The sequence below is a fragment of the Arachis ipaensis genome, chromosome B7, assembly GCF_059453495.1.
Source record: "Arachis ipaensis isolate K30076 ecotype BB chromosome B7, ASM5945349v1, whole genome shotgun sequence".
Classification (NCBI taxonomy): domain Eukaryota; kingdom Viridiplantae; phylum Streptophyta; class Magnoliopsida; order Fabales; family Fabaceae; genus Arachis; species Arachis ipaensis.
Window position 1 is genome coordinate 21,912,684 of NC_142442.1, and position 72,089 is coordinate 21,984,772.

At 32.8% G+C, this 72,089-nt stretch overlaps 2 protein-coding genes across 3 annotated transcripts; both read left to right on the top strand.

The window, feature by feature from the left end:
• Positions 1-4,318: 4,318 nt before the first annotated feature.
• On the top strand, positions 4,319-11,545 carry LOC148550562 (uncharacterized). The gene is made up of 4 exons (XM_088494537.1): positions 4,319-4,703; positions 4,841-5,026; positions 11,235-11,336; positions 11,427-11,545. The coding sequence occupies exons 1-4, from the start codon at positions 4,319-4,321 to the stop codon at positions 11,543-11,545; spliced, it is 792 nt and encodes a 263-aa protein (XP_088350663.1).
• A 10,361-nt stretch (positions 11,546-21,906) lies between these two features.
• LOC107608316 (UPF0481 protein At3g47200-like) lies at positions 21,907-24,102 on the top strand. 2 transcript variants are annotated; one of them, XM_016310146.3, is made up of 2 exons: positions 21,907-22,001; positions 22,691-24,102. In XM_016310146.3, the coding sequence occupies exon 2, from the start codon at positions 22,693-22,695 to the stop codon at positions 23,968-23,970; it is 1,278 nt and encodes a 425-aa protein (XP_016165632.2). In that variant the 5' UTR covers positions 21,907-22,001; positions 22,691-22,692; the 3' UTR covers positions 23,971-24,102. The 2 variants fall into 2 exon arrangements, with proteins under 2 accessions (XP_016165632.2, XP_088350096.1); XM_088493970.1 differs by having other exon boundaries at positions 21,935-22,005.
• The last annotated feature ends 47,987 nt before the right edge of the window (positions 24,103-72,089 follow it).

The window sequence follows — 72,089 nt, forward strand, 5'->3', positions numbered from 1 at the left end:
TTATGGCTTCTATAACTGATACCTACAAAAATAAGGTAATTTAATGCAAAAGATTTCATCAAATCTTGGAGAAAATTGATGAATACTTCACTACAACATCTTCAACAAGAATTCAAAGTCTTAAATCACATTCCAAATCTGTAAGAAAGACTGATACAGATATTGAATACTTAGCAAAAATCAGAAAGTTGATTAATGCATCATCTACCATTAGATACAAAGTTAGAGAAGATGATCACATCTAGGCCATAATTGATGGTTTTAGTGAAGATTACACTGTCTATAACTTTATACCTCTTGTGTAATCACAATATTAGGTAATTTCAAAATCATTGAAGCAGAATCATTTCTTTTAACTTATTAAGATGTGATAGATCAATTCAAGAACTCTGGCATTGCATTGCTAGTGACACATTTTACTCAAGCCTTTAACCACAATCGAGGATCTTCTGCAAGAAGAGGAAGATGAGTGAGAAATACTCGAGGTGGTGGTAGTTTTGGTTACACAAATCAAAGGACAATATGCTAGCTGTGTGGTCGTCCTAGTCATACAGTGTGGATATACTATCACATATTTGATGCTTCTTTTATTTCAAACTCTAGCAACCAATCCTCATAATTTAAAAAGTATATGGTAGCTCATAATCACCATTATCATGATCTCAATTTCATCAACCAAGAGCTTACATTTCAAAACCATCATCAGTAATTGAGGCTTTCTAGTTTTCAGATTCATGAGCTAGCCATCACATTACTCCAAAGTCCAACAATTTGCTTACTACCTCTCCTACCAATCTTGAATTTGATCAACTCTTTGTAGGTAATAGGTTAGATATTTATATCTCTTCTACTAATTTCTCTATTCTTTTTTATCCATATACAAACATTGCATATCAATTGAATGATTTATTATATGTGCCAAAAATCACTCAAAACCTTCTAAGTGTATCCAGATTTGCTGTTGACAATCATATATACTTTGAATTTTGGCATCATTATTGCCTAAGTCCTAATCATGATACTAGGAACCTTCTCCTTCAAGGCGAAGCTAGGAATGGAATCTACACTCTAGAGAATCTTAGGATTCTAAGACAATTAAACTACTACTAGACCTATTTGTAATAATACTAGCTTACATACATATAATCAAGAATCTCATGTATCTAGTAGTTTGTGACAACTTTTGATTTCTCGCATAATAATGTATCAAATCTTGCATGTATTCAAATATTAATTCACATAATAATAAGCATAAAGATGTTCAACTATGGCATAAATGATTGAGACATAGTATTATACAAACTGTTTTTACTGTATTAAATCAATCCTGTAATTTTTTTTCTGTTTCTAAGTTTAATCATGTGTGTGAAATTTGTTTAATGGATAAAATGCACAGATTATATTTTTCCTCATCTGATACTTATTATAGTTATCCTTTACAAGTGGTTTTTGCTGACATTTGGGCCTAGTACTAGTGAATTCTTGAAATGGTTGTAGATTTTACATTTACTTTGTTGATACATACATCAAATTTACTTGTTTGTATTTACTCACCAATAAGTCACAAGCACTAGTTGCATTTCAAACCTACAAAGCTTTCATGAAAAAGCAAAGTAGACACAAAATCAAAGCATTATAGATAGACAAAGGTATAGAATTATTATCTAAAGATTTTACTTAGTTTCTTGCATCAGAAAGAATAATGCATAGGCAATCATGTGACTCATCACCAACAAGAAAGTGTGAAAACGAAACATAAACATATTATAGAAATAGGTCTATCTCTCCTTGCCACATTCTCCTTGCTTATGAATTTTTTGGAAGATGCCTTTGTAAGTTCAGTTGACATAATTAATTGACTTTTTACTAAAATTCTACAAGACAAAAGCCCATATGAGATGCTATTCAACCACAAACCAGATTATAATTTTTTCAAAATCTTTGGATGTGTTTGTTATCCTTATTTAAGATCATACAATAGAGTAAAATTTGCTTACAAATATGAACAATTATTTCTTAGTTGTGATGTTATGCACAAGGGCTATAAGTGTATTGCTCGAAGTGGTAAGGTTTATATAGCTAGACATGTGAATTTTGATGAAGCAATCTTTTCTTATCATACTATGTTTGTTAAAACTAATAGTCCAATACAGAACCTACACCCTCCATTGACAATATTGTGTTTCAAATTACTTACACTACACAATCATATTTTACACCAAATACACCTACAAGGCTACAACCTCATAATCACAGTCGTTCTGGTAGTACTATAGACATTACACTAAACCCTCACACACCTATTTCAAGTACTTCCACTCCTATATCAACACCAAACATTACTAGCAGTACCGATTCTGATAACAATCGGTGTGCTTCCACCACTCTAAAACTCCCAATTCCACAATACCAATTGGTGTGCTTCCACCACTCTCATCACCAGTCATTCCACTTCCAACAAATTCTCATGATATGATAACCAGATTTAAAGCTAGTATTACCAAACAAAGAGCCTTAACTGCCAAAGAACCTATAGCTAAACTTGATTCGATACACAATATTTCTGAGACAGTTGCTCAGGCCTTAGCTTGCTCTCACTGGAAATAAGCTATGGACATTGAATTTAATGCTTTAATGAATGTCAAACTTGGAAACTAACAGAACGACCGCCAAATGCCACTGATATATGTAACAAATGGATTTTCACCATTAAAAATGATCAATTTGGCAATATTCTTATTTCTAAAGCTAGATTGGTTGAAAAGGGCTTCCATCAAAGTGAGGTAATTGATTATGAACAAATTTATATCCCTATGGTTAGGCCATTATTCGAGTCATTTTGTCTATTGTAGTTTCTCTAGGTTTATATGGCTCAGCCACATAGCTATACAAACTTAAATCCATCTCGTATGTGCTGTTTGAATAAAGTATTTTATGGTTTAAAATAAGCTCCAAGAGCTTGGTTCAACATATTGGCTATCACTCTTCATAAATCTAGTTTTCACAATGCTAAATCAGATATAACTCTTCGCTAAACATAGTATAACCTTTGTTATTTATGTTATTGTTTATGTTGATGACATAATTGTTACAGACAACGACAAATAAGAAATAAATGCTTTAATTATTGACTCGAATAAAATTTTTTCTCTTAAAGATTTGGGTTATTTTAGTTATTTTTAGGCCTTGAAGCTAATTGTATGCCTCTTGAAAACTTGCTAATTACACGAAGTAAATATGCTTATGAACTTTCGGCAAAATCCGGAAGGGAAGCTTCAACTCAAGTTCAGTGCCTACTCCTATCATCTTAAGCCTTAAAATATCTACCACAGATTCAGAGTTCTTTCACAATCCCAAGTTATATCAATTTATAATTGAAGAATTACAATATTTGAATACGTAAATTTTTCCAGAATTACATATATTAGTAAATAAAATATTTATTTTATTTATGTAAAAAAATCTCGATCAATGTTACAATTCTTATTGATGTTGGAATGTGGTTTGATTTATCAATTTTTACGAGATTAATAACCTACTATACCAAAGATAACTAAGAATTTATTTTGGTTGGCTAAACCAAAAATCTAAACCTAGAGAAAAACAAACACAAAACTCATCATAAATAAATAATAATTCGATTTAACTTCACTTATAAATAATATTTTTAAACAAAAAAAGCTACATAAGTTACTTATTCTAATAAAAGGGACACTACAAGAAAAAAGGCCTGTCGGCACCCTTTTTTCTTGCCACGCTTTTAAAGCGTGCCCAAAAGTGGTCAATGGCCACGCTTTTACGAGGGTGGCAACTGATTTGTGATTTGGCCACGCTTTTTTTGCCACGCTTAAAAAGCGTGGCCATAGAAGGAAATCGGCAAGTTTTTTTAAAGGTGGCCACTGATTTGAAATTTGGCTACGCTTTTTTTTGCCACGCTTGAAAAGCATGGCCATAGAGAGAAACAGGCACGCTTAAAAAGCGTGGCTAGTTTGTCTTTCAATAGTCACCTTTTTAAAGCGTGCCCATATGCTGTATTTATTTTGGCACCCTACAAAAGCGTGCCGATAAAGTTTTATCCCCCAAAATTTAATTTTTATATTTATTTAGGCACCCTGCAAAAACGTACCAATAGAAGTCCCCCAAAATTTTAATTTCCCACCTTTTTTTTTCCACACTTAACATTTTTTAAGTTCTTCACTTTTAACCTAGCAGAAGTGATAACAGCCCTCATACATACACTTCACTTTTATTTCCAAATCTCCTTTAACCCTAGCTAGAAGCCATCGCACCCAGCGGCTGTTCATCACTACCGATTGCGATGACCGTCGCACCACCCAGCTCGCCTTCATCTAACCCTCACACCCAGCCCTCTCTCTGTCGCACCCTAGTTGTTTCTCAACGGTCTCTCGCACCATCAACGCTGCTCCGTCTACGCACCCAGGAATCGGCGCTGCTCCATCCACGCACCCTCGTCGGATTCGGAACCTCCATCGGCGAGGAGAAGAGGAAGAGGAAAACCTTAGAGGAGAAGCCCTCCGCCGATTCCGCAATCGAAGCTTTGGAGAAGAAGAGGAAGTACCACGAGTCAATTGAAGAGGAGGAACAAGACTCACACCCTCTGTGTGAGGTGCGGCCACTGCAGCTTTCACCTCCAGAAGAGTCGCTGCTCCGCCTGCGGTTCCCCCACTGCACGCAAGATGAATGTAAACCCTAATTTCTTCCATTTTCATTCATGATTCCTGATTCTACACATTTTAGTTTTAATCCTCACTTCATTCACCGATTCTCTCTTTTTCCTCATATTCCGATTCATCTCTTTTTGCTTGCTTCATTCATTGCAGTACGAGAAGGTTGAGAAGATTGGGGAAGGAACCTACAGCGTCATTTACAAGGCTCGCGACCACGTTACCAATGAGACCATCGCTCTCAAGAAGATTCACCTTGAGCAGGAGGATGAAGGCGTTCCTAGCACTGCAATTCGCGAGATTTCTCTCCTTAAGGAAATGCAGCATAGGAATATTGTTAGGTATTCTTTTCTTCATCCTAATCTCACTTCTTCTTGCTATTATTATTTGAATGCGTGTATCTCTGATGAATGCTGCTTTTTAGTAATTTGTGTTTATGGTTTCAATTGGTGAAATTCATGTGACGTGGAAAATTGGAGGGTTTCTGGTGTTCATTGTGTGTGGTGTTTTTGGTGAAATTGAGATTTCTTTCGTTTGGTGTTTTTGGTGGAAAATTGAGGCTTCATTGTATGGAAAATTACTATGGTGTGTGGTTTCACTACAACATTTTCAGGTTGAGGCAACATTTAAAAAGTATTGCCTAAAGGCTGACAAAAGGTTGCTTTTGATCTATGGCAACACTTTTGGACCTAAGGCAACGTTTTTGGGCGGCGTTGCATATGCAGCCGTTGCCTTAGATCAAGGCAACACTTTTTTATTTCAAAAGCAACGCTTTTGAGAGCAACACTTGGTAAGTGTTGCCTTTGGTTGAAAAACAATAATACTTCAAAGATGTGTTTGAGACAACACTTTTGCAGTGTTGTCTCTTCTCTCGTATTTTGGTCACTACTCAAAAGTGTTGCCTATTTGTAATAAAATGCAACTCTTTTAAGTGTTGCTTATAAGTTGGAATTTGCAATCCTTTGAAGTGTTGCCTATTAGTTTTGAATATGAAACCCTTTAAAGTATTGCCTTTTCTTTTGGATATGCAACCTATACAAGTGTTGTCTTTTCTTTTGGATATGCAACCTATACAAGTGTTGCTTTTTCTTTTGGATATACAACCATACAAGTGTTGTCTAATATTTAAAATATGCAACTAATAAAAGAGTTGCCTTTTTGATAAAAATAAAAATTATTTTGTAATAAAAATACAAAAAATTAAAATTTACAATAAAATTTTTTGTTTATACATGTGTAATTATTTTAATTAATAAATAAATATGTGCACAATAGAAAAAAATTATAAAAGAGACAAAACTAATAATAAAATTCTAATTAAAATAGATATTAAAAAGTTCAATTAGTATTTTAAATACATGTTCCTCAATAATTCTCAACAAAATAATAAAATTCTTGTCTAACAATAATTGTCATAACAAAATAGTAATTAATATTTATCAAAAAGATGTCAATCTACTTGCATATTTTATATCCATGCTTGACTTGTCCCATATGCTAAATCTGCAAATAATACACAACAAAAAATAAACAACTTATCATTAAAACTGAAAAATTATAATAAAAATTTCTTTATGATATTAATAAACAATGATCAAAAGCTGCTACTTTACCAATAAACAATGATCAATGATCCATAAACAATGATCAAAAGCATAGGTAAATTCTGTGTTGAACAATCTATGTTGTACTCGCAGTGTCTCTCACTCAAAGGATTAAAGACTTTTAAATAAACAAAATGGGAAAGAGGAGCAATTAGGGTTGGGCAATGAGAAATTTAGATTTAATTGAGAAAATTCAGAGAAGAACAATGAATTAATGTATGTACTACATTAACAGTAAGTTATTAAGTTGAATAAAAAAGCTAGTGATCAAGTGAAATCAAAATTGAAAATTAAAAATTGGTCAAAGATAGGGCTAGGGATTTCATTCTGAATCGATAGCTAGAGAGTGAAAAGAGGCAGGGGAGAGAACGTACCATATTTGTGTGAGATAAAGTAATGACAATGTTGCAGATATGGTGTATTAAACTATTAATTGATGATCTGAGAAAACAGCACTTCACCACCAAATTTAGAGTATAGTTGCGAAATTGTAAAATAACATATAACCAGAGAAAAACACAACTAGTAAGTACTTAATTGTTGATCAGAGTTTCATAAATACTTCAAATTTACTCACTTATGTACCAGATATGTGTGTTGTATAGTATTCGATACTCGTATTTATATTTGTGCAACATAAACCATAAAGAGAGAAGTGTCATTACTTGCCTGTGATAGAGGCATTTCCCTCAAGCTGGTCATATAGAAACTCCACAAAGTCTTTGTAGAATAAAATAACACCTGCAGTAACACAACAAACCAAAAAGTTAGATGAATATTTTTTTAAAAAAGAAAAAAAAAAGGGAAAACATAAGCAAACAAACAACGGAAGCCATACCTGTGAAAGGGAAAAAAAATTACCTGCCTATACATATAACAAATTATTGTCTCTTGAAAACTTTACAATGACGAGACAGAAAAAAAAAAGTAAAAACACAATAAAATTTAGTTTCATCTACTGATTTTTGCCAAGACTAAAGATCTAAGATGAACAGATTGATAATTAAACTATAGGAAACAAAAAGACAATTAGTAAATGAGAAAAAATCTTAGTGAAAAAAAAAATTTATTTTTTAAAATTTACCTGTGATTTCGTGTATGTATCTTTAGTGATGTTGTAGAATTCCTACACATTCGAGGGTTGATTTTCTCATAATTCCTAAACATTGAGAAGTGAAAAAGCAATAATTAATTAATTAATTAATCAATTAATTAGAATTATGAAGTTTGATAAGATATATCATAAAGAATTTATAGATAGGAATTTATCAATGTTAAAAATGGAGAGAAAAAGAATTTCTACTGCACACAACATATCACTAATTGCTTTATTTTCATGAAAGTTCTAAGTATAACAGTTTTGACCACTAACATGAATTCAAAGTATACTGAGAGTTGAAGAACTTGTCAAGAAACTCTCTTGAACTTTGCTGAATCTATCAACCTCTTACTCCTCCCTGAAGAAGTGATTTAAGCCGGCAAATACACAATAACAATAAAACATTGCAGTGATTTAATAGGATCATAATTAATTAAACAGTAATTTCTCATCAATGAAGAAAAATTATCATTACCAAAATTTCTCATCAACTTCAGCCATAACAAAGCTGAGTAAAGCAAGGAGCCTATCTGTTGTAGTGCATGATATAGGGGGGAGAAAGAAGAGTAAAATAGAACATACATCATTGAGTCCAGGAACTCTGAATTCAGGTTATCTTCCTTGACATTGTTGGAGTTAGATTGATGATTCATGTAATTCTCCAAAGTCACTGATATAATCTATTATATAAGCCAACCACCCAAACAAGAAACAAGACAGGAAGTCATCTGATTAAAGGGGAAAAAACAAAAGTTGTTGCAGCGAGTCCAAGGTAATCTTGAAATTTAATAGCCAAGTTTTGGTTCAAAGTTTAGAAAATAAATAAATATCAAACTGAATCACAATGTTTAAGACAACATTCCTTTCTCGTATATAACTGTTTGTCTTTTCGAGCTAAGGGGTACCCACTTTTACCACCAAAATTAATTTCCACACAGATACTTTTCAAAGGGATTGTATATCGCTGCACAGTATCCACGGAAACCAATCATACAATGATGTTAACCCTAAGAAAGGTTTAATAACCAAATACCTGGCATTCTATAAAATCAACAAGAGTGTTGCAGCCTAATATCCTGATTTCATCTATTCGAGACTGTTCTAGAAGAGTCCAAATTATTGCTAATAAACTACTGGCATATAGTGGCCTGCAAAATAGGAGTATCACTTGCATACTATTACATATTCTGATTATTTGAAATAGAGTGAAGTGGCAATCCAACAATCAAAATCAAATGAACCAAAGCTTTATAGTACAGCAAAAATTGGCTGTCTGAGACTGGTTCAAAACATTTGGAAAACTAAAAAAAAGCTATTGAACCGTTGGATTAGTCTTAGAATTGAGTAACAAAATTCATGGTATCAAACTATTTAGAAAGATTCATTACCTTCAAGGTGGTCCCCACTTCCCACATGTTACAACCATTGTTTTTTTGCATACACTGAATCATGATTCAGACTCAAAACTGGTTCCAATTTTTGTTGAAACTGTGCATGCAATAGCACTTGCATATTTTGGGTCTAGCGTTGCATATTAAATAGTCATCAGTGGATTTTTCATACTCGACACCACCACAAAAGAAAGATGAACAAGGAAAATCCAAATTCCAGAAATCGAGATCTGGATATGCCACTGCAGTATAAAAATCAGTTAGGATTCAAGGAACACATTTGCATCTTCGGCGGATCTGAGAATTCATCATATAGCTAATCACTTACCTGTAAAAGATAATGACTTTAACATAATAAATAAAAAGGAATGCTGGATGCTAACCTCAGAAGAAGAACATGTTGCTTAATTGTAGCAAGGAATTCTTTGACTCCTCCACTATAGAAGTACAGTGGAGGATAAACAAGTCCTGCACGAAGATTTTATTCACACCAGATAGAATTGTCAAAAACAGAAGGGTATAGAAAGCCACAAATATTTAAACCTACTCAAGGTAAAAGCAAGTCTCCATTGATGAGAGAATCCTATACATTTTATTTACATAATCAATGCTACCGAAAATGTTACCCCAGAAAAAATCCATTTAGATTCATCACAAGAGCTTCACCTGATGATAGAACAACAATGATATATTGCCATCCAAGTGCAGGTGAATGCCTCCGGATGGACCTAATGTCAGTGAAGGGCACCGCTCTTATGGTGTAAAGGCTTCTCTCTAACCAATAAATGGAAAAAACTTTAGCATATTAATACACCACACTGCACAGGATAATAAACTCATCCAGTCTACACCAAATGCGAATTTACCTTTCTCAGAAAGGCTCGCCTCTGAGCTATGGCCTTTGGAAGGAACCCAAGTCTAAAGTGAAGCAAAAACGAACACATTAGCACGAACAATACACTAGACCGAACGAAATGGATAGGAGCAAACAGAAAATGATCACCATGAACAAGGAAGTGCCTTGCTTAAACAGCTTCATTCTTCCACTAATTCTTTCTGATGCAAACTGCGTTGGATGAATTGCCACATTGTCCTTCAAAAACACAATCTCAGCATCGTCCCACTTATGAGGCGAGCTCACCTTAGTACTGTCGCTTCGCAGCATGACGCTAGCAGAACCCTAATCAAATTATATATGTTAAAAAAACATCAACTCAGTTAAATTTGTGATTGGAATGATAAAAATTAAGAAAGCAATTCAATAGTGAAGCATTCAATTGAATCGTGCAACCCTAATTGAAATGCAATCGGATCAGAACCGGAGAAATTGTGAAGTGAAAGGAGAGAAATAGAGAAATAGTGTTACTTGTTGCTGCGAAGCGGCGTCGTCGGATAAATTGTGAAGCTCCAATTCTAACATCGACGATATCGCAGAGAAGTGAAGATGAAAATAGAAAGCGAACTCACAGAGGAAATAGAGAGGAACAAGTTTAAAATTAATATACACAGCAACAAGTTTAACCAAAAATTAGGATTCAAAACACAAAAATGTGCTAAAATAGAATAGAGAAAGAACAGTAGAATCATCAGTACCTGCAGAATAATTCCAAAAACGAGAATCTTACAAAAAAACACGAGCAGTGATAATCGAACAGTGACCGGCGGTGATGAACACGAGAAGAGAGGATCGAAGCTCAATGAAAAGAGGAGTAGAGGATCGAAGCTCAACGAGCAGAGAATCGAAGCTCGTTCGCGAGCAGAGAAGATCAAAGCTCAACGATCGAATCCCATTCGCGAGCAGAGATTGAGATCGAAGCTCAATAAAGGAACGCGCGTCATCATCGAATGGATTGAAGAACCAGAGAGGAATGAATCATTTGGAATGGATTGGGGTTATGGATTTCATTAGGGTTGGGTTTTGCTAGCAACGAGAGACTCTTCTTTCTTTCTTTTTTCCATTTTTCTCCGCAAAATTGTCGTTTGAGTTATTTTTATTTTTTTAAGAAATATTAAAAATTTTAGGCAACACTTGAGAAGTGAAGTTTAAAATAAATTCAAAGAAAACTCTTAAAAAAAGTAATATATTATTTTTATAATAGTTATTTTTGTATATTTAATAGAGCAACACTTAATAAGTGTCTCCTAATTTATCAATAGCATCACTTATAGTGTGTTATTAAAAATTCGTTGTTATAATATTATTTTATTACTACTAGTATAAAAAGTTACCTTTATATATATTAGGCAACTTTTTTTAAGTGTTATCTTGAAGATATGTTGCAATAGCCAATAAATGTTGTAGTGTTTGTACTCTGTAAATTGTAATAAAATTATATATATATTGGAATGTCTATGATTAGTAGTTCAATCATGGTTAATCACAGAACCTGAAATGATGTTTCCTTCAATGTGAGACTTGTTGACTGTAGTTGATAGTCTGTGTTTTTTATTATAGATAACTGGAGCGTGAAGGCCATCCGCAGAAAGACCACCGGCACTGGCATGATGAGGTACCTCCGTCACGTGCCTTGCCGATTCAAGAGCGGCTTCAGAGAAGGTACCTCCACGATCTATTTTCAGATCTTCAGTAGTTGTGTTTTCCGTCAATCATCATTTTGTTAATGCGATCTTGTTTCTGTTTAACTAGGTACCGAAGCTGCACCAAGGAAGAAAGGAGTAGCTGCATCTGGAGAGACTGTACATGGGAATCGTCATCATCTTGGTCAAGCTCTTCTAGAAGAAACCAGAGTAGCGTTACAAGTATGAACCCATCCAGGATGATCTTGAACTTGGAAGCTCTAATTTCCCTGTGGTTCTCGTCTAGATTCCAATGTTCAATGAGAAAGAGGTCTTCTTAATTTGCTTGCATTTGCTTATCTCTAGTTTCTATTTTCCTCTGCCTCCTCTTTTTTATTTCTGTGAAATTTGGTTGGTTTTTTTGAGTTCTTTTTCTGTGTGTATATATAGGTATACAAAGTTCTTTTTCCTAGGCTAAATTGATTGGGTTAGTTACTAGCTCTAGCTGTTGAATTTGCTAGTGTGGGTTATTGTTAGTGTTATTGTTGATTGCTTGTTTCCATTTTGTGGTTCAGAGTCTGAAATCAAGGGGTATTCGATTCCCTAGCCGTGACAACGGGAGCTTGGCGCCTATTTTCACTCCTCTGCGTTCGATGTCTGAGGCTGAACTTGATCTTCCACACCAGACTCAGCATGATGATATTCCTGTGCAGAGTTTTACTCCTGAACAAACTAAGGAAGCTTTTGATGTTGCTAGAAACAGCATTGAGCTTCTTTCTACTATGTTGTCTTCTTCTCCACAACAAGATGTCTTGCAGGTAGATTTTATATATTTAGTTTGGTGTAATATTTGTTAGTATATATAGAAATATGCATGATAGTAGAAGCATATGTGCACACAACAGGGTCCAAATTAATTAAAGGTTCCATTATGGAATTGAAGAAAAAGTAGTAGCATTGGTTTTCTCTTAACTTTTTCTCATTGATTTCATTTGTAAAAAGTGAACCTCTTCTTATGAAAAGCATGTATATGGGGTATACATACTACACTATATGTATGTTTCTTTTTTTTTTTTTGGTGTGTCTTTCTCTGTTTGTTCTTGATTCATGCGTAGTAATTGAATTGTTCATTAGAGACTATTAATACCGAATTATAATTGTCTCAATATGTGACTAACACTACTGTTTTGTGATTAAATTTAATCTTAGTAATTCTTATTTGATTGAGAAACAGTTGTCATTGGCTTGTTTGTAGTATATATAACTATATAGCTCTTAATTCTATGGATTAATTTGGTTGTTGGAGAAATACTAGGTGTTAATTCTATCGATTTCCATAATTGATGCATGCATGCTATAAAGCTAAGTTATGGCTCCAAGGTGCCATACCTGTGTATACATGCTGGAAACTGTCACAAAATGGTTATATTTTTGCAAAATGTCAGAAAATTCAATGATGCACATACATATTTTCTTGGAAAATTGTAATGGAAACCTATGTTTTATTTTTTCACATGATGAGTTATTAGGAGTGTGTGTTCTGCTGACTCAGATTTTCTTGTCAAGTCCTGAATGAGTAGCTGGTACTATCATATGTTTGTACTGTCAATGTTTATTCTGCGGAAATTATGAAAATATTTGCTGTAAAGCTTCATAGCACAAGATCTGATTTTTCGGTATATTATTGTTGTTTTGTTTCCCTGTACAGTGAAGAAGAGATTGCTCTTTTTTTCTATCAACAAGGATGTCTGGGTATGTTCCATTTTATTTATCTCATGTCTTATTTATTCAATTTTCTCATAGATTCATAAAAAATGTCACTTTTTTCATAGATTTCATATCTAAAAACTGTTGTGGCTACTGAGCCAGCAGCTCCTGCTGAGCATAATGTTAGTTTGCTGACAGTTCCAAGTGCAAAGACTCTTGGAGAATAGGCTGGGATAAGTCTTTGAAAATTTGTTCTTCCGTGCAATTCATATCCTCTCAAACTTCTGTTTCCTTTAAATAAATCTTTTTCGCCCTCCTTGTAGTTGTGCAAGATTGATTTGGAAGGAAAAGCTAGGAAGGTAACTGGTTGCTCCTGCGTAGTTGTGAGTGTATAACAGCATTTTCAAGCTGATAGTTACAATACAAAACTGCAGTATGTTTTGTGTAATTGTGCTTAGACTTGTTGAAATCATTATTGAAGATAAAATGGTTGAGTGTGTTTTCATGGCATTTCTTTTAAACTTGTTGCAGGTAAGAAGAATGGGAAGTAAAGAAACTGCATTGATAGTCATGCATGAAGAATATAAAATCCTCAAGTGCTACAAAAATGATAGAAGTTCTTCCAAGAGGGCCATCTCCTTTCTCTAAAGCACAATGCTGTGAGCTACAAGATTCAGCATCATGACTTTTTGCTTATAAACCGCGAAACTCAACAATATTATGTTTGGATTATTGATATTTATTTCTTAATTTCTTTATTTCTACACAAAAAATGACAAAGAGATAGAATAAGTTAATGACTTTTAATAAGTTTTATGTATTGATATTTTTTATCCCAGTATTGATATTTTTTATCCCAATGTATTTTATAACTACTTTGGTTATAAGAGATTGATATAGCTAATTTGGTTTGAATTTTATTAATGTAATACTAATTTTCATTAATTAATTTTTTTTAAATGATATTCACAGATTTTTATTAATATTTTTAATTATTTTTGGAGTACATTAGAGTACTGTAAAAGCATATCAGATTTTTTTTTAATTTGATAGGGATATAGCCACGCTTTAAAAGCGTGGAAATAGGTCCATGATTCTTTGACTATTGGCATGCTTCAAAAGCGTAGCCATATCTTTTACTTTTTGGTACGCTTTTAAAGCGTGCCGATAGGTTAATACATATGGCTATGCTTTTAAGCGTGGCGAGAGTTAAAAGCGTGGCAAAAAAGAAAGCGTACCGATAGATCCACAAAAGCGTAGCGATAGAGCAACCGGCACGCTCGCAGATGTGACCCTTTCAAAAGCGTGCCGATAGCTCAAAAAGCGTGGCGAAAAGCTGTCGGCACCCTTTTTAGCACTTTTCGGCACGCTTTAAAAGCGTGGCAGAAAGCTTATTTTCTTGTAGTGGGAAAAAATCTTCACAAATTAGGCAATATAAGACTTCTAACAAAGCAAAGTTTATTATCTTAAATAATGCCATACTTGTATTTCCTTTAACGTGAAGATAATAGTTGAGGAGAATATATTATTAAATAATTTAACATATTCGATTAACAATTTCGTTAGGGAGGCAATGGAGAATTTAAATAATGTGAACAATAGGTTATAGATTTAGTCCAATATATGTAAAAAACTAATGTAAAACCTGTGCGATGCATGGGCTTACATTTTAATTTGACATGGTAAATCGAAAATAATATTTTATAATTATAAAATTTTTCAAGTTTAGTATAACACTATCATCGTCATTATATAATAAACGTACCTAATATGTTGATTTATCTTTACTCAAAGTAAAATATAAATGGAACCGTTTGAAGTCTATAATATTCTTGAGCCATAAGGAAAGAGACCTCAAAAAATAAGAACATATATAACTGTAATAGTAGCATGTCAATTTTATACTAAACTCTATATTATAAGGCTAATGAAAATTTATCAACAACCTAATATTTTACTAACCTCATTAGAAAAGCAATTGGCATATGATATTGTGCTCCATGTTACACATTTTATTTCAAGTCTGAAAGTATAGTTAATAAATTAGTTATATCTACGACAAATATTTGTACAAAAGTGTAAATCATAACATGCTACTAAAATGAAAATACTATTTTCTTATCTAAATATTATTAAAAACTTCGTTGAACACGACATTTATTGTTGATGAGTTTGGATTGCTGTCTTCATCTAGAATTAGAATGTTCAGACCATTACGACTCTTAACTCTTGACAAAACAACGTAAAGTTGCCCATTAGTGAACACTGATTTTGGCAAGTAAAGTCCTACATGTGATAATGATTTACCACAGAGTGAAATACTTTAGTTTTTCAATGTTTTTTCCCTCATATATAATATCCCGTCAGTCAATAACATCACAAACAGTTTTCTCAATTGATGATCAGACCTCATTAATAGCTGCAATGAATTTTTTATCGTCACGCAATAGTCCCATAAAATAGAAAGCATCTTGGAAGCTAAGATATGTAATCCCATTAAATGTCCTAATAGAGTCATATGTTGTGCAACCTTTTAGAATAATTAACAAAATTCTCATATAGTAGATATCATCATGAGAGAATTACCGAAATACTCTGCAACATCCTGCATTTTTGAAAATTTAAATATGAATAAATTGTGATTTTATCTTATTAAGTTTAAACTTTATAATTTTAGAAATTATTTTATTAGAAATAATTAAATAGATTCGGAGATAATTTCATTTTAAACCAATTAAGATTCTTAAGTAATTTTATATAATGGAATATTTTGTATAATTTTAGTAATTGAAAAATAAAAAAGAATTGTACAATTTAATTTAATTAACTTTTATTCTGAAAAAGTTACGATTTATTTTATTAATTTGATATCTTATTTTATAAATTAATCAATTAAGAGTAATTAAATTAGTTTTATTAATATTTAGAGTTAAGTTAATTAATATTCTTGTGTAAATTTTTATAATTGGTTATTTTATATAATTTTAAATTAGAATTCAGTAATGGAAGTGTTATATAATTAAATTTAAGAAATTTCTATTATGGATAAATTATGGTTTATTTTATTAGTTTGAGCTCTTAGAGATTAATTTATTAGAAATGATTAAATGGATTTTTGTAAATACTTTAAGTTTAAGTCAGTTAATATTTTTGTACAACTTTTATTATAATTAGTTATTTCATATAAATTGAAATTAAAGTTCTGGTGATGGAAAAATAATAAAAGGAAATATGATTTAATTTGTCTGCCAATGACTGGTCTTGATCTTATTCTAGGGTTGGACTGGTTATCCAAGAACCATGTTCTGCTCGACTGTTCTGCAAAATCAGTGTGCTTTATGCGGGAAGACATAGAAGGGCCGATTGTGGCAAATAGCTACTACTTGAATTCTATGATGGTGAATTGTTCTGGGCTGAATGTCAGGGTATCATGTTGTTAACTGCGAGTGTTTCAGGTGATGATCAAAGCTTGGAGCGAATTCTGGTTGTGTGTGAGTTTCTGGACGTGTTTTCCGACGATATTGATGAATTTTCACCTAACCGAGAGGTTGAATTCGCTATTGAGTTGGTGCCTGGGGCCGGTCCAATCTCGAGTGCTCCTTATAGGATGTCACCTCTAGAAATGGCCGAGCTGAAGTCTCAGCTAGAAGATCTATTGGGTAAGAACTTTATCTGACTGAGTGTTTCTCCGTGGGGCGCGCCAGTGTTACTGGTGAAGAAGAAAGACGGGAGTATGCGCTTATGTGTTGATTATCAGCAACTAAACAAGATTACTGTGAAGAATAAATACCCGTTGCCAAGACGACCTGATGGACCAGTTACAGGAAGCCGGTGTGTTCTCTAAGATTGATCTACGATCCGGATACCACCAGATAAGGGTCAGAGATGAGGATATTCCCAAAACTGCCTTTAGGACGCACTATGGTCACTATGAATATACAGTGATGTCCTTCGGATTGACTAATGCTCCGGCGATATTCATGGATTACATGAATAGGATTTTCCATCCATATTCGGACAAGTTTGTTATTGTGTTCATCGATGACATTCTTATTTACTCTAAGAAAGAGGATGAGCATGTGGATCACTTACGAACTGTGCTGTAAATCTTGAAGGATAGGAAGTTGTATGCTAAGCTATCTAAGTCTGAGTTCTAAAAGACTGAAAGGAAATTTCTTGGCCATGTGGTGAGTAAGCAGGGAATAGTAGTAGATCCTGCTAAGGTTGAAGCAGTGATGAATTGAGAGCGACCAATTTCAGTGACAGAGATCATGAGTTTCTTAGGTTTGGCGGGTTATTATGGGAGGTTCATTAAAGGATTTTCACAGCTCACTCTGCCTTTGACCAAGCTGACTAGGAAGGATGTACCTTTTGTGTGGACTCCTGAGTGCGAGGAGAGTTTTCTTACATTAAAACAGAGATTGACAACCGCACTCGTATTGGTGTTGCCTGAGCCGAGTGAACCATTCGAAGTATACTGCGATGCATCACTGAAGAGTTTAGGATGCGTGCTGATGCAGCACCATAAAGTCGTAGCATATGCCTCACGCCAGTTAAGGCCGCATGAAAGGAATTATCCAACTCACGATTTGGAGCTTGCTGCCGTTGTGTTCGCTTTGAAAATCTGGAGACATTATCTCTATGGTGTCAGGTTTCAAGTTTTCTCACCCCATACTGTGTTGTTGTTTTCAGATGCAGGTCGAGAGGCTCCTCGCTAGGCGTCTGGATTCCCGCAGCGGAGTAGTCCCTGAGTTCTTTTGGTTATCAGTTTATGTATATATGTACTTAGCTTTCTCTCCAAGAAACTTGATTATTTTATCCCTCATAGAGGTTACAGGAGAGTTAGGGCCTTGTTTTTGTATTTTGGGTGTTTTGGGATACTTGTATATGTGTGTAAATATTCTCCGGCCAGCCTTGGCTTCGCAGGCTAAGTCAGGAGCTAGTTATGATGTATTCTTGCCTCTTTGTTCACTCTTTCGTTTATTCATATCTATAACCTTTAGGTTTCTTAGCACGCAAGTAATTCCGTTCTCTGAGTGTTGTGCTTTTTATTTTGCGATTTTGCTTTACCCCTTTTTCAAGGCTCCTAGTATATTATATTTTTCCATTATTATACGTATGTATTTACTAATTAGAGGTCCGTAACACCACACTACTTCTGTTCTACGACTTAAGCGTAAAGCTCTAAGTAGTAGGGTGTTACATACTCCAAATTAGTTTTTTAAATATTTTTGGTCGAAAAGTTTAGTTATAAATATATTTTAATCACAAAATATTTTTATTTTATTAGATAAATGAGTTCTAATGTCAAATTCTAGTAAAAAACTTTTAATAAATTAATATCAATCTTTATTTAAAAAATATCAAGAATTTCTAAAAGTTATAAAAATTTGTAAATTATGATTATTATTTATATTTTAATATTAACATGCCAATTATAACATTTTACATAAAAAGATAGAAAAAAGATATGTTCATCGATAACAAAATTTTTTCAACAAATTAAAATCTTTCAAGTGAAAAGAAGGTTTAATATTACAAAAATATTCATAATAAAATAAGTTGAAATAACAATTTAAAAATATAAGAATAAACTTCTGAAATAAATTCAAATACATAAATTTACAATGAAGTTAATATCAAAATTTTTAGATTTATAAAAACAAATATATGATTACCCATGATCGATCTCTAATTCAATAACATTGTATTTGGTAGACTGGTCATCTTTTTCAAGAGTCCTTTCACTCCCAATTCCAGGAAGATATCCAATAACATCTACAATAGATTAAAATAAAAAAAATTTGTTGTCAATAAGTTTGTTAAGAAAAAATACAATTAAAATTATCAATAAAATAAATAAATTTATCAATGAATTATACTTTTTCTAAAACAATAAACTTACCAACCAATAGGTGTAATTGAACCTAGGAGTATTAAGAGTGTCAAAACTCACAAAATTAAATCCATATAATGGGATACTTGATGATTCTGGAATCATGTGCACATCGATATGTTGGTTTAAATTAACCACATACTCATAATGTGTAGTCTTGAAGTTACCCACATTTAGCCCACACCAAAATATCTTATTTGATAAGATATTGCATCTCTTAGCAAATTCATTAATCGAGACACAAGAGCCTTCTTAACTGAAGTGTGTATTTTTTCTCTCTAGAATTGATAAACAAAAATCAAAAAACAATTAAATGGGACAAACAAACAAACTTAAAATATGAATAATATAAATTTAATATTATTTAAGAAATTGGTAGAACAATCACGTCTTCATCGAGCCAAACCATCTCAATTGAGTATGATAATGGAGAATTTTCGTAGTTTGGTAGTGTCTATAACCTTATCACTTGTATACGTACACACAAATTGTTAACTGTAGGATTATTTTTGTAATTTTGTGAATACCAGCCATTGAAAAAAGTAGAAAAATCTTATATTTTGGATATATGTAAAGAAAAGAATTTATGTGTTTTAAATTATTGTACTATACATGTCTCATAACTTATACTTTTATAGTTGACCACAGCTAGAATTCTCTAAATTTAACTTTAATTTAAATTTAAATTAAATTTACAGATAAAATAAATATATAAATATATTTAAAATATAAATTCTAAGAAACACATATATCCAAAATTTTTAACATAGCGCTCAAATAAAAAGAATCAACAAAATTAAAAAAAATGCCTTTTTAACTATAATTGACGCGTATTAAACATAGTAGAGATCTTATGCGATAAAAATTATTACTTAATTTATAAATAAAATTTCTCTTAGTAAAATTTAAATAATTAAATAATATCTTTATTTAGTTTAATAAATTTAAATTAATTTTTTTGAAAATTTTAATTTATGAACAAATAATTTAAAATAAAAAATTAATAACTTAAGTAAATAATAATTTATGATTTAAAAGCTAAGAGTAATCTCTAAATAACTTAAAATTTAAAAAATAACAACCTATACAAATAATTTAAAATTTAAAAAATAACTACCTAAGCAAAACAACTTAAAATTTAAAAAATAACAACTTAAGTAAAACAACCTAAGCAAATAATTTAAAATTAAAAAGTAACAACTTAAACAAATAATAATTTATAATTTATAAATATAATTCTAAAAATTTCTAGTGACGACACCTAAGCAAATAAATTTCTAAACTCAACATATAAACGCCACGTTAAAATAAGAGCTCCCCATTTATATTACTATAAAGATAAACAGTACTACACAAATTACCTAAATAAAAAAATCAACTTATTTATTCCAAAAATATAACCATTTCAAACTCTAATTTACCAAAACATTTCACTCCAATACCCTCTTCTTTCCCAACGAGCTGCCACCCCCACCTTCATCAATAATCATCCCATTTCACCGTCGTTGCTGGGCTTGCCACACACCGCCACCGGTGTCACTCATCCCTAGTAAAAATAACCATCTACTTAAAGACAAAAATAATCATCTGCATACCTAATGAATTGAACATTCAACATATTTTAATTATATAAAACTAAACCAATCTAATCAAAATAATCATCCACATAAGAATTAAAATAACCATCCGCATACCTGCTAAAATGACCATTCTAAACTGGCCAATGAAATAGAAGAAGAAGAAGGAGATGAATGAACACAATAACCAACAAAAAAACGAACAAAATACAAGAAGTCAGTAGAGAAAGATGTAGAGCAACGCTTTGAAATTTGCAAAGAACCTGAGAATGGATTGAAGAAGGCCATGCTCGAAGAGGCTTGGGATCAAGCAGCGAGCATACTTGCCAACTTGGTTGGTTGGCTATGGCTTTGTCTTGGCGCATTGCATTAGAATAGGCCGGTGCGTCAATAGAATCTGCTGCGGTGGTGGTTGGAATTGTTGCTGGCTGGGGGGGCTGCCAGGGCGCCGGAGGGGACACGCCGGGAAGAAGGGGAAAGGAGATCATTGGGATACGGAGAAACAAGGGGCACAATTTAAAGTGGTGGTGGTGTATGCGGGGGACCGTGGCGACGTCAGTGGGAGATAATGCGAGCGTTAAAACTTTCTGCCAGGAGGCGGTGATTGCAACGGCACAGATGAGACTGCGACGGCGAGAGAGGATACCAGAGACCGCAAGAAAACAAAGATATTATAAATAACTGTCTAAATAAAAATTACTTAAACTGTAAATCCTAATTTTTAAATTTTAAAATTTTATAATTAGATAACTAATTTAAAAATTAAATTTTAATTATAATTGACATTCCAATTTTAAATCATTGTTTACATTGTTCATTCAAATCATTGTTTTTCTTATTTTCTCTTCGATTAAATTACTCAACAACCCTTGTCATCTAAATTATCATAAGAGTATGCAGTTTATATACCTTGATTTGATTCCCATTACTTCTAAGGAGAAGGTATTGACACAAGAAACCTGGAGCACTTGAAGGCCAAGCTCCTTAAACGCTTCCAATATGAAAACCGACCCTTTTGCAATTCCTTTGAGTCAGCAACCTTATCATGGACCCCTCTTCTTGTGCTTCAACTTTAAGCTGCATACAAATACATCAATACCTTCGTTGTTTATTCGTTTAAAACTAAGAATATTCCTTTAAACATTAGTTTTAAAAACTAAAAAGACTAAAAAATTCCTTAAATTAGAGAGGTCATCAAAATTTTTTCTTTCCGCCTAATTATCTTCATATTTTGATTTAGAGAAAGAATCTAAATAGAATCTAACAGAAACCAGTATAAGAATAAAGTAAAGAGAAAAACGTAGTTAAGAATTGGTACCTAACCAAACTATATTAAATCATTAAGGAACAGATTCAATTCTTTGCTTCATTCGCATTCTTTTTTTTTCTTTTACAAATTATATATATAGTCGTCAGCTTCCTTCAATAATATAGTCATCACTAGTTTCAATAATTTTTTAAATCTTTCGGCTCTCTAGCATTATTCTACTTCTTCAATTTTTGCTTCCTTTCGTTCATTTGCCATGTATGTATGTCATTGAGCTATACCATATAATATATGGACATAAAAATAGTAGTAGCAGGCATATGTGCTTTTACATAAAAAAAAAGTTTTTAATCAATTTTTGTTTACACATTTATTTAAATTTTTTTTATAGTATAAAAGATAAATATTTTATCTTCTCTTGCTTCCTATCAACTATTGAACAAAAATTTATTAGTTCTTTTGTCAGCAGTTAATTAACAATGCTTAAAAATATAGGCTAAAATTATATTGTTAAACTGCTAAACTAAAATAATTAAATTAATAGCTAAAAATATTGGATAAAAATAATAAATTTTATTAGTCATTCAACTTCATTCTTATTTAATTTTTATTTATAACATAGTGTGATGATGATTGCAGTAGGCAAGTCAATTAGAATAAATAAAAAAACAAATTTTACGTACATCTCAAAATTGAGTGTTATTTTAACTTGGTACAGCCCTTTGTTTTCAAATTAATATATCTGTTATTTGTTATTTAAAAAAAATTTATTAAATAAACTATTATTTTTATTTACGAAAGTTCAAAATTATAATATTTGTGGATAAATTTATATCAACGTTCTGAATATTCAGGGGTAGAAATAATAATTTATCAATTTTATTAAGCATGCATGCACATGCACATTACATTGTTTGGTAACATCAGTTTTTTTAATTTATATATAGATATGGGAAATCAGGATCAAGTTACAATAGAGCTTCAAGCATTGCTGGACAAAGAGCCTCTGATTGAAACCAAAAGCTGTAGCATCTACAAGGTGCCCGATGAAATCCGCCAATCAAATGTAGAAGCATACATTCCAATGGTGGTTTCAATTGGCCCTCTTCATCATGGAGATTCAAGGCTGCAAAAGATGGAGGACCACAAGCTCCTTTACTACAAACATTTCATTCAAAGTTCCAATGCAAGTTTATCTGAATTGGTGAGTTGCGTGCGAGAGTTGGAGCCACAAATCCGTTCATGTTATTCCGAGAAGATCGATCTCACAGCTGACGAATTCGTGAGGGTAATATTGGTAGACTCTGCTTTCATAATTGAGCTTCTCTTAACAGATGAATGGGCAAAGGATGATGTTATCTTCTTACAACCATGGCTGTTGAGTCGAATAGCATCGGATTTGATATTACTTGAGAATCAACTTCCTTTCTTTGTTTTCGAGAAGCTTCACAATTTAGCTTTTTCATCTTTTTTATTGAATAACGGTCATCATGAATTCCCTTCGTTTATGAAGCTTGCTTTTCGTTTCTTTTCATTTACTCTCAATTTCAACAAATCGCCGGAACCACCACATGATAGCAGCATATTGCACTTCACGGATCAGATTAGATACTTGTACTTGATGAAGCAACGACCTTCTAAAAGAGAACATAAACCGTTAGTTCTCGGTTACACTGCATACGAGTTAGTTGAAGCGGGAGTGAAGTTCGTAGTAAATGAATCATCATCAAGTCGTGGATGCATGCTAGACTTGGAATTTGAATATGGTACTCTTAAAATTCCACATATTGTAGTGGATGATGGGACAGAAATTTTGTTGAGGAACATTGTGGCTTTAGAACAGTGTCATTATCCTCAAGAACACTACATCATTGACTATGTTAGATTCTTTGGTCAACTCATCAACACAAACAAGGATGTTGGTGTTCTTATTAAAGCTGGAATAATTGATGACATGGTTGGTGGTAATTATGAAAGCTCAGTGGCTAAGTTATTCAGCGATGTTAGGAAGAATATTACAGTGACGAGTGCTAATGTTGATTATCTCAAACTTTGCCATGATTTGAATGCTTACTATAATCATCCATGGCACAGTAAAATGGCAACTCTGAGGCGTGATTATTTTACCACTCCATGGAAGACAGCAGCTTCCATTGCTGGAATTTTTCTGCTAATTCTCACTGTTATTCAAACTGTATGTTCTATTCTCCAAGTTTTATGTTCTTAAATAATAATGTAGACATTCACAATTCACTAAGAAGGTGCGGATTACTGCAAATGCTGCCAACAATGTTATGTTCTTTGTATGTGACTATTATTTTGAGGTTTTGAATTGATATTGTTTCTTCCATTGTTCTAATTGCATTCCATTTTGTTAATGAGATAATGTTGAGAAGATCTAGCTAGAAAACAAAACACTGGCAAAGTTGATATGTAACTGAAAAGGAAAACAATATAATATAATCAGGAGTTAACAGTAAACAGAACAAGTTAGAGCCTACTAAAGTAAAAAATCCTCTGGTCCGTGTCTTAAAGCACCATACACAGCAGGATCTGCTAAATTAGGATTGTCGGATCCACCTGCCAAAATAAAAATAGTGATTACCTTTTGGTTTGACAAAATCAAATCGAACAAAAGTGAAGCTAAACTAGTTGGACTTGGACATATATATTATATACATAGATTGTAGTTTTATAATTGAACTCCTCGTCACCTATTATTAGATTGTGTTTATCTATAAGTATCAGACATTAAGAAAAAAATACAAAGAGAAAAATTATGTTTGATAAATAATATTAGTGAGTCTCCAATTTAAATAGGGTCCATAATTTAAATTAAAAAAAAAATTAAGAACTTGTTTGTGTAAACTTTTAAAAAAAAATCTTTTTTTGAGTTATTTTTTTAAAAGATTTTATGAAAAAATAAAAATAATTTTATGTTTGGATATTTCATGCAAAAAGATTTTTTTATCTATCAATTATGTTTGGTATAACAATATAAAAGTACTTTTTTGTTTATTTATTACATGAAAAACATCTTTTTTCAAGAAAAAAATCTTTTTAAAAAAAGATATAAATTGCAACTTCTCAAAAAAGATATTTTTCTTATTTTTTCAGTTTTTTTATTTTTACTACTAGAAATTTGCTAAACACAATAAAAAATAAGAAAGATCTTTTTTCATTAAAAAAATATTTTTTTATCAAGATAATGACATCCAAACAAGTATTAAAGCCACATGAAGTAAAGAGAGAGATTCTCTAATTTTATTTAAAAAAAAAAAGAAGCAAAGAAAGATACCGAGAGAGTGAGTGAGACGGAATTGACAAAGAGAAGAGAAAAAAGAAAAAAAAGAAAAAAAAGAATAGTTTTAAGAAATTTTAGTATGTTGTTTCTGGTGTAGAGATGAATATTAGGATAAACTTGCTACTTGTATTGTCTTTTCTTTTGTCTGATTTGAGATACCTATTTATGTGAAAGGTTTATGTTGATTCCATCAATTTTAATGATGTATCTTATTGATTGTTGAGATAGTCTATTACTACTAGAATGGCTATTTGTGTACCCATTATTTTGATAGTAAAAAAATTTTATTGGACTAGATCCCGTGAATTTTTTGTCTTTCTTTTGAAAGTTTTTCTACGATAAAAATTATGGTGTTTGATTATTTAATTTCTGCCATTGTATTTGCTGCTTGGAGTATCTTTGATATTGCCTATTTAATTGTACAAATTGTAGAAAAATTATTGTGGTACTTCTTCTGTTAAACAGGTTCTTGTCTGAACTTCGATTTTTTCCAATAAAGTGGTATCAGAGTTTTGATTGTTTATTTCTATACTGATTAAATGAAGGAAATTATTCAGGGGCCAAATATGATTAAATTAAATTCCAAATATTACTCAATCTGAAAGACCCTCATGGAAGATATGTTGTATAATAAGGACTTATATGATTCTATGAAGGGAGATAAATCCAAAGGTACCAAATCCAATGCTGAATGAAAGAAGTTGAATTGGAAGGCAGTTGTTTTGATTAGGCAATGACTTGATTTTAGTGTGTATCTACATGTTAACAGCGAAACTAATGCTGAGAAGATGTGGAAGAAATTAAAAGAGCTATATGAGAGGAAGAATGTGCAAAACAAAGCATTTTTGACTCGGAAGCTAGTCAGAATGAAATATATTAATGGTAAATCAATGCCTGAGCACTTGAGTATATTTCAGGAGGCTGTGAACCAACTGACAAGCAATGTGTTTTTTTCGATTTTTAACAAATCGATGGTGGTTTGATTCTAATGGTCTGGGAGCGAAACCTACTCCTCTTTTGTGGTTACTAGTTTTATTTGCATCAAAATCTATGCCTTTGATAATAACGAAGAAGAAAGAACCAAGCTTTGCAGAAATTCAAAATGAACAATAAAACTTAAATGGCTTGAATAAAAGGGAAATCAAATTACAGAAAGGAAAAGTGTTTGGAAAAATAAATGGTAAATTAAAAGGTAAAGACTGGAAAGGGTAAAAGTTGCTGAATTTAAAGGAAAGGAAAGAACATTGCAAGGAAGATAAATTGCATGAAAAGAAAGTTGTAGGGAATTTAAATGAAAAGTAAAGACATGGAAGGAACCCTTCAAAGAAAAAGACTCTTGACTGACTCAGAAAGTTGTTGGGGATGTGAGTGAGTGTGTGTATTTTCTCTGAAAAGATTCCAACCCCTATTTTCTAAAACTTTCTAATATTTATAACCCACTTCCATAACCAACCATTAATTACACAACGCTGCCCTGTATGCGAATTCTTAGGTAACTGTTCCCGCTCTTTTGCCCATGAGCGTTACCAATAATTTCCTAACTCAAAGAAAGTCTTCAACTTCCCTGTTCGTGTAACTGTTCGATTCTCCATTCGAAAAAATTATTCGATTCTTCATTCGAGTAATTATTTGATTTGTCAAGGTGTCTAAGTCGAGTCCGTGTCCGATAACTTCCGATTAATGCTTGCACGTGCGTCTTTTCAGCCTCTACTTCGTTCCTGACCCTTCACCAGTACTTCAAATCAGTTTAATCTTTCGAAAATAATATTTCGACTAACAAATTGCCCCCTAGGATTAATGTGTTTGCCTTCGAAGTCATTTCTTGGAAGATGAAGCACTTAATCCTAATCCAGTCATCAGTCACTTTAACTGATCATAATTACCATTTACCTTTTCCATTAATTCTGACCCATTGGACACATCTTCCACGATTCACACTTTCTCTCTCCACTACGTCGCCTTCTTTGCGAAGTCACCTCCTTTCTCTTTGAATTCCCTCTATAATAACGGCTAAAACAAAACTTCCTTTAAAATCAGCACTTCTATCTTTTTTCGACTTTCTCGGATCCTTATTCTCTCAACTTCTCTTACATTTTCCCTTCTCATACAACTTCTATTCTTCGACCCTCATTTTTCTTTGCTCACCAATGACTGCTTCTTCATCTCACGTTGCTACTCTGGACAAGGGCAAATGTCCTATGGTGTAACCACCGGCTCCTCCAGCCTTACACGTGCTAAACCAGGTCAATGATGAAGTTATCGATGACCCACAACTTCAAGTTGATGACTCCAGGATTCTTATTCCCTTCACTGTGGGTGAGGATACCCACTGCTTTGTTGGCCCCATTGGAAATTTGGAAAGGACAAACAAGAAACTCCCTTTCTTCCCCAGTGCTCAAGGAGAAGATTCACTGATTAATCAGGACATCGACATCCTATTCTTCACCAATCAGAAACCCTTTAGGAATAACCCTAAAATCACCCCTTGTGGTACTGATTTCACAGCCTGGCATGGGCGCCTTGTACCATCGAAGAATGTTGCTTGGGGGGCTCTTGGGATTCAAGATCTTCTGAGACTTTTCCATTTTTCTCCTTCGATGCTCCCTTGGATGATTAGGGCTGTGGCCTTTTTCTGGAAGCCAATTTGTTTTGTACACTCTCAGAGTATTAAGATTAATTTCTAATGGTAGCAAACAGTGGATTCTCAGATACCTTAATGGTACTTCCAGAGTTTATTTATGCTTTGGGAGTAGCCAACCTGTATTGGATAGTTATACTGATGCAGATATGGCTGGGAATCTTGATTCAAGAAAGTCTACTTTGTAGGTAGGACTGGAAGTGAGTCGAGTTAGACCAAACTCAAGTTCGGCTTACAAAAATTGAGATTGGCTCACGGCTTGACTCATTAATAATCGAGCCTATTTCTTAAACTCAAGTTTGGGTCACCAAAAGCTCACGAGTTGGCTCGAGCTCACGAGCCGACTCAAATAATAGGAACATAATCTATAATTCTATATCAATAAATTATAACTTATATATTTTAAAAAATATTTAAAAAGATCAATTTTATATATTGTTTATCTATCAATAAATTATAAATTTTTATTTATGTCCTACATCAAAATTATATATAAAAAATAAATATAAAATTTTAAATAGTTAAGATCATTAATATATATAATTATATATAACTATTTCATATGTATATATAATATTAAAAATATAGATTAAATGCATATATATATAAAATCGAGCCAACTCACGAGCTAATGAGTTGAGCTTATCCAAACTCAAACTCGACTCATTTAATTTATGAGCTCAATTTTAGGCTCAAACTTGACTCACCAGCTCACAAGTTTAACTTATAGAGCTATTAACGAGTCGAGTTCGAACTGGCTCATGACTTGGCTTGACTCACTTCCAACCTTATTTGCATGGAGAGTTGTGTTGTGACAATTCCGACTTCAGAAATATGTTGCTTTGTCTACTACAGATGCAGAATACATTGTTATTATTGATGCTTCTAAGGAACTCTTGTGGATGAAGAAATTGTTAGAATAAATTAATTTCGATATCCCAAATCATCCATATTGAATCATCAAAAAAATATATATCATACTCGAATGCGGAAGCGTACCTGAATTCATAAACATGAATCATACGATCGGAAGAGTTTGGATCTTGTGGTTCTTTCAATCTTCCTCAACCAAAGCCTTCTGTATTCCTAGGAGGCTGAACTGCAACTCTTTTGATGGGAAAGAGTAACAAAGGCGGCTTTGGTATATTGGGGACCGAAACCCTGAAGGTCTATTTATATTTGAGCATGGCACCCATTAAACCCTTAAGCCCAAATAAAATAGTATCTAAAGCCCAAAAGATAATATATCTAAAATCCAAAAAGATAATTATCTAAGAAACAAAAGATAATATCCGGTTTTATTCTCATTTAATTCCAAATCAAAAGTAATAATGACTTATTCATTAGTAATAAATGAGATCATCATTATATAAGTCATTTAATTTGAAATAGCATAATTTGTGATTATAATTAATATATGTATTGCCCACAAATAAGTTAGGAAATTAAATAATTTCCTAACAATCTCCCACTTGGGCTATACATATATTCTTTCTTGACATAATCACATCTTATAAACTTTATGCGCACATGTGAATGCTATTTCTCTCATTACTTTAACAATCTGGTCCGTCTCATACATTAGATATGGAACTACCGCAGCTTTTATCACATTAATTGCCGTGACTAAACCACGCCAATCACCATCCTAATATACTTAACGACATAGATCAAATTTGGATGAGTAATATGGAAATTACATGCCAAGTGATTTCATGCATGTCTATTTCCAGCTGGTCCAACTTTATTGAGATCAAACACAATATAAATATTGCAAAATGAACATTTCACATAACATGAAATAAACCATCAACTTAATTCTGCAGAAAAATAACTCAATATCTGTCATAGGACATATAGCATAAACTCCCACTAAACCAAGACATCACAACTATTGACACCTATCCGAGTAGTGTGCTCATAAAAAAAAACTTTAGGGGTCAATCCCTTGGTAATGGGTCTGCTAGCATATACTCTGTTCCTATATGTCCTATGGAAATCTAGTTTTTCTTAAACTTTCTCCTTAACAACTAAGAACTTAATGTCTGTATGCTTCGATTTTGTCAAGCTCTTATTGTTATTGGAGTATAGTACTGCTGACTTATTGTCACAAAATATCTTTAACGGCCTTTCAATGTCATCTACTATATGAAGCTTAGTGACAAAGTTTCACAACCATATGCCATGAAATCGGAATCAGAGTACCTAATGATCTCCAAATTTTCTGATCTCCGATAAATAAGCATGTAATCCTTTGTTCTCTTTAAACAACGCATTACGCGTTTAACAGCTATCCAATGATCCATGTCTGGATTGCTCAAGTATCTACCCAACACTCCCACTATAAATGATATATCGAGATGTATGTAGACTTGAGCATACATTAAATTCCCTAGTGCTGATGCATAAGGTTTATCATGCATTGTTGTCTTCTTAAGATCATTTTGGGACATTGCTTGAGACTAAACTTGTCTCTTTTAACTACGGGTGTGTCCATTGGTCTATAACTTTCTATGACATATCTACTTAAAATCTTTTCGATATAGTTCTTTTGTGACAATCTAAGAATACCTTGAGAGTAATCTCTTAGTATCTCAATTCCTAATACAAAAGAAGCATCACCAAGATCTTTCATTTCGAATTTGTTCGATAGAAATTTCTTAGTTTCATGCAACAAGCCTATATTGTTGCTGGCAAGTAGAATGTCATCAACATATAAGACCAAAAAGATATATTTACTCCCACTGAACTTGCGGTATACACACTCATCTATGATATTCACCTCAGAGCCGTATGAGGTAATGACTTGATAAAACTTGTGAAACCATTGACGGGAAGCTTGTTTGAGACCATAGATGGATTTTCTCCTTTCTCTATTGAATCTCCTTAATGACACTTCTTGAGGTTGTTGAGCTTGCTGTATGGATTGGGATTGAGGAGGATTCTCATTATTTTCCTTTACTGTAGCAGTATCTTGAGCAACAACAATATTCTCATTGTTCTCTTGTACTGTAACTGAATCTGCAGTAGGATTCTCATTATGCTCTTGTACTTTAACTGTATCTTGAACAATAATAGGCACAAAGACCTAATCATTGTCAGTTACAGAATCCTCATCAAAAGCAACATTCCTAATATTTCCTTCCCCCCAAACTCAACATCCTCAAGAAATCTCGCATTTTCCATTTCAAAAATAGACCTTGATGCAGGATTGTAAAACTTGTATCCCCGTAAGCGCTCAGCGTAACCAACAAAGTAGCAACTAATTGTCTTTGAGTCCAATTTTCTTTCATGCGGCCTATAAGGTCGCGCCTCAGCTGGACATCCCCAAATATGCAGATGCTTTATACTGGGCCTTTTTCCAGTCCAAATTTTATATGGGGTTTTGTTAACTGCTTTGCTTGGCACCCTATTAAGGATGTACACTGCGGTCTTTAAGGCTTCTCCCCAGAGTGATTCAGGCAAGGAAGAATGACTAATCATACTTCTCACCATGTCCTTAAGAGTTCGGTTCCTTCGCTCTGCAACACCATTCATGCTAGGTTTGCCTGGCATAGTGTACTGCGGAACAATACCACACTCCTCTAGGAAAAGAGCAAAAGGCCCAGGACGTTGCTCACCTGAACCGTCATATCTTCCGTAGTATTCACCACCACGATCAGATTTGACAGCTTTAATTTTCTTTCCAAGTTGAAGTTCAACTTCAGCTTTGAAAGACTTGAAAACATCCAAGGCTTGGGACTTTTCATGACTTAAATATAGATACCCGTAACGAGAGTAATCATCTATGAACGTAATAAAGTACCGTTGTCCTTTCCAAGAGACAGTAGGGAATGGGCCACATATATCGGTATGTATTAGTTCTAAGACATCTTTAGCTCTCTCGGCACCTAATTTCCTTTCATTTGTCCTTTTCCCCTTTATGCACTCAATGCAGACTTCAAAGTCTGCCAAATTTAGGGATCCGAGAATTCCATCCGACACGAGCCTCTGAATTCTCTGTTTAGAGATGTGGCCTAGGTGTTTGTGCCATAATGATGCCGAATTCTCATTCAGTTTTTTTTTGTTTTGTACCCGTTTGCAGTATTATTATAGGAATTTAAGTTAAGCCTACATAGATTATCCACCAAATGACCAGAGCAAATATTATTCGAATTGTAAAAGAGACTGACTTTATTCTCTCCGAATGAACAAAAATAACCTGATTTGTCCAAACAAGAAACAGAAACCAAATTTCGTCTAAATGACGGTACATAAAATGTCTCTAATAAATCCAAGTAAAATTCACTCGTGGAACATAATCTAAATGTTCCTATAGCTTCGACTGCAACTATATTGCCGTCTGCCACGTAGATGTATCTTTCAGCATCACTTGGCAGTCGGCTCCACAGGCAACCCTGCATAGTGACACTAACATGAGTAGTAGCAGCAGAATCTACCCACCAAGTATCAACAGGTGCATAACTTAAACTAGCCTCAGAACAAACGAAAGTAAGAATTATACCCTTCTTTACACGCCAAGTGGCATATTTGGTACAATCTTTCTTCATGTGTCCACCTTCTTACAGAAGAAACAGGTTGAAACTTGATCCTGTTTCTTAGCCTTTTTCTGCTGAGAAGGCGCATCCGCAGTAGTATCACGCTTTCTTTTATACTGAGAAGATAAAGCCATGTGAGCACTGAATTTCTTAGTAAAGAATTTCTCAACATCCTTTAGGAACTGTTTGGCATTTTTATCCTCAGTAATTGAGCCCCGAAACGCCTCAGGAATTGAGCGTTTCATGATCATAATGCTCATTTGATTGGATCTCTCCCACTTCTCTATTTTAACCTCATTGAGGTTTTCCGGAGTGGAAGTGGGTTTCTCCTCTCGAAGAGCTATATCTAGATCCATACAACCGAGGACAATCTCCACGGTATCCTTCCAAACTTTAAAGTTTGAACCATTCAGCATAGGAATACTGCTAATTTGCGCAGAAACATTGGTAGCTAAAGCCATAGTTTCTGGATTAGAACAAAAAGAACATGCAGTAAATATTAGTTATTAATGGGTAAAAATCCATATTGAGATATCTAGCACAACATTAATTTTCAATCTTTGGATAGAAAAATTAACTGTAAGTGATACTCTCATTACAGTAATCAAATATTGTCAAAATTCCTGTCACACATTAAGCCTTTCTTTGGACCGACTTAATGCGCACATGGAAACTTAAACTTCGCAACCTATTTATTACCGCATATATTTTCTATTAATTGGCCAAACAATAACCTTCCTTTGGGCCGATTATTGACCGCATAATTAATAGAAAATAAACAGAAGTATGCAATGCTTATTATTTGGCCAAACAATAAACTTCCTTTGGGCCGATTATTGTTTGCATAAATAATAAACATTACTTTATTCTTAATTAGTTACCCAAATATTTATTTACCATTAATATGTATATGTAATTCGGCCAAATATAGGCCTTCCTTTGGGCCGACCAATATTCGCATGAATTACATATCACCATATTCTTAATGTTTTAAATAAATCAATTTTCACAAAAGAGGCTACTTTGTCAGCATAATGTTCAATTAATTTATTTCAAAACCAAATCTTTATAAAATAAATGGGTATACTGATCCAAATTGTTACTAGTTTACTTATGTAACAATAAAAAAATATTTTCTATTATTCAAATATTATTATTAATATATATACATAACTTGGCCAAATATAAATCTCCTTTTAGATCGATTAATATTCGCATAAGTAACATATACATATTAATCTTTATATCCTAAAAGGATAATCAATTAAGTTTACCAAATTAATGGCACACAACTAAATGCCAATTATATACAGTTACAAAAATATACGAAAAACACATGATAAAAAAATATCTATTTGACCGTATATATATATGTAACCGAGACAACATTAACGTAAAAAAAAAAAAAATAATAATAATAATAACTACATGTTATATACCGTGAAAGTTGTATATATCATCCAATAATATACATATGCGTAACATATATATATATAGCGAACCAAAACAGTATACCGGAATACGTTTTATATATATATAATGCGTATATATACGTATTGATGCAGACACATAATGGGAACAATTTGTGCAACAATTTCGGATGAACAACGCATATGTATATATATTGATCCAAATCGAATATTTTCGATGATTTAATTATGGATGGCTCTGATACCACTTGTTAGAATAAATTAATTTCGATATCCCAAATCATCCATATTGAATCATCAAAAAAATATATATCATACTCGAATGCGGAAGCGTACCTGAATTCATAAACATGAATCATACGATCGGAAGAGTTTGGATCTTGTGGTTCTTTCAATCTTCCTCAACCAAAGCCTTCTGTATTCCTAGGAGGCTGAACTGCAACTCTTTTGATGGGAAAGAGTAACAAAGGCGGCTTTGGTATATTGGGGACCGAAACCCTGAAGATCTATTTATATTTGAGCATGGCACCCATTAAACCCTTAAGCCCAAATAAAATAGTATCTAAAGCCCAAAAGATAATATATCTAAAATCCAAAAAGATAATTATCTAAGAAACAAAAGATAATATCCGGTTTTATTCTCATTTAATTCCAAATCAAAAGTAATAATGACTTATTCATTAGTAATAAATGAGATCATCATTATATAAGTCATTTAATTTGAAATAGCATAATTTGTGATTATAATTAATATATGTATTGCCCACAAATAAGTTAGGAAATTAAATAATTTCCTAACAGAAATGTCTACAAAAGTTAGACATCAATCAAGAGAAGTTTGTGTTATTTTGTGACAGTCAAAGTGCTATTCATCTCAACAAGAATTTGACGCTTCATTCTAGATCGAAGCACATAGAGGTGAGGTATTATTGAATACGTCAAGAGCTTGAGATGAAGGCATATGCACCTGAGAAGATCCATACCAATGATAATGGTTAAGATATAATAACTAAGAATTTACCTGCAGTGAAATTTGATTCTTGCAAAGAGAAGAAAGTCTTGGTGGAACAACCTATATATCCTCACTTCGGTGAGAAAAAGATTTGTTAGTGGGTCCCCTACTTAAATGCGTCCCCCACTCAAATGTAACCCACAGTTAAAATTAAAAAAAAAGTGACTTTATAAAAAAAAAGTGACTTAAAGTTACGTGAAGTAAAGAGAGAGACTCTCTCATTTTTATTTCAAAAAATAAAAAGAAGAAAAGAAAGATACAGAAAGAATGAGGGAGAAAAGAGTAGTTCTAATATGCTCTTACTGAGCTGGTAAATTTGCTATATTTTTATGAAATTTTAGTATGTTGTTTTTGGTGTAGAAATGAATATTATTAGGATAAACTTGTTACTTGTATTACTTTTTTTTTTTGTCTGATTTGAGATACACACTTATGTGAAGGATTTATGTTAATTTCATCAGTTTTAATGATTTATTTTGTTGATTGTTGAGATGTCCTAATACTACTAAAAATACTATTTGTGTACTCATTATTTTAATAGTAGAAAAATTTTATTAGACTAGGTTCTGTGGGTTTTTAATCCTCTTTTGAAGAGTTTTTTCAAATAAAAATTTTAGTGTTTGATTATTTAATTTCTAACATTATATTTACTATTTGGAATATCTTTAATATTGTCCATTTAATTACACAAGTTATAGAAAAATTATTTTAATGCTTCTACTGATAACAAGTTCTTATATGAACTTCGATTTTTTTCAATAAATAAAATATAAATACAAATATTGTATCTTAACAAATGTAATTAATGTATTTTGTGATAAAAATAGCACAAAAACATTAATATAAAATATAGCGTATTTTTTTTCCTTTTATATTTTTATCAATTTTTTATTATTTTATATTTTTTAAAATTTTGTATAAGGAAAAAATAAAGAAATTTCATAGTTTATTTTATCTTATATATAATTTATCATTAAATGTTTATGTATTTATTCTCTGTGTCAAGTTCTTACCCTGCACTAATTTTATTCTCTGTGGAAGATTTTTTATCCTCTAATTCATCCATACTTACCCTATTGCTCCCACCAAGTTTGTTGCGAGGGCTATTGTTAATAATGAGATCGAAACCCTCAAATGTGTTAGAGTAGTGAATTAATTTTCTATTCTATTATGATTAGTTAGAGGGTAGATTAGTCTTTCTACCCTAATAAGGGATGACTTGTGTATATGCTATATATAATAACTTTACTCTTTGGAGAAACAGAGTTTCCTAATATTCATTCTATCATATTCAATCTATCAAGTTTATCTTCTTCTCTCATTCTCTAATATTCATTTGCAAGTTCTTCAATCTTGTTACTCAAGATTCTAATATGGTATCAAGAGCTTAGGTTCTTGAAATTTTTTTTCGTTTCACTATGGAAATCGAGCTCAACGACTCCACCACCAAAAAACCCCTCACTGTCATAGCTGACAAATTGAATGAAGACAACTATTCAACCTGGAGGTATCTCGCGTTACTCACCATCCAGAGTCTCGATTTGGAAGATCACTTAAACCCAGCGAAGATTCCTCCTCAATTTGTTACAGATGAGGCAAAGAAAACCGCTACCGAATCGGCGGACTTCAAGAAATGGCGTCTCCGAGACCTAACCCTCACTACTTGGATCGTGGCATCCATGACCACTAACTTCAAAAGTAAGGTCATACATCTCACCAGATTTCATCTAGTTTGGGAAAAGATTGATGATTACTTCACCGCCGCATCCTCAGCTCGCATTCAGAGCCTCAAATCGCAGCTCAAGTCCGTGAAGAAGACGGGCACCGTACCTGATTATCTTGCTCAAATTCGAAAACTAGTAGATTCTCTATTTGCAATTGGCTATCAAGTTCATGAGGATGACCATATTCAAGCTATTCTTGATGGTCTCCCAGATGAGTACACTGTCTACAACGCTTCGGTAATGTCAAGATTGGGCTCCTTCAAGGTTGTAGAGTCTGAATCTTTCCTTTTGGCATTTGAAAATATGCTTGACAGACACAAGAATCCTGGAATAGCTATGCCGATGGCCAACTTCACTCAACCCTTCAACTTCAACAGAGGAGGAGGAGCAAGAAGAGGTAGAAGTGGAAGAGGCTTTCGAGGAGGTGGGAGGTTTGGATTCACAAATCAAAGACCCCAATGTCAACTATACGGTCGTTCTGGCCATGTGGTTTGGAACTGTTATCATCGATTTGATATGTCTTTTCAACCAAATGTGGCTAATTCCTCTAATCAACTTCAGATACCATATGGAAATTCCCAGCCACCACCTCCGTCTTCCACCTTTCATCAACCAAGAGCTTATATTTCTACACCATCATCCGTTAGTGAAGCTTCTTGGTTTCCGGATTCAGGAGCAAGTCACCACATTACCCCAGACTCCAACAATTTACTCACTGCCTCTTCCATGAATCTTAATTCAAACCAGCTTTATGTAGGTAATGGGGCAGGTATACCGATCTCTTCTTCAGGTTCCTCTATTCTTTTTGACCCTTCCACTAACATTGCTTATTGTCTGAATGATCTTCTTCATGTTCCTCAAATTACGCAGAATCTATTAAGTGTTTCGAAATTTGCCTTTGATAACCATGTTTATTTTGAATTCTGGCCTGATGTTTGCTTAATTTGTGACCAGAATACCAAGAACCTACTCCTACAAGGCAATGCTAGGAATGGGATTTATACCTTAGATAACCTTAGGATCCCAAGATCTTTGACTACTAGTTCTGAAATTGTTTGTAATAATGCTACTCTTCAGCAGCCTCAAACTAAATCCATTGTACTCAACACTGTGCCTATTTCTGATTTTAGTAATTCACATGTATTAGACTCATGTTTGGATCCGGCCTTTAATTCTCTGGCAAATAAAAATAAAGATGTGCAATTATGGCACAAGAGGTTAGGCCATAGTGCTATTCAGACTGTTCCTACTGTTCTTAATCAAACTTATAATTTTTCTGGTTCTGCTACTAAATTTCAACATGTATGTAAAATATGTTCTATGGCAAAGATGCATCGCTTACATTTTCCTGCTTCTGAAACTTCCTATACACAGCCCTTACAACTTGTTTTTGTAGACATTTGGGGACCAGCCCCCATGAACTCTAGAAATGGATTTCGATACTATATATGTTTTGTTGATGCATATACAAAATATACTTGTCTTTATTTGCTAACTAACAAATCACAAGCATTCGTTGCATTTCAAACTTATAAAGCTTTTATGGAGAAGCAAAGTGGTCACAAAATCAAAGCACTACAATCGGATAAAGGTATGGAATTTCTTTCAAAAGATTTTACTCTATTCTTGGCATCAGAAGGCATTTTGCACAGACAGTTTTGTGGTTACACGCATCATCAACAAGGCAGTGTGGAAAGAAAACATAGGCACATCACAGAGATGGGCCTCTCTTTACTTGCCACAGCTTCCTTACCCATGACTTTCTGGGAAGATGCCTTCATTAGTGCAGCTTATATCATCAATAGACTCCCTACAAAAGTATTGCAAGATAAAAGTCCTTTTGAGATGCTGTTTAATAAAAAATCAGACTATAATTTCTTTAAAATTTTTGGTTGTGCATGTTACCCTTTCTTAAGACCATATAATAAGGTAAAGTTTGCATATAAATCAGAACAATATTTGTTTTTAGGGTATGATGCTAATCACAAAGGCTATAGGTGTATGGCAAAAAATGGAAAAATATACTTAGCAAGACATGTTAATTTTAATGAATCTGTGTTTCCCTATAGTATTATGTTTTCTAAGTCTGATTCCTCTTCTAATAAGTCTGAATCTGTAGCATTGGCTGAGAATCCTATTTTTTATATTACTCCACCAACTAATACAGCCTCCTTCCCTCTTTCCCCTTCAACTAGTACATCGTCCCATCAATCTCTTGGTCAACCCCCTCATTTAGAACAACCTCACACTTGTCCATCCACTCCTACATCTACATCAAACACTTTATCCAGTAACACAACTCCACATTCAGCTTCTAGTACATCAGATTCTTCTATACCAATTGGGGACATTGACATTGTCTTACCCCCTATCTCTCCGACTCCATCCCCACCCAATAACACTCATGCCATGGTAACTCGATCAAAATCTGGAATTACTAAACCTAGAGCTTTAGCTACCACGACTACTTCCAAACCTACAACCACTGATTTGATACATAACATCCCTAAGACTGTAGCTCAAGCTCTAGCCTCTCCACACTGGAAACAAGCCATGGACATTGAATTTCAAGCACTTATGAAGTGTCAAACATGGATTCTCAAAGAACCACCCCTAAATGCTACCATCATAGGAAGCAAATGGGTTTTTGCCATTAAAAAGGATCAATTTGGAAACATTCTAAGATACAAAGCTAGGCTAGTTGGTAAAGGCTTTCATCAAACAGAGGGAATAGATTATGAGCAGGTTTATAGCCCGGTTGTGAGGCCTAGTACAGTTCGGGTTATTTTTAGTATTGCTGTCTCTTTAGGTTGGCCATTACGATAATTTGACTTTAATAATGCGTTTCTCAATGGTAAACTAGACGAAACTGTTTATATGGCCCAACCACCAGGTTACTCTCATTCAAATTCATCCTTAGTTTGCTGTCTAAACAAGGCTCTCTATGGTTTGAAGCAAGCTCCACGAGCTTGGTTCAATACCTTGGCCAAAACCTTAGCCAAATTTGGATTTAAGAATGCTAAATCTGATATTTCTTTGTTTATTAAATATACTTCCTCTTCTGTTGTTTACTTAATTGTGTATGTTGATGATATTATCGTAACTGGTAATAATATGAATGAAATTAATACTCTCATATCTAATCTCAATAAAAATTTTTCTTTGAAAGATTTGGGACAATTCAGCTTTTTCTTGGGCCTGGAAGCAAATTATTTGCCACAAGGAAATTTGTTAATTACTCAATCTAAATATGCATCAGAATTATTAAAAAGATCAGCTATGGAGGACTCAAGTCCCATGCCTACTCCTATGATATCTAGTCTTAAGATGTCTGCTAATGACTCAGAATTCTTTGATAATCCAAAACTTTATAGGTCAATCGTAGGCGGCTTACAATATTTAACTCTTACTAGGCCAGATTTATCATACTCGGTTAATAAAGTATCTCAATATATGCACCAACCTACACTACACCATTGGAAGTGTGTGAAACGAATTTTGAGATATTTGAGAGGAACTTTGAATCATGGCTTATTCTTCACAAAAGCTACTGATTTTCGCTTACTTTCCTTTGCAGATTCTGATTGGGGTGGTGACTTGGATGACAGAAAATCTATTACAGGCTTTTGTGTGTATCTTGGCAACAATCTAGTCTCCTGGAAAAGTAATAAACAAACCAAACTCAGCAGAAGCAGTACTGAAGCAGAATACAGATCTATAGCTGCTGCACAAACTGAAATTATGTCTCTTCAACAGTTGCTCGGGGAGCTGCACATTCCTCAAAAAATCCCACCTACCATCTACTGCGATAACCAGTCCACTTGCCTTCTAGCTGCTAATCCTGTCCTTCATAGCAGGTGCAAGCACTTGGAGCTAGACTTACACTTTATCAGGGATCTAGTCAACCGCAGAGAACTTTTTGTCGTGCATATACCTTCCACAGATCAGATAGCAGATACTCTAACTAAACCTCTCTCCTTGCCAGCATTTCAGAAATTTAGAACCAAACTGAGAGTACATGACAGATCAAGTACCTCAGTTTGAGGGGGGGTGTTAGAGTAGTGAATTAATTTTCTATTCTATTATGATTAGTTAGAGGGTAGATTAGTCTTTCTACCCTAATAAGGGATGACTTGTGTATATGCTATATATAATAACTTTACTCTTTGGAGAAACAGAGTTTCCTAATATTCATTCTATCATATTCAATCTATCAAGTTTATCTTCTTCTCTCATTCTCTAATATTCATTTGCAAGTTCTTCAATCTTGTTACTCAAGATTCTAATAAAATGTGTTCATCAGCTTCCCGATACAATAATTTAATTCTAAATATTCTCTTTGAGTTCAATAATCTCTATATTACTCTATATTATTCTTTTTATTTGCTCTTATATATAGGCTTTTTATATAAATAAATATTCAAAAAATATTAATTCCGAAAATACGCACCGCATCAATTTATTCCACAAATACGCAGGACCAACTTAAGGCTGGCGCTTGCAAAATGGAGTTCCAAATCAAGACAGGTGTGGTGCCCGCAAAATGGGCCTGACAACACCAGGTTCACCTTTGGAGCGGCGCCCACGAAATGGTAGCGCAGCCATTTAGTGGCTGGCGTCCGCGAAATGCCTCATTCCAAGCCTGGCGCACACGAAGTGGAGCACCTCAAGTGGGTTGGCACCAACATAGCCATTGAGACCAACATAAGGAATCACATAAGATGCAATTAAATAGTTTAAGTCATTAGCATAGGGATCAAATGGTGGCTTCAGTCTTTTACCAAAGGCATTATTTATTATTTGTTCAAATATTTCTGAGCTTATATTCAGCAATGGTCTTGGGAATCCTCTCACCGTGCTCTTTACGGCCCTGCAACCAAACTTAAATTAAGTACTTTCATATTAACTAAGACATCAAACATATTTTATAATTTGTAATTATCAATTAATTATCATTAATATTTTTAATAATATAAAATATATTTAATAATATGAGATTATACATTTTTTTTATAATTAAATATTGACTAAATTTTAATAAAAATACTAGTTCTATCCTAAGATTTTTTCTACTTTAATTACTCTCCAGTAGTATTTTATAATAATTGATAATTGAGTCAAGAATGTTTTCCTCTTTATTGTATGAACAAATTTTAACCATATATTTACGATAGTTTTTTTTATTTTGTAAAATTTCTTATAAATTTAAATATGTTTTTGTCTTAGAATGATTGCAATACTTACAATAATAAAGACACAATAATCACAATCTATACAAAATAATGAATTAAATTTTTCTAATATATTAATAAGAAAAGATTGAGAACGAATTAATTTTATATACCTAAATTAAAATTAGATTTTTTTTAATTTTCTCTTTCCTTCTCTATTATAAAAATTCAAAATGCAAACCTTTAATTTTTACTTATCTAGTTGGCTGATTGATAGTTGAAAAATAACTCTTAGCTCCATACAAAAAAATTCAGCTTCCAAGTACTCCAAATTCAGAGCCAATTCAATCATATCAATATCAGATTTTGGAATAGTATCCCATGATCTTACAAAAATTTCATTAGGAGAATAAAAGAGAAACACGGGTAAAAACACAACAAAAAAAACTCATGGGATTGAAAATAATGTTAAGTGCCATGTGACCGTCCCTGTATCTTCATTTCGCGGACGCCAGCCACTAAATGGCTGCGCTACCATTTCGTGGGAGCCGCTCTAGAGGTGAACCTGGTGCTGTCAGGCCCATTTCGCAGGCACTACACCTGTCTTGACTTGGAACTCCATTTCGCAGACGTCAGCCTTGAGTTGGCCCTGCGTATTTATGGAATAAATTGATGCGGTGCGTATTTTCGGAATTAATATTTTTTGAATATTTATTTATATAAAAAAGCCCTTATATATATAACAAACTTTTTTGCATAACAATAATAATCTGTAGAACAATAAAATCACATACCAGCAAATCAGAGAACAGCAAAATAATTTACTAACTAAAAATTAAGAGAGAACTAAATCGTAATGAATTAATTCAGAGAACATCAAAATCAATTTTCTCAAATACCTGAAAATGGAGAAATAGAAAAAGAACGAAAAGAAAAAGAGAAGGGAGAGGGATTTCTCGTGATTGAACACCGCGCCTGTTGAGGAGAGCACCGCGGTATCGCCATACATGGAGGAGTGCACCGCGATTGATCACTGTTGTCGCTGTTAGAGCTTCTGAAAAAACGGTCTGTGAGTTGTTGCAATGGCTATGTTAAGACTACTGGAGAGCACGGCGCCGTCGTCCGTCGAAGATAGTACCGCATCGCCGTATGTAGAGGAGTGCACCGACGATTGAATGCTGCTGACCTGCTGTCTCCGTTAGGAAGAGGAGATAAGGTACAGTAGTGTTGTTGTAGGGGAGAAAGCCTTCTCTTGTGTGCGTGAAGTGGAACTGAAGCATTTCAAAGTTTTGTTTTGTTTAAGTTATTTTTTTATTAAAAAAATAATTGGTGAAAATATGATTAAAATTTTTCCTCTAAAATTTTTAGCCATAAACAATTTTAGGTAATATTTTATAAATGTTATTTGTTCAATTTTTTGATAATTTTTATAAAATATTGTATTTTTATTTATAAATGTTGTCTTAACATTTTTATTTTGTAATATTTTGTAAATGTTACTTTAGATATCAAAGATAATTTTTTTTATAGGTGGCTACAAATTTTGTAACTTTTGCCTAACTCAAAGATAACTCGTTAAAAATATTATTTTTGTCTATTTAAAACAATTTTTGTTAAATGTTGTTTCGAACAAAAATTATCTTAGACAAAAAAATATTGTAGTATAAGAAGATATTATGCTAAAACCATGGTTGTTGGAGAAGATACGTTTCTATTTGCTCGTACTAGAATCAAATGCCGCCTTTCTTTTTTCCAGAAGCTATGGAATTTAGCTTTGCCGTCGTCTTTCTTGAATGGTGACCATCACCTTTCCTTTGTGGAGCTTGCTTCTTGTTAAGTTGTTATTCATGTTTCACCGAACCAGTAATGTTAGAATCTTCTAACCGTGTAAGGCACTTCACGGATCTGAACAGAACTTTTTGTTTGAAACTATTTAATGTGTTTGGATTAGTGTTTATTAAATTAAAGTTTGAATAAAAATGATTTTATAAAATTGATTTTGAGTAGAAGTGAATTTGTGTCTATATGATTTAATGATTTATATTTGACAATTGTATACTAAAATTAATTTTGATAAAATAAATATTAGAATAATTCTAGAATCTATCCTCAAAGATTTTGAAAACAAATATTTTAGTTCAAAAAAAGTTAATACACAAAAATATCTTTAAGGTTTTATTCTGTCAAATAAATCAGTTCTTCAATTCATTTTCTGACAAAATAATTATCCAAATCAATTTTTAAAGAGTAAGAATTTTAAAACCGGCTGTTTTAGTCCCAAAAAATTAATACACAGATAAATTTTTAACGTTTTTTTTGTCAAACATAAAAATTTTCATCCATAAAAAAAGAGTAAAATAAAATAAAATTCTTATTCTTATTCTTATTATTCTTATTATTAATTATATAATAATACTGTATTATTATTTTTTTGTATTTTTTGGACAAAAATAAAGATAAATTTATTCATTAGATTCTTATGCATTTAATATAATTAAAAGATGTCCTATTTTAAAAAGTATGTTTATATTAAAAGAAAATATTTTAATTTGGATTTCAAAGCATCATTATTCATTTTGCTTGTTTTCAACGAAAAAAGTGTATCAATATATTAGTGTCATCATCCACATGCATAAAGCTAAGTTAATAATAATAAAAGTTGATATATAGTAAAAGTAAAATAGATAGAGATTGTTATGTCTGACAAAGAAGAATGTTGGAGATTGATTTGTGTATTAATTTTTTTTGGGAACAAAAATATCTGTTTTTAAAATCCTTCGAAACTGATTTAGATAATTACTGTGTTAAAAAATAGACTGAAGACTGATTTATCTACCAAAGTAAAATTTTAAAAATTAATCTGTGTATTAATTTTTTTAAAAAACCAAAATATCTACTTTTAAAATTCTTAGAGACTGATTTAAGTAATTACTTTAAATAATAAAAATTATTAAAATAGACATGAATTTATATTATTTAAAATTATACTTTTTTACCAAATTTAATACTCTCTTGGTCATAATTTTTTCATATTTATTTTCAAATATTTTTTTTAATTTGATCTTTTTAATGGAATCAATCATTTATAAATAAAAGACACGTTAATTCAAGAACTCACGATAAATAAAGTTCACCACTGAGTATGTTTTATAATTAAATGAAATGGTGATGTGAAAATAAAATAAAATCTATTTTAGTATTATTGCATGGGACAAGTTTTTGCTACACTCATTACAAACTAAATATTATTTCTCCTATAATAATTATTCTTCAAATTTTTAAATGAATAAAAATTTAATTATATAAACTATTAAAACTTTCTCTATTTAAAAGATTTAAAAATTAGTTAGAGGATGAAAATGTACTTTAGCCGATCTTTTATGAATATAAGATACTATAAATCTCTATTAATTTTTAGAAATAATATTAGGAAGATAAAAAAGTAAAAATTTGTCTTATTTAATTTTATTAATTATTATAATAATTAATTATTATAAGAATTAATGAAGATTAAATAATAAAATAAATTAGGACAGTTTTTAGTTAATTTTTTTATTATCAAATAATTCTAAATTTTTTAGTATATAGATAAAGTTATTACTCTAATAAGAGATGAATTGCAATAATATTATACTCTATAAGAACATGATAAAAAAAAACAAACAAACAATAAAAACAAAACTACTAATCTTAAGATCAAAAGAATTAAATTCTAGCTCTACAAGTGAAAAACAATTAGGAATAGCGGTCCAAAAGCTTAAAATAAAAAGCGAAGAGATTCAATCGTTGAGATTAAGGTTGAGCTTGGATAAATAGTTTAATTAATTTTTTAAAAAATAGTTTAAATAATAAATTATTATATTAAAAATATTTTATAAATAAGTTATTTTGTATTTGAATTTTTAGTTCTAAAAATATTTATTTTAAAAGAAATGTGATAAAAAAATTTATTATGAGAGAAATTATTTTTTTTAACTTCTCTATAACTTCCTAAATAGCTTCTTAAAAAGTTGTAATAATTTAATTTTAAAAATTATACTATACATTAATACTATTACTTTTCATAAGTCAAAAACTTAAAAAAAAATTATTTTTAAAGCTTTCCAAACGAACTTTTAAGATACCACCCACCTGCCGGTTCTAGTGAGTGGTGGTGGCAGAGACTTTAATGGGTCATTAAATAAATAATATATCGAAATTCTATTTTTTTTTTTAATTTTTCGTGATATCTCCTACTATTTGCTTTTTTCAATGGGTTGGTTATTGTATATGTAAAATAAAATTCAAATTCTAAACGTTTACTTAAGTAGATTAGTAAAATAACTATTCAACTAATTCAAATTGATTTAATCTTGAATCATTATTTTGAATCAAAACTAATGTTATTTTATATATGATTTTAACTATTTGAAAATGAAGTGTTTACTTAGTCAATTTGAAAGAAAAAGAGAAATTGTATTAATTTAAATATTGACTAATAAAATAAATTAATTAGCTATTTCTCAACAATTCAATCATGAATCCTTATTGTAACTGAATCAATTTTCATTAGCAAGCACACATTCATCTTGTAATAATTAATTAATAACCGGAGTTATTATTTCCTAGTTTTGTTACAAAAGCCCCCTATGCACACAGCACATGCATGGAGGCTCCAGTCCAACCGGCAACCGGCTGCCGTTGTTGGTCAGGGATGTGAACCTCGGCCTTTTGTCCGCGGCGGCGGTGGGGGATGTATCGGTTCATCGTTGGCACGGCCGCTCCTCTTGATGGAGGAGGTGGTTTGTAACATAAAAAAAACAGCCAAATCATTCAAATAGAGATGTAAATCATTTTACCTAAAATAATATTTTGTATATTGATCGAGGAACATCTAGTTTCATTCTCTTATCTATTATTACTAAAAGAAATATGCGACTCATTTAGTTATTATAGAATCTTGATGGACTTCACATCTATTTAATGGTAAAAGAATGTCGTTATAGTATACAAGATAAAAGTAGAGATGAGTATTATTTTATTCAAAAATTTGGTAACTAAAAAAAAGAGTAAAGTATATTTTTTGTTCTTAAGGTTTATAGTTTTTTTTTAAAATATCCCTAATGTTTAATTTTATTTTATTTTGTCTCTAATATTTTTTATTTATTCAATTTTATCTTTAGCGTTTTTCATTTATTTCAAAATTATTCCTAAACGTTTTTTATTTTGTTCTCAACATTTCAGATGAAATTAACATTCAGAAATAATTTCGATATAAATAAAAAATATTAGAAACAAAATTAAATAAATTAAATATTAAAATATTTTTTTAAAAAATCACAAATATTCAAGATAAAAAAATATTTTATTTTTAAAAAATTAGCTAAAAACAATTAAAATTTATTTTATTTTTTTAGCATTAGAATATTTTATTAGTAAGAAGACTTAATAAATAGTATAACCTACCTAGGAGCAAATGAAGGATGAATGAGAAGCAGTCCGAGAAAAATCAAGCATTGAAGGAATAATAAGAACTTTCTCATGTTATTTGCTCTACTTCTGTCTTCTCTGGAAAGAAAAAGTGGGAACTTTCTATTCTATTTATTTGGTGATGTTTATTATCTCTTGCGACAGAATTGTTCTATTTATCAATAACAGCAAAAAAAAAAGGGAAAACCGCGTAACGCGGTGTGGGGAGGTGGAGAGGGGGGTGGGCCGACGACTTTGAGCTGAGGCCGTCGACGTCAGAGTCTTGTAATTGAACAAAGAATGTTGAATTTGTTTTTTTAGTTATTATTTTTTCACTCTAATGATAATCAGATTTGAATTTGCTCTCTAATTTTTGGGTTGTTGGAAGGAATTAGGTATTTAAAAATGTGGATCACATGACTAACATTGAAATATGGCCATGGATTCGTTACTTCCATTTTTAAGTGAGAGTATTCTTAACCATTATAAAAATATTTACAAATAGAATTTTGTTTTTTGTTTTTTAAAAGAAGCAATAATTAAAATTTGTCTGTCTGTTTCTTACTTTTTACGCATCTTTTTTTTCTTTTAATCAAAATTTCAAAGCAATGAATTAGTTGCCTCTACTAGGGTTTATCATTCATTCTTTATTCTTCTCCTAAATGAGATAATTTTTTTTCAAATTTATCATTTTCCTTCTCTTTTCATATATTGCCGTTTTGTTCTTCTTCCTCACTACTAACTCTAATTTCGATCTTTCTCCCACATCTCTGCCCTGCAAATTATTCTTGTAAGGTTTTTATTTTATTTTATTTTATTTTATTATCTTTTTTATGAAAATTATGTGAATTTAGATGTTCTTGTTCTGATAGGATTTTACGATAAATTTGAGACTCGATGTAAGTATAATTTATACCTAATTCAGTATTTCTATCTATGTACTGATATATGTAAATAGACAATGCCTATCTAAGTATTAATTAAACTGAACTTAAATAGGAAGCGCTGATATTTAAAATTTTTAATTTAAGTTTAAATTGAAACTTTTGTAATTTAAAAATTTAATATCGTTACTTTTTTTAACAGAATATTAACATGAGCACATTATATAAGTAGGAATTTTTTTAATAAAATTAAATTAAAAAATAATAATTAAATTAGTATTATCTAAATCATCACAAATTATATCAATTTTATTGAGTCTCCAATTTATTCATATCTCAATTAATAAGTATGTGGGATGTCTTTCCACATTTTCCCCCTTAAAATAGATGGTTTTATTCTAAATTGAAATAAAATGTTTGGTCTAATAAGGACTACAAGTAACAGTCAAAAATGAAAAAGATCCAACTAAAAAAATTCAAAGACAATTAAAATAGAGAGTATGAAAGAAATCAAATGCTACTGTATTTCAGCATGCTTCAAAAGTAATGAAGAAGTAAAAAGAAAGTGAGGTTAGATGGGACTTCGGTCTTTCTCCAATGCTCGACGTGCATGCTGTACAACTAAAACAGGGGTTTCTTGACTCCTTCAAAGGTGAGCTCATTTCTAGACCTCCAAATCCACCATGCAGTAAAGGCAGCTAGAGTTGTAGTGTCTTCTCCTTTTCTTCTCTTTTCTACTACTTTGATGAATCAGAACCAGCACCTCCATGGATCTTCCATCTGAACTGGAGTAGGGATGGCATTTGCTTCTCAAACTTCAATGGCATATGAGCATCCCCAAAGGCAGCGAAAAACGGACTCGTCTTCAGCTTGACATCTCGGAAAAAGAGGTTGTATTGAGTTGATTCTTTCGTACAATTTCATCTTCACAGATAAGCCTTCATACATCATTTTCTATAAGAAATTCTTGATTTTTGGTTGACATTTGAGCCCTCAAACTACAGACCAGAATTTTTTATGGCGGCACTGTTCAGGGAGAAACTCAATTGGTGTGTGAAAAAATTGAAACACCAAGCTATAGCCGGATGCTACTGTGTAAGCTCCTTTCTTGTCTCTCATTCAGGTAATTTCATCCCCTTCTTTATCACTACAAGAGACACGCCGAATAGCGGCAGTTTTTTTTATGGATTTGCGGCAGTTTTAAACCGCTGCAAAACGAAATTCCAGCGGTTCAACAAGCGTTGCCTATTAAGGGGTGGAGATTTGATTTTGCGGCGGTTCCAATGAACCGCTGGCACAATCGCCACAAATCAGATAACTGATTTTGCGGCGGTTGCAAAACCGCCGCTATTTGGTAAGTGATTTTTTAAAAAATGCGGCGGTTTTAAAATAGCCGCAAATTTTTGCGAGTCTTTTTAAAAAAATGTGACGGTTTCGAACCGCCACAATTTCATACATGAGCTTTTAAAATGTATGGAAAAGCATTTATAAACTCATACCAAAGTAGTAGTTCAAATGGGAACAAGCATCAAATCATTCAACACTTTATAGTAGTTATAATACATAACTCAACACTTTATATTTACCACAAAACCGCTTCTAATGTAAAGGACAAGTGAAAAACACCGTTGAAAAAAATTTTTTTCTAGTGTAAACCTTTCTAAGGGTAAATAATGCTCAATCTTAGGGAAAAAATAATATATAAATCAAATTAAAACTTAACAAGCAATGCACTACTTAATAATGTAAGAATGAAACATGGTTCAATTGATCAAAAAGTACAAAAAATTTAATTGATATATAAATGACCAATCAGATAAACTTTACCACATATGTACTTTTTTCCGAACATCTACATCCATATCTGCATGATAGTAATTGGCTTCCTCTTTCCTGTAACTCCTTTGCAACTTAAAATTGTCTTGCCAACAAAAGGGATAAGTATCTACTTTACCTCACAAATAGCATGACATAAGATCTGAAGTATACTACATATAGCTTTATGCAGAAAAATAAAGAGAAAATGTGACTAGAAAAATACAAGACTGAACAACATAGGTCAAGATCTTACCGTACAAAAAGGATGCAAATAATCTGAAATAGAAAAAAGAATTAGAAATGTAAAATTAACTCACTATATATCGATATAGATATGCATTCCAAGAGCAAAAAAGACAGAAGGAATTTTATGTACCTATAGTGTAGCTTCGAATTTGCTTCCAAAATCCTAGAATAACGAGTTTCATATTATATATCGTATAGTTTAACCAAATCCTAAATGATAAATATAACAACAAAATCTACAAGAGAGGTAAGTTACCACAGTAGTGACGGGCTCCGTATGGATAAGAACAGAGAACGTTTTGAGAGGTGTGGTCTAAGTAGTAAGCTATCGGTCCACAGTGGTGCTCATGGCAAATAGATTGCAACTATGAGGGCTCAAATCCATAATAAGTGCCTTATGAACATGACTGTATGCTATTGAATCATTAACATCCTTTTCTATTTGACGGTTCCTTCCATCCAGTTTAATAATAAGATATAATATACTTAGAAAAATATATAATATACTTAGAAAATTAGGAAAATATATAATATACTTGAAAATAAATGAAAAATATTGCAGCCAGTTTAATAATAAGAAAATAAGGTAATTGTCAATGCAATTACTTACCCTCCTACCCATATCCAGTTTGGACAAGTCATCTTCATCATCACTATCCACTATTTCACGGTTATATTCTTGATACCCTGGGTAACATTCACAATAACTCTTAGAAATGAAATTGGGGTCTTTTTCTCGGGTATCTTTCTCCCTCAGTTGTTGAAGTCTCTGATCATCTCGCCTAAACATTGATCCCAAACCTCGATCTTTCTCTTCTTGTGTATAAATAAAAAATATGAGTTAACTATTTGTAAAAGTTCAGCAGAATGAATGACCAAATCTGACACTTTCTGCCATACGTTAAAGACAAAAACACTAATCACTTAAGGAAGAAAAGGAGGTACCTTCAGACTCTGTCCAGTTCAAGATTTATAATTGAAAAATCTTGGCAGCACTAATGCCAAAAATTAATTTACCAATAGAATGAAAAAAATGAACTTCAGTCTGTTGTGAAACTGTACCACTTGATAGGTAATATAATCTAAAGTGTCGAACAAGTTAGATTTAACAGGTTTCAACATTAAACTATTGTATGTAGAACCTGTAGATAATAAATAAAACTTACAAAAATGCAACTTTTTGTGTTCATGCAATTGAAAAATCTAGGAATTCATTTCATCTCAGTTTAAATCAAATTCCAATAGCTAATCACTTCATAAGTCTACTTTGACAAGTAAAAAATTAGTGCAAACTTCAGTGAAATGGTGTTTACAAATGCTTGAGTACTAAGAAATTGATTGGTAATAGAAGAAATTCATTTTTCTACAAAATACATACACAAGGATCAAATACATTAATGACTAATTTTTATTAATTTTAGCACCAGGGAAGCAATAAAGTATTGGAGCTCTAATCTTGTTAGGTAGTGTGCAATAAACAACCAACCAAGCAGCTATACAGAACAATTCTCAACCTTGAAATGGAAAAAATAATTAAATTTTAGCTTTATACAATGAAGGACCATCTAGTACAAATGTATCACTTCGTTGAGGTATTTCATCAAACAACATAAGGACATGAGCCACAATGGGGCTCCCCATGTCACAATTCACAAACGCAAGAAGACACTTCAAAAAAAAAAAAGAGAAATTATATACGAACTTAATGTTCCAATTCCATCAGGCCAACCCAAACACACAATAGTGGTACCTTCAAATCCTTTAACTCAATACAGCAACAATTAACTTGAATTATAGAAGATATAAACAAAATCTAAATTAAATTAACTTGAAAGCATAATCTGAACCAAGAAAATATAGAAAATTTTGATGAAAATAGGAAAAAAATATGGATGGAAGAACGAACCAGGGGAGAGGAAGAAGAACAAATAAGAAAGGGAATACCCAAACAAACAAAGAAAGGAAGAAGGAGCAGAACCAGTGATGGATGGTGACGGTGAAAGGCAGACGGCGACATAGACTGGAAGCGATGACAGAAGTAGGACGCATCTACAGAAGATTAGAACAACGCACACATAGAACGAGATGGCGAGCAGATCTGGAGGAAGAGACGAAACAGAGGAGCTCGACATCGATAGAAGCAGCGCCGATAAAAGTTCGGGACGAAGGTCGGAGTAGATAACGACCAAGGATGATGGCGAGAGAAGTCGAGGAATGAGCAGATACAGGGAGAGTGAAAAATAGAATGAAATAGAAAGAGAGCAAGTTGAGACCAAACCCTTGATGAATTAAAAGAGTCAGGTTAGCGGCGGGTTGTAAAATTACTGCAAAATCACTTCATACCGTTGCTCTTCTCAAAATTGCAGCCAAAATCACCGATAAATTAGCAGATAGTGGCAGCTATCAAAACAGACACTAATAATCTGTCGCTATCCTCCGCTTATGTTGTAGTGTTAATTGGAGTTCTGAGAATAGCTTCTGCAATTACTGGACTGAAAATTTTTTGAATTATAGGCTGGTTCCAAGTTCTGTCTGGTAGATTCAATTCTAAGACCCAATGTGGAGTGTACCATGTTGCTTGAATATGATTAGAAAAAATAACAGTAAATTCATTTAGCCAGAAATCCTCTGTAATTTTGATTGTGTTTCCCCTATCAACCTTCCACAAAATCCTCTTCTCCAATACCCTTTAGTACACTTCTCCAGTCTCAAGAAGGGTTTTTTCCAGCTTCTGCTATTAGAAAGTTACAATATTAAAAATATTTACTTTTATAAATTTTGGGTAGCAGTCAAGGTTGCGAAAACCGAACCGGTCAATGAACCGGTGAGGCGACTGGTTCACTGGTTCACTGGTTCAGTGGTTCGACCGGAATTCAATCGAGGTTCAATCGGTTTAATTAAATATTAAATAAAATTATTAAAAATTTAACATATAATTTTAAATATTTAAATTCAATAATTTCTAAGTCAAAAAATTTTAATATGAAAATAATTTTAGTTATACTTCAACATGAAACTAAAAGGTGTTATACCTCAAAATTTGACATTAGTAATTTTCTTAAAAAATTTATTAATAAGGTTTGGTTAACTAATATACATTAGTTAAACACAGACAAAATTACAACTGCACAATTATAAAAACTTATAACACTGAACCAAAAATTAGAGAGATAAGCACGGTGGATACAATTTGTTCTTAATGCATAATATAATTTTTTTCTACAATGAAACTAGAAGCACCAATACTGGATATGTTAAGATGCTCAATAAAAAACTAACAAGGATAATATATTCATATTAATTAACACAAGGTCTCTCAATTATTTAGATATAAATAGTACCAATGAAAAAAAAATGCGCAAATCAATATAGAAACATATCTGCGGCCATGATTGATTGAATTGGGTGAGAAATTCGCCATGGCTTAAGAAGCTGATCTGAATCCAAAATTCTGAAATCCAAATTACAAATTACATAAAAAATCCAAAATCTAGAATCCAACCTTTAGAACGATTAATTCATATAATTCAGAATTCAAATCAAGAATACAGAATAATTAATTCATATAATTAACACTTTGTGATTGTTCCATCTTCAATGTACAACAAAGAAAAACTAAAATTAGCAAAAAAATAAAAAACTCCACCATAAAACTAAAATCAGCAAACTCCACAATAAAATCAGAACACTTCACAGCAAAATTATGAACAAAATTAACTCAGTAAACTTCACGGTAAAACTAAAATCAGCAAACTCCACAATAAAATCAACAAACTCCACAGAAAATTATGAACAAAATTAATTCAGCAAACTAATTAACTATTATCACAAAAAATTATGAACAAAATAAACTATTATTAGAGGAAGCTCAAACAGGGGAGAAAGGAGCTACAACGGCGAAGAGGAAGGGGAGTGCTTACCGGCGGCGAAGAGAAAGGGGAGTCACGGCGGTGACAGAAGAGACAGCGACACCGGCGAATACAGAGAAAGAGCTCGAAAAGAGGAGAGGAGATGCGGTGGCTGTGGGGCCTGCGGGGCTGTGGTGGCTGCGGGGCTATAGGGCTACGATGACTGTGGAGGTTGCGGTAGCTGTGGAGGTTGCGGTGGCTGCGGGTTCCGGGGCTGGGGGGCTACGCCGCTAGGGTTCTTTTCTTTGTCTTTCTTTGAATTTTCAAAGAGAGGAGATGAGTGGGACTGGGGGCTAGGGGGACTAGGCATCAGGTAGCTATTTAGGGTTTTTTTTAAAGGGGTCAGGACGGTGCCGTTTTGGAGGGAGTCACTAAACCAGAAAACCTCTAAAAAATCGGTCAGCTCTACCATTTCAATGGTTAACCGTCGGTTCGACTGATTTTTTGACCGGTTTTTTGTCAGACGGTTTTTGAGGTCAACCAAACCGCTCTGGTGATCGGTTTCTGCTAAACCCAATTGAACCGACCATCCGATTCGGTTTTCAGAACTATGGTAGCAGTGAATGAGGCTTCGTCAATAATCTTCAGTCTTATTTTGTTAGCATGGCAAGATTAAATGCTTTTAGGTCTTTAAAATTAAGTCTTCCCTGTGTTCTTAGCCTACATGAGGTCTTCCATCCAACCAATTGCAGTCGTCTCTTCGAACCACGCTACCCCCACCAAAACTGAGGCATAGCTCTTTGTATTTCACCAACTAAGGTCTCCAGAAGTTTAAAGCAGCTTGATGTATAAATTGGGATTGCTGTTGCAACAACCTTAATCAACACCTCTCGTCCACTTGATGATAATAAAGAGCGCTTCCAATGCTGCAGTTTCTGTAGCACCTTGTCTTTGATATAGGAGAACGTAGTTCATTTGGATCTTTGAATAACCGCTGGTAGCCCGAGATATTTATTCTGATTCCCAACATGAGGAATATGTAAAGTCTGAGCCAAACTATCTCGGATAGGAATAAGAGTGTTCTTACTGAAGAAGACAAATGATTTATCCAAGTTTACCACTTGTCCACTAATCTCCTCATAAATTTGTAGGATGCGAATTAGATTTTGATAGTCTTTCTCAGTAGCTTTGCTGAATAAATTGAGTCATCAACAAAAAATAGATGACTGAATTTCGAACATCTGTAGTTAAGTCTCAATCTTGAAATTTTCAAGCTCCGTTCTCCTTTGTGGAGCAGGTGAAAAATCTCCTATGCACAAAATAGAAAAAAGGTAGAGAAAAAGAGGAGCACCTTAACGTAATCTTATACATTGTTTGAAAAAATTATGAGGTTGACCATCCACAGTAACAGAATAAGAGACTGTTGTCAAGAGTTCCTAAATCCAATTCATCCATTTGTTACAAAAGCCCAAATTTTGCATAATATCCCAAACAAACTTCCACTCCACCGTGTCATATGCCTAGCTCATATCTAATTTCATCGCCTATTCAAAATCACCATATTTCTTACTCTTTAAGAAGTGCATAAATTCATGGGAGATCAGTACATTATTACTAATCAAGCGACCTTTTATGAAAGCGCTCTGGTTTTCACTAATGATTTTGTTCATTACAAACTGAGTTCTATGCACCAAAATTTTAGATAAAATTTTGTAAAAAATGCTGCTCAAGGTTATAGGCCAAATATCTTTCATGATTCTAGCATTTGAAACTTTTCGAATAAGACAAATATGAGTGTGATTAAATGCTTTTAAAATTTTACTTCTGAAGAAAAAACTCCTGGCTGCTTGTTAGGGTTTCTCTCCACATATCTTGATTAATTTTGTAATATAAAAATTTTATGTCAAAACTTTTTTTTAACAGAATATTAACATGAGCACATTATATAAGTAGGACTTTTTTTAATTAAATTAAATTAATAATTTTAATTATATTTATTTAAATTTTAAATTAAAAATTTTATAATTTTAAATTAATTTAAAATTATTTGAATAAAATTAAATTAAATTAAAAAAATAAAAATTAAATTAGTATTATCTAAATCGTCACAAATTATATCAATTTATGAGTCTCCAATTTATTCATATCTCAATTAATGAGTATGTGAGATGTTTTTCCACATTTTTTTCTCTAAAATAGATGGTTTCATTCTAAATTGAAAAAAAAAATATTTGGATTCGACTTTTCTAAAGTTATATTGTCACTTTAGAGAAAAAGTACACCATTAATCACCCTTAGATTAAGATAGGGGGCTCACAAATAATAAATCTTACAAATTTAAAGGTGATCAAAACATCACTTTACTACTTTACTAGCATTGTTACTTTAGAGGATTTTTTTTCAAGAAAATAGTTTGGTAACCAAAACTTTTCAGCCATAATTAGCCAAAACTTTCCATAATTTACTTCATTTACATCACTTAATAACAGTTTTATTTTTTATTTCACTCTCTTATCATTCCACTTATCATATTCTTATTAAATCCACTTATTAATGATATTAGTTATAAAATCATATCGCTTTTTATTAGACATTCTTGTAATGAATACTTAATATTCCTTTTTATAATTTGATTTTTATATATAAAAATACAATAAAGATTAATAATAATTATAATTAAGAACGGCAATTGTAATATTAATTACATTAAATAATTGCAATTGATTCTTTGTCTGTTATGATATTTATCATTAATTATTGGAGATATGAAACATGAAACCTACTCTAATATATACCTTATGTTAATTCAATCATGTTCATTCAAAAATCACAAGAATAACACCATTGCAAGCACAATAGTGTATAAGCCAAGGAATTTTACAAGAAATCGTCTTTATCATTGTAATTTGTATGGCAATTGATTTCGACCTTAATACAGTACCTATGGCAGAAGGTGCTGAAGAATTTGAACAACAAACGGACTCACCTGACAAGATTGTTGTCAGTCAATCAATTTCTGAGAATATGAAATACTACATTAGCTCTGATGAGGTATGGTAATAACCCGAATTATTTTTTGTGTATTTTTTAGCACTTTAGTTATATGCATAACATTCTTGATCATTATTTGTTTACTATTTATGTAAAGAAAAATAATTTTTTTATTATTTTTGTTATATTTTTTTATTTTTAAAAATATTTTTATCATGTTGATCTCTAAAATAAGAAGTTTTTTTTTTAGTATTTAAATTATTTTTTTGGTAATTAGTATTTAAATCTTTTGATTTTACTCACTAATTTTTTTTTGGTTAAATAGAAAAAAGAAACAAATATGACAACAGAAAGAAAAAGACTAAGCACTATAGCTTATTAGTCTAAAATCCTGTCAATTATGGTCTTTTTGTTTATGCTGCTTATTTTATTTTATTTTATTTTTTTGCATATGTGGACGAAGAAAATAATATTTATTTAAATAAATATTTATGTTATTTTTGATATAATTAATCATGCTTTTAATTCCTTCTTCTTATGATTAATTAGTTATCAAATTATGAACTTTTTTTATTTTAATTTGCTTAATAACAATAGTTTTTTAGAAAATTCAACATAAATAAATATATAAAAATTATTTTATCATGATCAGCCCGTTAATCCATAAAAAAACTATAAAATTTTTATAGTATCTTTTTAAAAGATTGGAATATTTTATTTTATTTATCGACAAATTTTTATTAGACAAGAATAAATCAAAATAGACATATCATGTTTTTATGTCTATATATAAAGTATTATTTCTATTGTTATTATTATTTCAAGCACCAGCACAGTCATACAATGTTCACTGTATCGAGTATGATACTAATTGTATTCTCAGTTATACTTATATTGTACTATTTAGTGAACTGCCAATTTTAGCACTTTAGTTATATGCATAACATTCGTGTAAAGTTCATGCTTTATGAAATCAATAAGTTCATATGAATAACATCCATAATTACACAAAGTTAACATCCACGTCATCATACATAATAAAATGAAATTAGCACCTAAAATTACAGTAGTGTGTTTTATTTGTTATACTCAATAGTGAAATTAGCCACTTTTGTATAGTTAACTATTAGGTAGAGTTTTATTTGTTTTTTTTCTTTTTTTTTTTTTCAGGTCATAAACCAAGCCATTGGTGACGAGGAGTTAGAGCCCGAGGAGGGAATGTGCTTTGGCACATTAGAAGATGCGCGTGTATATTATTACCAATATGCGGCTAGGACTGGTTTTGTCGTCAAAATAAGAACCACCGGCTGGGAGACTAGAAACGGTCAGAGGGTAGTTGTTAAGCAGGCTTTGCATTGTAACAGAGATTAATACCACACATCCCCACACATCCCGTGTAAAGGCACCCAAGAGAAGGAAAATGGTGGCCTCAACAAACTGCAAAGGCCGTTGCTATTTGGCATTAGATTAGATCACAGGGTAGTGGAGGATTTCTCGAGTAGAGGTATCCCACTCACACTTGCTTAATCCGAAGCTATCTGGAATGTTCTCAGCAAACCGTCAGCTAAGTATGCATGTGAAGGACCTGATACAGCAAAACGACCAAGCTGGCATTAGACCGAGTAAGACGTACCAGGCACTAGCCAATGCCGCCGGTGGCCCTGCCAACCTCACCTTTACGGAGAAGGATGTTAGAAATTACATTAGTTGTCACTTACGCATTTTCGGGGATATGAGACGGATCCAAAAGAGTTACTTAAGCACTTCTCACGGATGAAGGAGCTCAATCAGAACTTTTTCTTTGAAATAGATGTGGACAAAAACCATTGCATTAGAAATGTGTTTTGGGCCGATGCTCGGTGTAGAACTGCATGGGAATATTTTGGTGATGTCATGACGTTTGACACTACTGACAAGGCTAATAGGTACTAAATTATTATTTTTTTGTTTGACTTAATTAGATTTTTTTTCAGCAAAGGCATTTAGAGTTTACACCTACATTACATGTTTTTATATTTCCATTGTTTAGGTACGACATGCCGTTTGGGTCTTTTGTAGGTGTCTACGCTTCTTGAGTGTGCATTATTGTGGAATAAGAACACTCGTACATTCCAATGGCTTTTTCGTACTTGGTTGAAATGCATGGGTAAGACCCCCTTATGTGTTATAACAGATCAATCCCTGCAGATGTGTTCTGTGTTAGAGACCACATTACCACACACACGCTATAGATGGTGCATATGGCATATCCTAAAGAAGATATCAAACAAGCTGGTAGGTTACCGTCGTTTCGATCAGCTTAACACTTGCATGAAGAGGATTGTGTTTGAATCCAAATCTAAGGACTCATTTGAGAGAGATTGGCACGATTTTATTGAACAGTATGACCTCCACAATTCTAGGTGGCTAAATGGTAGTATAATCTTCCGGTTTATTGCTGTCTCTGTGTGGCTTCTTTATAGATATTATTTTATAGTCAATATGAATGTTGCACTTATGGGTTAACTTACGCTATTATTTTTTGTATTTTTTGTTTTCCCTATTCATTGGCAGATATGTTTTCTGACCGACACATGTGGGTGCCAGTATTTTCCAAGGACGAATTATGGGCTGGCATGAGGAGCACACAGCGCAGTGACAGCATGCATTCAGTTTTCGATAAGTACTTAAACAGTATGAGCTCTTTGTTGCAATTTGTTCGCCAATACCAAAACTGTGTTATAAACAAAGAGCAAAAGGAGCTTGAGTGTGACGCTGCTGATTTAAGAGGGATTATCCCTTGTGTTTCCAGCTCACCAATAGAGAAGTAGTTCCAGAGAGAATATACAAACTCCATGTTTCGAGATGTTCAGGATCAATTTATAAAAAAGGCCGATTGTGACATCTCCTCAATCAACCATCATGGTACAAGTATAGTTTGTGAATTTGACCAACAAAAGATGGTGTTTGACATGTTAGTGTATAGCAGATACCAAGTCGTGTATTGCTCGCAGTCATCAGAAGTTCAATGTGATTGCTTTATGTTCCAATCAAATGGTATTCTATGCTACCACAGTCTTGCTGTTCTTCTACATTTTCATGTAACAGTAGTGTCCTCACAATACATTCTATCCCGATAGAGTAAGAATGTTAGTCGGAGATACACATACATCAAGAGTAGCATTGACATAGACCGTTCTGATGAAAGCATGACCATTTTTAGGGAATTGTGTTCTGATTTTTACAACGTCGCTCAGGATTTCATGGCTACTCCAGAGGTTGCTGCTATATTGCGTGATGCCATGGACAGTGCTCGGCACAAGCTCAAAGAACACAAGGAATTCGAGTATCAAGCTGCACATGTACCAAGTGCAATTAACTCACATAGGCGTTATGAGTGTCCCGTTAGCATGGATGAGTTACAGGGCCCACGTCGTGTTCTTACGCGAGGTCGTCCAACGTCCACCAGACTTGGGGCAGATCTAGAAAATTTTATTAAAAAGAGGGCACGCAAACACAAGAACACTCACAACCACAACAAGGTAAATATGATATCTGCTCTTTTTTCACGTCATTTGTTTATTTTAAGCGTGTTGAAGGGATGATAAGTTATGATGTTATTTTTCAATATGGTTTGTGTGTTAAGGGACCTAATGGTAATGCACAATGATCTCCTACCAATGTGGCATCTTCCTACAAAGATACGCAATGGGCTTGTTCAGAAATGACAGACAATTTGGCTACGCACTCTGGTTCCTTAATATCACTATTGAATTCATTCCATAACGCCGAACAATTGTGTATGTGTACCTAGTGTATTTTTCTTAGCATTAATGTCATGTCCATTTATTTATTGTTTCCTCTTTGTTTTGTTTTTAAATTTTTTTTTCACAGGAAGCATTTTTGGAGGATTTAAAGTTTAACACTACATATCATAAACATTAGAGTTTAGCAACTACTTTGTACTTTGCCCATGCTTCAATGTTATTTTACGTTATCATGATTTGGTGGTTTATTGGGTTTGTTTTATATATTTTAATATACTCAACTTTATTTTACCTTGCTACAACTTTATATACCATTATTAAACAAAATATAATAACAGACTTGGGCAACTAATATACAACTTTTTTATTCTTTTACTCTTTTTTACCGTTATTATTTCTTACTAATATTTAAAATAATAAATGTTCAGTTGATAATTTGATCATTATGATAATTTGGTGCATTACATGAAGTTTAAACTTGAATTTTAAAAGTATCCATACACAATAAGGTCTTTATTTTATTATTTAAAAAATTAGACATCAAAAAGGCATATCTAGGCATGTATTTTGTTTACATCCAATAACATCCTCTAATTTATTAGAATAACAACCACGATCGAACATTTATTGCTTGGGCATAGATATTTTTAGCTGACTATTAAGTATGGATAATTTTAAAGTTCAATTAAAAAATTTTCAGTAGATATACAAAAAAAGTTCAAACTTCAATAAACGTGTTCTCGATCTGAGCAAAAAAAGGCAAACACATATAAAAAAATAAACTAATTTAAAAATAATTTTTTGTATACATAATTATTTACTATATTATTGAATTCTTGTTTTTTCTTTTTCAGTCCAAATCCAAAAACATTCGCAAGTATTTCATGATAAAATCCAGTAAATCCTGCAACTATATTAACTGTAAATACGCACAGCAACTCTAGTCCTAATTAATTGTTTGTAGATATATTTATCCTGCTGTTCAGTATAGGTAACCCTTTAAAAAAGATGCACCCGGTTTTGGTTTAAATCCAATAACATCCATCTATATTCCATGATAACATCCATTAAATTCTGAAATCAAATTAACAGAAAACACACACAAACCAACTCTAATCCCAATTTATGGCTTATAGTTCCGTTTAGCTTTCTTAGCCCGTTTCGCCCTTCGAACCAGTGATCTTGTCCTTCGATTCGTCCAAGGGTCTTCAATATTTTTCTTCTTTTCCTATCCTCCACATGATGACATGGCACATTGAGTACACCCTCTACCTCACTTCTAGAGATGTTGTCTTTGCAAATTAGTATGTCAGTTACAATTTCTTTCCAAATTTGTTGCAGCTAGGCCTGTGGTGACAAACAGATGTATTTGTGTTTGGTATAAAATACTTTAAAGAAGCAAATATAAATCCAGCCATCATAAATAGAATTCATCCAAAAAGAGTTATTTATCAATTATTAAATACGCAAATAAGCATCGACATATGTTTTGAATTTCACTAACCGTCGTCCAAATAGGCATGTTCAATTCATCCTCTGCCAAGCTTGGATCCCACATTTCCATCCAAAATGACATATACACCATAGTCCCACCTATGAAACACAAACAACAAATGCCAACATTTTAAAATTTTTGTGTGGGTTGATTTTTTTAACTTTTCTTCGTTTTCATCTCTAGACTTACCTATTTGGCTGTTTTTGGAGCCTGGTTTCATAGCAACACTCATAGCCTTTAGCTGTGAATACTATATTCGGGTCTACAGTTACTGCTAACTCTTGGAGAAGAAAGCCCTTCGACAAGGCAGATAAAAAAAATTAGGGAGTAAAATATAAAAAAAATACATGGAAGGCAACACCTAACACCCGAAAAAATATGCAACATCAAATCTATTCTCACTTACTACATATTTATCTATTTTCTCTTGGAGCTCGGAGTGTGGGCCATTGTGCATGGAGTCTAACACCTATAGGTTATCAGTCTGCCGGTGGAGTACATATCGCCACCAGTGATCATCTCGACACATTGGAACAAACCACTTCATCGTTGAATAAAGCATGTTAGCATATAGTTATTTTTTTCCGCATTCTTCTAATGAAAATAGATTTTGTGTGTGAATAAGTAAGTACGTGAATTACTTACATATTTAACTTGTTTCGCCTTTCCCGTATCGAACCGGTGCTGCCCATGGCCTATGAAGCTGCTAAGAACAAGGACAAAACCAGTGTTCGTGCCGGCACATCGTTCAATATTATCATCAGTCAATATTAGGGCCTGCAAACCCATTTTGCAATAGTTAAATACCTAACGAAATAATTTAGACTATCTTTCACTGAGGCAATTATGGGTGTTAATTAATATTAAGTGAGTAAGGACAGATTGCACTAACCATTAGTCTCGACAGAATACAGTAAAAATCCGTGCAGAACCTTGCGTTGCTCGAAGCATTTTGTGCCATGGCACAACAGTAATCAACCACCTGAATAGAATAAACGTATTGCATTTTATAGGACTTTAATGTAGAACACATACTCAGCAATTGATTACAGTTTTTTTGTTTGGTCTTACCGTATCGCTTACTCTTCTACGCCATCCAAGTGATTGAAGGTCCGCTCGCTGCAGCTGAACATCATCACCATTGCGAATCCACGCAAGCATGGCATTCTTTGCACCCTACGATCTGTCGTCCACTTGTATATCATGTTCATGTCATCACCTGTAGGCCTTGCAGCACCTCCAGATGGCATTAGTGTGTCCACCACATCTTTTGTTTTTCATATGTTTTCTGGTGCTTTAGGTTCTGGAGTCGCATTTCGTTCATTTGTTACCGGAGATCCTGGCGTTGAGTCTCGTATGTGCATCTGAGTGATGCCAAGTGAAAATGACGGGATTGGAAAGTCAACTTGAGCTGGGTCCTCTAGCGCAACATACACTACCATTGAAAGTTCTCCGGATTTTCTCCACATTCATTAACAATTAAGTGCTCCTAACTGAGTGCTCTTAACAATTAAGTGCTCTTATCTAAGCGCGAACTAAAATAAAGAAAGTTGTGTAACCAGCATAAGATTAGATGGATAACATCTATTATTGATTAAACATTCCACCTCAAAAGCAGGAAAGATTCAGAGATAAAAAGTCATGCACCTACTATAATTATCAATACTTCGTATTATTGTTAAATTCATCTAACTTGCCTTTTCTTTGAAGGTCCTTCATCAACATTATCATCTGTTCTGTTTCCAACAGGTGTGTCAGGTATTGTCTCATGCCTTGTGGGCGTTTTAGCACATGTCTTCTTCATACTCACAGTATTCCCCCTAATGGACCTGTTTTGAGACTCATGACTGTAGTTTCTGTTTAAATAAATTAGAAGTTGAGCAGCTATAGGTGATAATAACAAAAGACACCTGATACAAATCTGATCTGATCAAGTAAATTTAGTACGCTTAAATGTGTAAATGATGTTAATTCAAAAGTTTACCCAAAGCTTCTTTGTGCAGAATAAAGTAAAGAATAGATAGTAACATCCGCAGTGCCAACCAGTTAGCAACCATAATGCCACACAGATAACATCGGGTATGAGGCATGCATAACATCTGAATTTAAGTGATAAATATTAGCTATTCGAACTCCTATTCAAGATAAATCTACAAGTTACAACCCCTAATGTTTCCATCCTTCTCAACTAAGCACAATATTATACGTAGGTAACGTATATTAAAATTACTTTATAGATGGTAAAATTTTATATACAAACAAATGTAATGATTAATTATGTCAATGCAGATGCCCAAATAAAAAAATTATACTAGTATACTATTAAAATAAGGCAGGTTAGAGCATTAAAATTTCATACTCTAACTGAAAAATCAATAATTTGCCTTTTCTCAGAAGGCCCTTCATCAACATTATCATCTGTTGCATTTACCATTGGCGTGTCGGCCAATGTCTCCTCCCCTGTGGGTGTTTCCATACATGTCTTGTTCGTACACACTTTATCCCCCCAATGCATCTGTTTTGTGAATCTTGGCTACAATTTCTGTTTAAATAAATTGGAGGATGAACAACTATAAGTGATAATAAAAAAGGTCACCTAGCACAAATATAATCCGATCAAGTAAATCTAGTACACCCAAATATATAAATGAGTTTAATTCAAAATTTTACCCAAGGCCGTTTCGTGCCAAGTATAGTACAGAATGGACAATAACATCCGTAATTCCAATCAGTTAACATCCATAAGGCCACACGGATAACATCAGGAGTCAGGCATACATAACATCCAAACTAATAAGACAAAAATTAGCTATTCGAAATACTATTTAAAGTAACTAGTATTGGCATTAATTAGATATTTATTTAATTGGAATAACGCTCATCAAACTGTCATCCATATTGCATATTAAAACCAAAGCAGCTTAGTAAAGGGTATTTAGCTATGCACATAAGGGAGATGACACATAGTTTTCAAGGTTATTATGTTATGAAGTGAATGCTAAAACACAAAAAGATGTATTTACATATGTAAGGTCTATTGCCATGCTCAAGATAAGTAGCTCCAACAGTTTTTTAAAGATAGATCTATAAGTTACAGCATCAATATCACACTTCTAAAATTAGATAAATAATTAATTACTCTATACATGGTAAAACTTTATATATGATTAAAAAGACGCAAAATCTAAAAAATATTTATACTAGAATACTATTCAAAAGACGTAGGTTAGAGCAATTTATAACAAAACTGAAAAATCATTCTATTGCCTTTTTTGGAAGGATGTTCATCAAATTTAGCAGGTGATGCATGACCAGCCGGTATGTCGGTATCATTTTCATCTACCGTGGGAGCTTCTTTACGAGTCTTTCTATTAGACTTTCTTTTTTTCCTAATGCAGACTCTCTTTGATATACGGTTGTGCTTTTCGGTAGCCCAGACATCTTCCCAATTAAATTTAGAAGCCCCTACAGTGGACAAAGTATAAGTTTTATTTTCATTAGAGCTTAAAAGAAGTGATCCGATTAACATATCTTTCACACTTATCACTATTAAAAGATTATATATCTATCATATGCCTCACCGAGTGAGATGTGCTTTCCTTTTCATCCATCTTCTTTAGATCAGCAAGCGACCAGTCTCTGATCCACGATTCTCTCCCATTATATCTTCCTAAATCTCCATTCTTGTTAGCATGGTGATATATAATCTGAAAGTTATAGTAATTGCTATAAACAAGGTATACTATAGAATAACAAATAACAAATCAAAGGTTAGGGATATACGGCTCACCAGTAATGCAAACATACATCCATCCACTGTCTTCTTCCCTACATCCTGAAACCTCAGAACTCCCTCAATTAGAAAATCATAAATGTACCTCGCCCAATATATCTTCCTTGGGTTTGATACATCAATGGCAGCCCGTATATGTATGTCTAAAAAGGTGGCCTTCGGCGAGGGAAAGAACAAGCACTTCGCTATCAACATGATGAACTGTCTCCGGAAGTTGATTCTATCAGCATTGGACTGCATCGAGCATGTGATAACATCCCTTTTCAAATCTACTTGTGTCTTTCCTGTGAAGCTGTTAACAAGTCGGTGCTCTGCTGGTGTTTCTGGAATTTTGAAACTATTCCCTGCCAAACACAAAATGATTCGATGCAGTCCAAATCTTTAATGGCTAATTTTACCGAAAACATATACGTAACAAGATTATTGTGGATACTTTTTTTTCCTTTTCTCCCTATTTTATTTGGGGGATTGCTTACCATGGTTCGGTAGTCCAAAACACCGCTCAATGGATTGAACCGATATGGAGATTTTTCTTGTTCCGACGATCAAAGACTTCTCATCCCGACTATATGATGATGCTAATGCCTCCATCATATCTTGGTTGACAGCCCATTCAGGCCCATATTACAGCCAGCCAAATCCCATGTTCTGCACCTCCATTATTTTCTCTTTGCCCGCATCTGAGCCTAATTGCTTCATAACTAAAGCCACACAACATGGCAAGCACCTAGATACCAGTGTTTTCTACACAAATATTCATAATGAGCACAAAGTGACAACGAAGGAGAATGTCATTTTTACCATTTACTATTAAAACACAATATCCCGAGTTTATAGTTAATTCACTGCTAACCATTCAACGTACCTTTTTTGGTCCACTAGTTTTGTTTTGTGGTCCTCTTTCGGGAGTGTTATTCTTATGTGTCTCTTTTTTGCTCCTGGTACAAGCAATCTCTACTTCTTGTTTTTTTAACACTTGTTCACAAGTAACTGCTATATATACTCAAATAACCCACTTAAATTAATCATAACATACCAACATGTTTATCAACGGCATAGATACGCTAACAACTTTGCTTAGTATAACATCTATGATTGAAACATATCTTGCTCTATCATTATACTATCACAATGGCCCCTCAAAATACCATTTACATGTCCAACTTTTTGAGAGTTTACTGTTAATCTCTATACAATTTTAAATTCGATACCCACATGAACTAACAACTTTGCTTGCAAATAACTTTGAACAAAAGTATGATAACAAGAGATTGCATATGAAATTATGATTCTCCCTCATATCCCATTCTCTATTTCTACCGTGATTGTTGTGATAACCACACTAATTAGGTTAGTTCAATACAAAAATCATGATTATTTACCATCTATCCATCATTCTCATAATCATTTCACTAAAGTAACTAATCAAAATTGAGTGAATTAATTTGTTTAACTATATACCATTATTTAAATAGTCATATATGTATGTATGTTCAGTTCTTAGCAGACACCAATAAAGATAAAGCAATTCACACTAAAAAAAATTCCATGCAAAATTCCAACGCAAGCTTTCATAAAGATAAAGCAATTCACACACAAAAAAATATCAAGGCATAACATCTCCATTGCATTCGTATCTAGAAAGATTTTTTTCTTTACATGAATAAAAACAGAAATCTGAAAAAAAAAATAATTTGCCACTAACCTTAAGTACTCCTAATGTACTCCCACTATAGTTAACTACTATAATCAGTCAACTATTAAAAAATACATAATCTAAGTGACAGACATGAGAAAAATACTTTATTCATATTTTTTTCTATCTCATAGTAGAATTGACAAAGAGAAAAAAAAATAACAGGTACCTGAAGCAGCTAGAATGAAAGCGATTTCGTTCTTGCTCTGCTCCTTCGTCTCAAATTTTTATCATCTAGAGACATAATCGTGACTTTTTCAATGGAGAGCTTCTAAGTATGGAGGCAACCTGAACGAAATGGCTACTTTGTATTTGTCACACAGTTAATAACTTGAAAGAAAGCACAATACCAAGCACGCAAAATAGCAAATCAATCCACGGTTGAACAGATAAAAATTAGTGGAACCGTAACACCACAGAAAAATCATGGAGGCTTATCAAAACAAAAAAAAAAACTTTTTTTATGCCTTCCCTTCATCTCCACCCCAAAATGCCATCTTTGCAAGTTTTTCCCTTTTCCCAAACCCATGAACGTGAGATAAAGACCAAAACTCTCATCATTAACATCGACTCCAGCCGCATGCAACAACTGATAATGGAGCCCCAATATGCCAATTAATCGAAACATGAACCTATATAACATATCTATAGGAGTTGGAGACAAGGCTATGCGATGCTCGACTTTTCCAGTGGAGACCTTCGAAGTATGGAGGCAACTTGAACGAAATAGCTGCTTCATATTTGTCACATTATTAACTACTTGAAAAAAAGCACAACACCAAGCACGCAAAATAGCGATTCAAACCACGGTTAAACAGATAAAAAATCAGGAGAACCGTAACACACCAGAAAAATCATGGCTGCTTATGAAAACAAAAAAAAACCCTTTTTTATGCCTTCCCTTCATCTCCACCCCCCAAAACGCCATCTCTTTCAAGCTTTTCCCTTTTCCCTTTTCCCAAACCCATCAACATGAGATAAAGACCAAAACTTTCATCGTTAACATCGACTCCAGCCACATGCAAAAACAGATAATGGAGCCCAATATGCCAATTAATCGAAACATGAAACTAAATAACATACCTATAGGAGTCAGAAACAAGGCTATGCGATGCTCCGATGACGAAGCTACTAGGCTCCTCTCTATGTCTTTTCGTTTTTCTCGGTTGTAGGGTTATGGATCGAATGAAATGGCGAGAAAAGTCTTGATCTTTCACTCGGGTTAATTTCGTAGTGTTTTCGGATATTAATCCACTGGACAGAAATTGTATTTTAATTGATATAAAAGTAGATGAGAGATTTTTAGGGATTTGATTGAGAGAAAACTGAAATTAATTTTCGGAATAAAATTAATTACTCCAGGAATAGAAAAGAAGGTAGAGTGATAAGTATGTTATTGATAAGCAGGTGTACTCCACTCGCTTATCATGAGACTGGTATTTATTTTGTACTATATCTACATTATACATTAATTTTTGGCTACCTTGCACTACTCTTTTTTCAAAATGTTTGGTCTAATAAGGACTACAAGCAACAGCCAAAAATAAAAAAGATCCAACTAAAAAAATTCAAAGACAATTAAAATAAAGAGTGAAAGAAATCAGATGAGGTGGCTAGTGTATTTCATGCTTTAAAAGTAACGAAGAAGTAAAAAGAAAGTGAAGTTAGGCGGGACTTCGGTCTTTCCCCAATGCTAGATGTGCACGCTCTACAACTAAAAGAGGGAGTTTCTTGACTTATTCAAAGGTGAGCTCATTTTTAGACCTCCAAATCCACCATGTAGTAAAGGCAGCCAGAGTTGTAGTATCTTTTCCTTTTCTTTCCTTTCCTACTACTTTGATGAATCAGAACCACCATCTCCATGGATCTTCCATCTGAACCAGAGTAGAGATGGCATTTGCTTCCCGAACTTCAATGGCATATGGGCATCCCCAAAGGCAGTGAAAAATGGACTCGTCCTCAGCTTGACATCTCGGAAAAAGAGGTTGTATTGAGTTGATTCTTTCGTGCAATTTCATCTTCAGAGGTAAGCCTTCATACATCACTTTCCATAAGAAATTCTTGTTTTTTGGTTGACATTTGAGCCCTCAAAATACATACCAGAGTTCTTTATGGCGGCACTATTCAGGGAGAAACTCAATTGGTACGTGAAAAAATTGGAACGCCAAGCTATAGTTGGATACTACTGTGTAAGCTCCTTTCTTGTCTCTCACCCAGGTAATTTCATCTTCCCCTTCTTTAATTGGAGTTCTGAGAATAGCTTCTACAATTACTGGACTGAAAATTTTTTGAACGATAGGCTGGTTCCAAGTTCTGTCTGGTAGAATCAATTCTAAGACCACTACAAGAAAATGGAATATTTGTAACAAAAAATTTGTATCAAATTTAAAATTGTTACAAAAAAAATAGTATTTTATAACAATAATTAGTGATTGTTACAAAAGGATAATATTTTGTAACAACATTACAAGTTGTTACAAAACATGATAATATTTTGTAACAACCTGTTTTATTTTGTTACAAATTATGTTAGTTTTTGTAACGAGATGGTATTTTGTTATAAAATATTATAATATTTTGTAACAAAAAAAACAAGTTGCAAAAATTCAAAATATTTTGTAACAAAATATTTTTTTTTTTTGTTTCAAAAACTCCAATTATTTTGTAACAAAATAACTTTCTGTTTCAAAAACTCCAGTTGTATTGTAACAAAAAATTAATTTGTCACAAAATTCAATATTGTTTGTAACAAGTTAATTATTTATCCCAAAATATAAGTATATTTTATAACAATTTTTATTAAGATCTAATTTAGATTTATTTATCATTAAGTATTTAAAACCCTGAAATTATTCTATTAAAGATAATTAAAATAAATTCTGATTAATTTAGTTTAAAATAATTTAAGATTTTATCTGATTTTATAATTATTGAATTATTTTTTATATTTAAATTATAAAGTTTAGCAAATGTAAAATAATAAGAACTTTATATGATTTGGTTTAAATAATTTAGATTTTAGAATTTAATACTTTAATTCTTATAAACAAAGAAAATTAATTATATTATCTCTAATCCTTTAATTAGAATATTTCATTAAAATTAATTTGTAAATTTATGATTAAATAATATTTTCTTTAAGGATAAAAAAATTAATTGTATTACCATGTATTTTCAATTAGAGTAATTTATTGAGAATCAAAAAGTATTTTTATACCACAAATAATATTTTAAAAAGTAACTTTAGAGATTAAGTTAGTTTTTCAAATATTAATACTTTATGCTCCAATTTTATTAAAAATATTTTACTCAAATTAAACCCAAAATCCCTAGTCACAAAAAAAAATCCAAAATCCCTAATTCTATACACAAACCCTAACCCTTTTACCCCACCGTCTTACTGCCATTCACCACCGCCATCCCTTCCCAAAAACCCAATACTCAGCTTCTTCTGAAAACAAACGAAAAGAAAAAAAGAAAGAAACAGAGGGAGCGAAGAGGAGAAAGGTGGAAAAGAAAGGGAGAAAAGGAGAGGAAGAGAGGGGGAGCTGCGCCGGCAGCACTGAACCCACCGTCGCCGTTGACGCCACCGAGGGAAGGAGGACCGCGACCGTCACAAGGAGCCCTGTCGACATCATCCTCGCGACCTCGCCGTCTCTAAGTTGCAGTGCCGTGGAGGTAGCCTTGCCGCCATCGCCGTTCGCGCCCCATCGCCACCGCTGGAGGAAGGCTGCCGTCGCATCCAGCCACACCGTTACCACAGAGCCGCCGATCCGCCGCTGGGAGACAGATCCACGAAGAGAGAAAGAGAGGGAGCTCGCGCTGCCTTCTCATGCATTAGATCCGCCGTTCACCGTCGCCGCTTCTGTTCCGTCGTCATCTCTTCTCTCAAGCATGTCATTTTCCCTTTCTCTTCCTCTTTGCCTCCAATTAATTATATTCATTACTTAATTTCCTTGTTTCTACAGCAAAATGTTGACAAGGATGAAGTGAAACTTAGGGCTAAAGGAATTGAAGTTTTGGCCCTTGTTTGCCATGTCTCCAACGATTAACAGAAAAAGGATTTGATTCAAAATACCGCACATGTCACCCTTTTCTATTCATTTTTATCGAATGCATTATCCTTTATTAAAATTTGTTTGAATGCTGTTGAATATGCTGTTGAACATTACATAAGTGTGGAAATATAGATGTGATTGTGTCAAACACAGCTGCAAATCCTTCTGTTGACCTTATTTTGCAAACCAAAGACTCTGTTCTTGACACCCTTTTCTATTCATTGTTATCGAATGCATTATCCTTTTCTTGACGGAGGCCACCATCGCTGCTACTATCGTTGCTGGGCTCGCCGGAAGCTGTCGTGACCACCACTGAGCTCCGCGCTGTCTATGGAGTCACTGATGGAGGTGTCTTTGCTGCCTCTTCAGTTTAGGTCCCTCGCTCCTTTAACTTGTTCTACTTCCACTTTTACTCCACTGTTATCCTATTTATGCTACCTTATTTCCATTCCATTCTTTGTCAGTTATCGAAGCTGCGATTACTGTTGCTGCCAGAGAGGGCTGCC

Bases quoted from the DNA above. Each gene is read 5' to 3' on its own strand.
- LOC148550562 (XM_088494537.1), top strand. From the start codon at position 4,319: ATGACCGTCGCACCACCCAGCTCGCCTTCATCTAACCCTCACACCCAG. The intron at 4,704-4,840 runs GTAAACCCTAAT...TCATTCATTGCA, and splicing joins CCACTGCACGCAAGATGAAT to GTACGAGAAGGTTGAGAAGA. The intron at 11,337-11,426 runs GTACCTCCACGA...CTGTTTAACTAG, and splicing joins CAAGAGCGGCTTCAGAGAAG to GTACCGAAGCTGCACCAAGG.
- LOC107608316 (XM_016310146.3), top strand. From the start codon at position 22,693: ATGGGAAATCAGGATCAAGTTACAATAGAGCTTCAAGCATTGCTGGAC.